General features: G+C 38.8%; 5 protein-coding genes, 2 long non-coding RNA genes and 3 pseudogenes across 14 annotated transcripts in view; 1 reads left to right on the top strand and 9 right to left on the bottom strand.

The window, feature by feature from the left end:
- The window catches only part of LOC307032202 (uncharacterized protein), a 7,793-nt gene extending 4,517 nt beyond the window's left edge, over positions 1-3,276 (bottom strand). Inside the window, exons 1-3 of one of the 2 annotated variants that reach the window (XM_079670037.1) lie at positions 2,985-3,276; positions 1,463-1,566; positions 1-1,285 (exon numbers count right to left, since the gene is read on the bottom strand). The exon at positions 1-1,285 is cut by the window's left edge and continues 161 nt beyond it. In XM_079670037.1, the coding sequence (XP_079526163.1) occupies positions 1-1,285; positions 1,463-1,566; positions 2,985-3,159 (1,564 nt within the window). In that variant the 5' untranslated portion in view covers positions 3,160-3,276. The remainder of the gene's footprint in view (positions 1,286-1,462; positions 1,567-2,984) is intronic. The other variant, XM_079670038.1, reaches the window with a different exon arrangement.
- A 5,425-nt stretch (positions 3,277-8,701) lies between these two features.
- LOC307030903 (GTPase IMAP family member 7-like) lies at positions 8,702-16,481 on the bottom strand. Of its 2 annotated transcripts, XM_079667537.1 has the most exons (3): positions 16,257-16,481; positions 11,839-11,954; positions 8,702-10,671 (listed from the first exon to the last, which is right to left on the bottom strand). In XM_079667537.1, exons 2-3 carry the CDS (start codon positions 11,843-11,845, stop codon positions 9,677-9,679), a joined length of 1,002 nt encoding a protein of 333 aa, XP_079523663.1. In that variant the 5' UTR covers positions 11,846-11,954; positions 16,257-16,481; the 3' UTR covers positions 8,702-9,676. The 2 variants fall into 2 exon arrangements, with proteins under 2 accessions (XP_079523663.1, XP_079523662.1); XM_079667536.1 differs by lacking the exons at positions 11,839-11,954; positions 16,257-16,481 and adding an exon at positions 10,958-11,047.
- A 5,090-nt stretch (positions 16,482-21,571) lies between these two features.
- Positions 21,572-26,943, bottom strand: LOC307032882 (GTPase IMAP family member 8-like). Its single transcript, XM_079671158.1, has 3 exons — positions 26,810-26,943; positions 25,382-26,089; positions 21,572-23,110 (listed from the first exon to the last, which is right to left on the bottom strand). Exons 1-3 carry the CDS (start codon positions 26,940-26,942, stop codon positions 22,068-22,070), a joined length of 1,884 nt encoding a protein of 627 aa, XP_079527284.1. The 5' UTR covers position 26,943; the 3' UTR covers positions 21,572-22,067.
- Positions 26,944-28,838: 1,895 nt separating this feature from the next.
- LOC307032223 (GTPase IMAP family member 7-like) lies at positions 28,839-39,120 on the bottom strand (annotated as a pseudogene). The gene is made up of 2 exons (XR_013810623.1): positions 39,095-39,120; positions 28,839-31,274 (listed from the first exon to the last, which is right to left on the bottom strand). The product of XR_013810623.1 is annotated as a GTPase IMAP family member 7-like (transcript).
- A 2,320-nt stretch (positions 39,121-41,440) lies between these two features.
- Positions 41,441-43,455, bottom strand: LOC307032225. Its single transcript, XR_013806182.1, has 2 exons — positions 43,347-43,455; positions 41,441-42,582 (listed from the first exon to the last, which is right to left on the bottom strand). It is a non-coding gene; the product is annotated as an uncharacterized lncRNA (long non-coding RNA).
- Positions 43,456-44,134: 679 nt separating this feature from the next.
- Positions 44,135-46,334, bottom strand: LOC307032224 (GTPase IMAP family member 7-like). The gene is made up of 2 exons (XM_079670068.1): positions 46,221-46,334; positions 44,135-45,501 (listed from the first exon to the last, which is right to left on the bottom strand). Exons 1-2 carry the CDS (start codon positions 46,225-46,227, stop codon positions 44,792-44,794), a joined length of 717 nt encoding a protein of 238 aa, XP_079526194.1. The 5' UTR covers positions 46,228-46,334; the 3' UTR covers positions 44,135-44,791.
- Positions 46,335-51,505: 5,171 nt separating this feature from the next.
- Positions 51,506-53,772, bottom strand: LOC307032881 (GTPase IMAP family member 7-like; annotated as a pseudogene). The gene is made up of 2 exons: positions 53,686-53,772; positions 51,506-53,368 (listed from the first exon to the last, which is right to left on the bottom strand). The product of its transcript is annotated as a GTPase IMAP family member 7-like (transcript).
- Positions 53,773-54,712: 940 nt separating this feature from the next.
- LOC307031405 (GTPase IMAP family member 7-like) lies at positions 54,713-58,129 on the bottom strand (annotated as a pseudogene). The gene is made up of 4 exons (XR_013810622.1): positions 58,025-58,129; positions 57,434-57,549; positions 56,443-56,542; positions 54,713-56,324 (listed from the first exon to the last, which is right to left on the bottom strand). The product of XR_013810622.1 is annotated as a GTPase IMAP family member 7-like (transcript).
- LOC307031408 lies at positions 55,856-60,358 on the top strand. The gene is made up of 2 exons (XR_013805956.1): positions 55,856-55,990; positions 59,913-60,358. It is a non-coding gene; the product is annotated as an uncharacterized lncRNA (long non-coding RNA).
- Positions 60,359-65,149: 4,791 nt separating this feature from the next.
- On the bottom strand, positions 65,150-71,235 carry LOC307031407 (GTPase IMAP family member 7-like). 3 transcript variants are annotated; one of them, XM_079668500.1, is made up of 3 exons: positions 70,576-71,235; positions 68,033-68,156; positions 65,150-67,628 (listed from the first exon to the last, which is right to left on the bottom strand). In XM_079668500.1, exons 2-3 carry the CDS (start codon positions 68,037-68,039, stop codon positions 66,955-66,957), a joined length of 681 nt encoding a protein of 226 aa, XP_079524626.1. In that variant the 5' UTR covers positions 68,040-68,156; positions 70,576-71,235; the 3' UTR covers positions 65,150-66,954. The 3 variants fall into 3 exon arrangements, with proteins under 3 accessions (XP_079524626.1, XP_079524627.1, XP_079524628.1); XM_079668501.1 differs by lacking the exon at positions 70,576-71,235 and having other exon boundaries at positions 68,033-68,372; XM_079668502.1 differs by lacking the exons at positions 68,033-68,156; positions 70,576-71,235 and adding an exon at positions 67,746-68,020.
- Between the last annotated feature and the right edge of the window lie 659 nt (positions 71,236-71,894).

The raw sequence follows: 71,894 nt of genomic DNA, 5'->3' as shown, positions 1-71,894 counted from the left end.
CTCTGTTATCAATGGGGAGTCTATCTTGAACAAGGGAGTCCAGAATTGGCCCCAGCCTGTTCCTTACCTCAGTCACTTTGCTGGATGGACCTTCCAGCACCACCATGGGCCGAGAGGAAGATGTTAAAGGATTAAAGGTAACCCCTGAATTATCTAAACCATGCAGCTGCAGAAATACTGGTAACCCATGCACTAACTCTTCAAAAGGCAGACTGACTACACTTTGCACAATAGACTGATCCAAAATAAACTGTATGACAACTTCATTTAGCTCTTCAACCTCTTTGGTGTGGCCCAGTAAGCACACACTGCTGTCAGAGCCAAACACGACATGAGCTCTGTGTTGCACTTGGTTCAAATCCTTTGTCTTAGACTTAAGCTTTTCCTGAAGCTCAGATGGCACAGCGGAGCAGTAAGGAACATCAATCTTGACTTCCTTAATCTCACATTGCAGTGCCTTTTCTGTTTCAACAAGAATATTGTCAGAAAGGGATAAGAAACGTAGCTCTGTGTCTCGTAACTCTACTTCCACCTTGCCAGCAACCCCTAAAAACTCCCCTAGCACACCAGGACCATCATAAGCCTTCTTTAGAAAGGCCAACAAATGTGGGCTCATGTCAGAAACTGTCCTTTGGAACACCAACTTCTCCTGATCAGAGATCCAATCTTTAGCCTTAAGAATATCCTCGACAGAACCTTTCAAATGCAACTGACCTGGAGCTCCCTGCGTGACCTTCACTCCTGGAAAGTCTTTTTGCAAAGTGTGCTCAATCTCTTTCCACAGGAGGCGGAGCTTAGCCTCGCCCAGTCGACAAATGCAGGTTTGCCTCTCAAGTAAACGTGGCTTTTGTTTACCAAGCAAGGCACCCACATCCATCAACTTGGCGTTCACCTGAGAACGCTGCCCAACAACAACAGCCATCCCATTCTCGCTGTAGACCTTAACGTCATTGGTGGTCTGAAGAGAGTTCCTGGACTCAAGCAAAGCTACAACTTTGTAAGGGTCCACCTCACAGTGGCACAGGTAGCCATCAAAGAATTGGTCAACCTCTGTTTTCCAATCTCTAATATCATTTTCATCATCAGGTTGAGTGGAAAAGCTCACTAAAACCCTCTCTTCCTCTGGATACAACTGAGCAGAGCAGGACAATGAGGCAAGATCTTTCTCTAATCTTTTCCAAGCTGTGGGACATTCCTTTAGGTAACGAAGGAGGAAAGTATTTTGTTGCAGTTTGTATTTTTCACCACTTGATGGAGGGATTGAGACAGGAATCGACTGGGGGCTCTGTGTTGAAAAGAGAAATTCAAATATTGCAGTGGACTGTTGTCATATACATTTAAACACTTGTACTTATATGGTCATATCTACAAATGTAGAAGTAGTAACTACATTAAGTGGGGGACTATAAATAGGAAAAAAATAATTGTTGTTTGAATTACATATTTGAAATGTTGTGCATACCTGTACCTTGTTTGGAGAGGATGTGGGAAGTTCAAGGCCGTCTCGGACAGTGAACACCAGATCCTCCACATCATGAACAGACTTTTGCAGGACTGCCTGCTGGTCTAAGAAATAAAATGTTACATGAGTTATTGTGAGGTTAGAGGGAAATAAGTTCCTTAATTAGCAAACAAAGAAAAGATGCATTTTCTTTGATGACACTAGGAAAATAGGGATGAGGGTTGTATTAGTTTTGCTTAATCCTCTATTTTCTTTACCTACATACATACTCTCCTCATTCTCCAACTTATTTTTATGTTAAAGGCTGAAAGTGAACTATTATTTTGCCATATGAGAAAGTGTAACTTTAACTTAATATATAATAATATGTGTATATTTTGTAGATGTATGTCTTAATTATAACATTGTAATCAGGTTTATATTTGAATATGTTTTCTTATTTAATGTGTTTTTAATTGTAATGTAGGCAGCAATTTTAACTTTCTACAGGACACATTCTTCCCCATGGTAGAGAATAGAATAACTTTACTTTAACTTGATCCCACTCCAACACAGTGTGTTCCAATAATACAGTATCTCAACATGACTGATAATGACAACAATATATAGTTTGAGGCGTAAAGTTCCTAAGTACATTTACTTTACATGAGTATCTCCATTTCCAGATACTTTGTACCTCTACATTTCACAGGTACATTGTGCACTTTTACTACATTACATCTATTAAATACTATTAGTTACTTTACAGATTTGGATTAATGATTTGAAATATAATCAGTCTTAAATCAGACTTTAGTTACACCAGGAGTAAATTCACAAGCTACCCTGGAGTATACAAAGTCATTTAAACTTTGAAATGGACCAATCTGCATAATTATTACTTATTAGTACTTTAAGTGTATTCTGATACTAAAACTTTTGTAATTTTACTTGAGTAACATTTTGAATGCAGGACTTTGACTGTAACAGAGTATTCCTACACTCTGGTACTTCTACTCAAGTAAATGATCCGAGTACTTCTCCCACCTCTGATATAGACAATATAGACAACGGCTGGTTCTAATTTAATAGCCAGCTGGTCCAGAGTTCAAATGTGAATTGTACAAGTTTTTTTCAGATGATTACCGGTCCAAATTGTTCAGGTATGAATCATTTTAACAACGTTCAACATGTTCGGACGCGCACGCGCACCAACCTCATAATAGCAGAAGTCATGAAGGTTTTAAGTTTCGCTTTCGGGAAAATGAAGCTAAGGGGTTTCCCTGTTTACGTTTGGATCTTGGAATCAATATTGAATCCGTGTGATCATATTATATGAGTCATATTATATGTGACATATGTTTACTCTCGACAGTAAATATTATTTTATTATAAAGGTAAATCAAATTAAATCAATGAGTTGACGCAGTTATGGACTATTTTAGTTTAAACATAGGCTGCTTCTAACAGAACAGACATTTGATCGTTATATATAATTGAAAACATGACTGATAAGCATTATTGTGCTTGACTCATGGCCTACCTTTCTGATTTTTAAAAGAAATGCTGTAGATTTGATCGGTCACTTTCCGCAGAGATCCGCAGTCTCCTCCGCCTGATCTCCGCCGAACACGGAAATAATTCTCTATTTTCTTCATCTGATCCTGAAGAAGGCTCTGGCACTCAAAGAAAACCGGATATTGGTAAAAATCATCCATAGTTTACCCTGTGGTGAAGACACACATCTGGAGCTTCAGAATTGTGAGGCAGTGTTTTTAATGTCTGCAGCTGGTGGATGCACTGCGCCCCTTGTGGCTACCACCCTGCAATGGAAGAGAATACATGGATTGTGTAATACTAAACATGAAGAAAAAACTGACAGAATGCTTAATTATTTGAAAAAGAATATAACAAATCTGAACAAAACGCACTTTTTGTTTGGGGTCTATACTTACAATACAAATAAAAAAATACAAATAAATGCCATTTGAAAACTAACCTACTTTTTTTTCTAGTACTAGTAAAAAATAGTAAAGTTGTACCTTCCCTTTGCCACAGATTGGACCTAAAAGCATTTCTATCAAACTAAATACATATGTATTTATGTTTTGTGTGATATAATGGGGCATGTATGACAAAAGGGTTCCTCTTGTCTGTCATAATGTCATTCACAGACATAGAAATGTACAGTTTGTTATCATACAGTGATACTGTGTTCAGTTATACACCCGAGAGGTATCAGAGCAAACCCTGGTACATAAATGTAAATACCTTGGGATGTTTGAAGGGTGCTATATAAAAAGTACTGATAACAACAATCACACATAACGCATAGAAAATAAATTGTTTAGCTGAGGACCCCACAGTGAAGTAATGCTTCATTTATGTAGATTTCTGAGATGTGTCGTCAGTCAAAACATGTTTGAAATAAGCTACAACATATTAGTTTAGATATCAGAACAAAAAACAATTTTATGCAGATTGTCTCCAGGACTCCAAATAGATCTGGGTTGAGACATTTGTGCAGATACGTTGCTATGTTACCTTGAAACATAACAAAAGTTTGTCGTCTAAGACTCGGTACATATCTGATCTCCAGTGTCACCTGACACCTTGATCATGACGGGCCGAAGTCCTGTTACAGAGCAGCTGATCGTCTCTCTTGTTTTTCTTTTTTAGAGTTTTTTCTTTAATGTACTTTGCTAGCCCACACGAAAGGCCAGCAAAGGCCACAATACACTCAAGGGCTGCATCATTTGTGTGTCTAGACAGCTGTATATCTTCCAACATTCAGAGATATGATCTGCTGTGCCAACGATGAGTTATAAATAGCGCAATGTTCTAACCCTCTCTAGTCATCATATTACTAAGTTTCATACTGCCAGTGAAACATTGCTATTCAGTCTTATTTGAATGCTCCAGTTTGCTTTTTCTTATCTCCGTTATAGTTATATTTTGCCAGAATATTGCTGTCTTTTATTTGGACTCAAACTCTTAAAGGGACAGTACTTACACAACAGACAGTACTTGTTCAACAGGGTGCTTTCTGCAGGCTGAACCGCAGCCAATACAAATACATATCACGAGATGGAAACTCCCAAATACCTCATCTATTAATCCGTGGATAATAGAACCACTTCTCTTACAAATACGAAACACTTATAAACTAATTTATTATAAAAAATGATATGTTCTAACATGTATGGCATATACCCAGATCTCTTAAGTCTTAAGGGATGAAACATTATTTTATGATAACTGCAGCAGAGCTTTAACTTTAAACCTGCTTGAAAGGTCATACTTTAGAAAAAAGATTCATATCTACTTAAAGGATTATAATTATAAATTGTAGCAAAACTATCAGATGTATTAGTGTATGTGCATTTTCTTTAACATTACAGCCAATAAGTTCTTGAGATTCAAGACAATCTTTAAGAAACCACGCCTGGCTGTTTGCGGTGTGACTAACGCTAGGTGTGTCCTTGCACCTGAGTAACATCTCTTACTTATTAAATGATATAAGCCGATGGTACTTAAAACTAACACGTGTTTGCTTACAAGTGTTCTGTTCAAAGAGAGATCCAGAAACAGTGCAGTTGTGTCTGCATTTGATATTTGTACAAATAATCCAAAAAAATACACTTCACAGAGCCAGCCAGCTAACCAATTAGTACTACCCAATCAGAGCAGACTTCAACATTTTGATTGCAGGATTTCTTTACTTGTAACAGAGCATTCCTGCACTCTGGCAGTTTGAATTGTACCTGAGTACTTATATATATTATAATTACTTAATTTACTTCAGGGTAGCTTGTGAATTTTATGTAATCTAGATCTGCAAAGTAACTAAAGGTACACAACTGTAGTGGAGTAAAAGTACAGTATTCACATCTGAATTGTAGTGGAGTAGAAGTATAGTATTCACATCTGAATTGTAGTGGAGTAGAAGTACAGTATTCACATCTGAATTGTAGTGGAGTAGAAGTACAGTATTCACATCTGAATTGTAGTGGAGTAGAAGTACAAAGTAGCATAAAATGGAAATATTCAAGTAAGTACTTACGTACAGTACTTCTAAATCTACTTAGTTTAGTACACATTTGTGCAAGCGTATGGTTGGTTGGTTGCACAGTTAGTGGTGGAAAGTAACTGAGTACATTTACTTAAGTACTCCGGTCTGCATATTCACTTTTCTTAAACTACACTCAGGTGACAGTTTATGGTTGGTCTTAGCTGTGACACTTCACATACTTGTGGTTTTTTGCAGGACTGTTAGCTTTGGAGCAGCTGAGTGTTAGCTGCAGAGTTCATGCACCTCTGCAAACATTCAGCATCAGAGTTTTTTTTAACTTTATTAATCAAGGGTCATTTACAAACAAACGGTGGGAGAAGTACATATCTTGTTCTTGAGTAGTACCAGAGTTTAGGAATACTCTGTTTCAAGTATAAAAGTCCTGCAATGAAAATATAAAAACAAAATATACTCAAAGTCGAAACATTTAAATTGAAAAAATGTTGACAGGACAGATGTGTTGCGTTGTCAACATTGGCCAGCAGATGTCACTCTTTGAATTTAAAATACTTTTTAAATCAACGTTACAATAGCCAATGAAAAGGGGTAATCTTTACATATATCTCTGCTGATGACCATTTGCATCTATTCCAATGATTATTTCTTAATCCAATCCATATTTAATAATCAAAGCATTTGTGTATATTGCTCTGTAATAGTGGTTGCATTCATCTTCATGGAGGGTGATGGCCGCACCTTTTCATATGGTGTTTTAGGATTGGTGACTGTGTTTGATTTATGGCAACAGACATATTCAGCTGCAGAGTATTCACAGCTAAAGTTAACGAGACAAGAAGAAAAATGTTGGGTACTCCATGCATGTACTGTGTCCTGTGTTCACCTTTTGTTCTCAAAACAATTAACACAAGTTTGCAATATTGGGAGACCTTAGAAAGTCTGATTGAGACTCAATCTGATTGTTAGATATTTTCATTTGAAAAAAAAGGATAGTTGGAGTTAAATGTAGCACAATAAATAAAATACTGAAGCACTTTTATAAGCACACAGTTATTTATTTTTCAGTTAAAATGTAACAAGAAATAACTTTCATAACAAAATAAAATGTATTAATGGAATCAACTGAACAGCATCTTTCAGCATCCAAAAGTCATGGTACAGTAAAGAGTACAATCTAAAATCACAGAATTATAATAAATGTCCTTCATATTTCCTATATTTTGAATATCCCTAGGTGTTATTAAAAGTAAATAAAGACTTATAATTCATGGTTTGCTAGCACAACAAAAGATAGACTGAAAAAAAAGTCAAAAACACTTAAATAAAGATTTGACAGATTACAAATACAATTATTAAACATTATCCTGCATTTTCAAAGTAATGGAAAGTATAAAATACATTGTTAGGGTCTATGTCAGATTATGTATCACTCTCTTCTTTCAAAAAGGTTATCCTGCAACAGTGAAATTATATCAAACCCGTAATCACCCTTATGAAAAGTACATTGTGTTTTTCTTTAGAAATTAATCTTAGCATAATAATGTTTTCAATAATTTGTTTGCACATTAAAATAAAACTGCAGAAACATGAAAACAGAATAAAAAAACTATTTCAGGTGAGATTAAAAAAATGCCATATTACTAAAGTTAAAATAAAACAAAACAATCAAACATATTTCAAATAAAACATGAGATAAGCAAAATCAATCAAGCAAAAAAAGTGATATTTGTTATAAAATGTACACTCATTATTTACCCTTTAGTGGCAGAGCACTAATCACACTGACCTCACAGGAAGTGACATCTTGATCACCTTACCCTGAGTTATTTATTATATAAAAATAATATTAATAATAATAATAATAATAATAGTAATAATACATATTATTTGTAGCTACTTGGTTTAACATGGTTTACAATTATCAACCTCCTGTTCTACTCTTTTAATTGTGAACGCCCTATTTGGTGTTTTGATTTTCTGCTATAACCCCAGATTACTTCTTGAAAGCATTTACTGTCTTGTCTATGGCTTCCCTTGTAGTTTCTGATCCTTCAGCTGCCTCATATCCTTTCCAAAAGCCACTCACCATCCCCTTTAATGCAGCGTGGCGAAACATCTGAAGCAAACTTTTACTTGAGTAACATTTTGAATGCAGGACTTTTACTTGCAACCGAGTATTCCTACACACTGGTACTTCTACTTTTACCTCCATGCAGTATTTGCAGTAGTTATGTCCGCAGGGGGTCGTGAGGGCGTCTTCTAGGTCCAGGCATTTTGAGCAGCAGAACCGAATCTGGTCCAATCGCTACGCTTCTTCCCTCGGACGTTGTGTAAAGGTATTAACTTTTCTTACCAAACTACACTCAGGTGACAGTTTATGGTTGGTCTTAGCTGTGAGACTTCACATAGCCTACTAGTTTTTTTTTTTGCAGGACTATTAGCTTTGGTGCAACTGAGTGTTAGCTGCAGAGTTCAAGCACCTGTGTTTTTTTTTTACTTTATTGATCAAGGGTCATTTACAAACAAACAGTGGGAGAAGTACATATCTTGTTCTTGAGTAGTACCAGAGTTTAGGAATACTCTGTTTCAAGTTAAAGTCCTGCAATGAAAATGTTACTCAAGTAAAAGTAAATTAAGAAACAAAATGTACTTAAAGTACCAAATCTAAATTTGAAAAAAAACGTGACAGTACAGATGTGTTGCATTGTCAACATTGGCCAGCAGATGTCACTCTTTGAATTTAAAATACTTTTTAAATCAACTTTACAATAGGCAATGAAAAGGGGTAATATTTACATAATATCTCTGCTGATGACCATTTGCATATATTCCAATGATTATTTCTTAATCCAATCCATATTTAATAATCAAAGCATTTGTGTATATTGCTCTGTAATAGTGGTTGCATTCATCTTCATGGAGGGTGATGGCCGCACCTTTTCATATGGTGTTTTAGGATTGGTGACTGTGTTTTATTTATGGCAACAGACATATTCAGCTGCAGAGTATTCACAGCTAAAGTTAACGAGACAAGAAGCCAGATGTTGGGTACTCCATGGATGTACTGTGTTCTGTGTTCACCTTTTGTTCTCAAAACAATTAACACAAATTTGCAATATTTGGAAACCTTAGAAAGTCTGATTGAGACTCAATCTGATTGTTAGATATTTTCATTTTAAAAAATGACAGTTGGAGTTAAATGTAGCACAACAACTAAAATACTGAAGCACTTTTATAAGCACACAGTTATTTATTTTTCAGATAACATGTAACAAGAAATAACGTTTATAACAAAATAAAATGTATTCATGGAATCAACTGAACAGCATCTTTCAGCATCCAAAAGTCATGGTACAGTAAAGAGTACAATCTAAAATCACAGAATTATAATATATTTACTTCATATTTCCCATATTTTGAATATCCCTAGGTATTATTAAAAGTAAATAAAGACTTATAATTAATGGTTTGCTAGCACAACAACAGATAGACTGAAAAAATAGATTGACACAGCTGTTAACGAGTTGAATCAATCAAAACAATAAGCAAAAACAGTAAATAATAAAGATTTGACTATTTACATATAACATTATTAAACATTATCCTGCATTTTCAAAGTCATGGAAAGTATAAAATACATGGTTAGGGTCTATGTCAGATTATGTATCACTATCTTCTTTCAAAAAGGTCATCCTGCAACAGTGAAATCATATCGAACCCGTAATCACCCTTATGAAAAGTACATTGTGTTTTTCTTTAGAAATTAATCTTAGCAAAATAATGTTTTAAATAATTTGTTTGCAAATTAAAATTAAACTGCAGAAACATGACAACAGAATAAAAAAACTACTTCAGGTGAGATTTAAAAAATGTCAGTTTACTAAAGTTAAAATAAAACAAAACAATCAAACATATTTCAAATAAAACATGAGATAAGCAAAATCAATCAAGCAAAAAAAGTGATATTTTTTCTCAAAAGTAAACCCATTATTTACCCTTTAGTGGCAGAGCACTAATCACACTGACCTCACAGGAAGTGACATCTTGATCACCTTACCCTGAGTTATTTATTATGTAATAATAATAATAATACATATTTTTATAGCTACTTGGTTTAACATGGTTTACAATCATCCCCCTCCTCCTCTACTCTTTTAATTGTGAACGCTCTATTTGCTGTTTTGATTTTCTGCTATAACCCCAGATTACTTCTTGAGAGCCTTTACTGTCTTGTCTACGGCTTCCCTTGCAGTTTCTGATCCTTCAGCTGCCTCATATCCTTTCCTGAAGCCACTCACCATCCCCTTTAATACAGCGAACAAAACACCTATTTTTGATGTTGCTGCAAGTGACGGAACATCTGAAGGACTCTGAAGTTTTGCAACAGCTGCTGTAACCATATGATCTGCCAAACCAAGGAAAGCTCCCAACACTACCCCTGTCGTAATGCCTGCAGATAAGATCACTAAGCGTTCAAAAACATTACTTTTAGCTTTTGTTATAATCTCTTCCTGTGACATGTTGTTTGGGGACTGCCTAATGTGCTCTTCCGCTTTCTGTATTTCTGTTTTAAATATTTGAAGCATCTTATTTGTGTAGTAGCATCCGTTGTTTGCCTCAATCATCTGGTCCAGTGTTTTGAGTAGCCTCGCCACCTGGAACTGGTTGCTTCTGTAGTCGTCTCCTTCGTTGTTCTTCCAGTATTTATTATCGACGACGTGGCACCGGCCTCCGCACTTCTCCACCAGATCACTCAGATCTTTGTTCTTCCTGACAAACTCCTCAATTTTCAACCCTTTCTGGAGCTGGTCGCCATGAGTGAAGACACATGTGGCATACTTATAGGCTTCCTCAGAGAAATGTTCCTGTATTTTTTTGATCACTTCGTTTTCCTGCTCTGTGAATTTCTCAACTTTTAGCACAATGAGAAAAGCATGAGGACCAGGAGCGCACTCTGTCATGCACCTCAATATATCGGCATTGAGGCTTTCGTCGGACCCGCATGTGTCAAAAAAACCTGGAGTGTCGATAAATGTGATGCTTCTCTCATCGACTAATTTGGTTTTTGAATAAGACAGAGTTACTTCGGTAATTGGAGAATGGCTTATCGTGAATGTATCCTCTCCCGTTATTGTGTTAGCCAGGCTGCTTTTTCCAGATCCAGTTTTTCCCAGCAGGACAATCCTCCTTGAAGTTTGCACTAAGACAGACAAATAACTATAATAAATATATATTGCACTTATTATGTCATTGTATTCATTCATTGCCAAGTGGTGCTCTTCATCATAAGCTTGCCCACATGTTCACAGTGAAAATGCTAACATACTTAGGTTTTACATTAGCACCATCTTAGATAGGTGTGTTAGCATGCTAACAGCTGATAATTAGCGGAATTCCGTTGTTTTCTTTACTGGAACATGTTTAACAGTAAAAACAAAATAAACGACAAATAAAAAAAATGATGCAGCTCCTTGAACTCTTTTTACCTGCCGCTTTGTTCATCTTTAGTCGCACGTGTGAGGGAGAAGGGGTCGGTGTGTAGCGTGCTGCAGCAGCAGTCTGCTCTGCACGCAGGCTTCCTCCAAGTTTACAGTAAAACAAACTGGTGGTGTGACCAATGGCCATTTACAATTATTAATACTATTAGTATTATTAGCATTAGTCTATATTTTGGTTGAAACTAAGCCAGAAAAAAAAAAACATAAATAATAATAAAACAATATATAAATAAAATCAATTTTTAAAAATAATATTCGATTATGGAGACTGTAACAAATATTCTAATAATAGAATAATCACTGGCATCCCTACTAAATACACTATATAGTATGGCTTTTTTTTTTAATAAGTAAAACATATGATCAAAATGAAAATTTTAAAAGTATGATTTGTGAATAATAACATAAAAAAATGTTAAAATAGATTTATTTAGTTGTATTGGTTAATGAATTACTTTATTTGTTCACTAATGGGTCAGTTTATTTAAGTTATCTATGTGTGGCAGAATCAGTATGATACTGATCCAATGCTGAAATTGAATAATCCATTTACTTTGAACTTTACGTTAAATACCCCACTTAATTTAAAATGTGTCAAACTTTAGTTAAGTATTTTCATACATATACTTCTAAATTGCAACGGAAGATATTGTACTATTTACACTAACACATGTATCTGACATGCAGTTACATACTTCACAAAATGTAGTATATTGCATTACAGAAAATGCATGCATCACCAATAATAGTGATCATTATAAAACGTACAAACCTTTACTTAACACATTTTCAACAATTTAATAAAGCATTTTACCATGAAGTGTTGCATCTCTTATTACGCACACTGAATACAAATATTTCCAACTTACCCTCCATTTTGCATGAACGACTAGCCAGCCGGACTGCTGGATGTTCTGTCTTCGGTTCTCTTGCTGTGGTTTGACTCTACTTTCGTTCTCTCCCGGTTTAACCACATTTGCCGTACCTGAACAATAGAGTGAGTGTTGCATAAGATTCTTGGTGCAACCAGGCCTTAATTATAAAGGTATTCATTTCAAATATCACACAACAAAATAGCATTTAACCATTTACACATTCAACTAAATGAACACATTATTTCAGACAAATGTAAAAACGGAAACCAGAATGTCAACTTGTACAGCATCATGTTGTGAATTGAAGATGATTAAAGGGAACGTAATTAATTAAAAAGTAGGGTAACAAAGGTAAATAATCAAATAAAAAAAGGGATAGAAAGGAATTACAACACAAAACAGAAAAACTACACCAAGTAAAGTTAAATATTTTTTGTAGAATTTGAGTTTTTTAAACAATTAACTGGAAGAAAAATATTGTTTTGCAGATTAGGGTCAGGACAGTGTGGCTTTACATCTCAGCAATATAACAAGTTATCAAAGGCAACTTTGGCCAAGTTTCAGGATATATTACCAAAAAATATCACACTTGTAAATAATGATATTTACATTCAGTTCATATCAGTTGTGAACTACTTCTTGTACAACATTATTTTCTAAATTGATAACAAGGAAAATGTATGCCAGGGTTGGGATGCAGAGATTGGTGAAATCTGGTTGTTTTCGTTAGAGTTCAAATCCTTGTAACACTGCTACCAAGCCTCAGAAAGGGAGGCCTTTTTAATCATCATGGCATTACAGAAGTTTCCAGATCAGCAGGTCTGCTTTTTAAGGTGGCGACTGCATGTGGTTTGGAAAGAACAGGATGTAAAGAATTACATTTTGAAAGGTTTATTAATGGCAACAGGCAAATAGGTTTTGGTAAGCCTTGTTTGTATGAAAATGGGAATAAAATAATTGGCAACAGTACGGTGCTCCACCCATCCTACATCTGCAGATGTTGACTGATATGTATTTACATAATTTATGCGCCGTAAAAACTATAGGCATCAGGTCTTTGCAATAAACAGGAAATGTGTCCTTCACAAACTACATTCACTGCTTTCAAAGCCGCTAATCTCCCACCACTAAAGGAATAAAAACAACATCACAGACAGAATATGTAGTCTTTATATTTCGTGAGAAAAGGGAGGATGGCAGCTGCATATTTTCATATCTTTTTAAGGTGGAGTGTTTTTGTCTTTGTGAAACTCAACAGGTTGAATGGAATTTTCTTTATCTGTTTTTATTGGCAGCATCCACCTGACTTCTGGGAATCAGCAATACATCTACGCAGACTCAAAACAAAAATGCCTTTTGTATTTGGCTTCGACCCCAAAAAAGTATTTATTGTTATTGTATAACAGGTTTAAGTTTGTTTGGTCTTTAACAATATCACCATGTTAGAATTACAGTTGCTACTTTTTAGGTCCTGGAAAAATTCAGGTTAAAATAAAGACACTGATGCAAAACATGTTTTGGTTAGCGCCGAGCTCGTTTAGGCGAATAAAATATTCAGAATATTCACAATTCAACATGAAATAGCTTCAGCTGCAGAGTATTGACAGGTACAGTTAACAAGACAAGAAGCCAAATTTTGGGTATTCCATGCATGTACTGTGTCCTGTGTTCACCATGTTTTCTCAAAACAATTAACACAAGTTTGCAATATTTGTAAACCTTAGAACATTTGAGTTTGTTTTTTTCAGATAACTTAAAACAAGAAATAACTTTTATAACAAAATAAAATGTATTAATGGAATCAACTGAACAGCATCTTTCAGCATCCAAAAGTCATGGTACAGTAAAGAGTACAATCTAAAATCACAGACTTAAAATATATGTCCTTCATATTTTCCATATTTTGAATATCCCTAGGTGTTATTAAAAGTAAATAAAGACTTAGGCCTATAATTCATGGTTTTCTAGGACAACAACAGATAGACTGAAAAAATATATTGACAAAGCTGTTAACGTGTTGAATCACTCAAAACAATAAGCAAAAACACTAAATAATAAAGATTTGACTATTTACAAATAACATTATTAAACATTATCCTGCATTCTCAAAGTCATGGAAAGTATAAAATACATGGTTAGGGTCTATGTCAGATTATTTATCACTCTATTCTTTCAAAAAGGTCATCCTGCAACAGTGAAATCATATCAAACCCTTAATCACCCTTATGGCGCATTTACACTGCAGGCCTCGCTCGGCCTCGCTCGGTTTGGTTAGGCCTTATTAGGCCCGGCTCACTTTAATGCTGCGCTCACATTACAGTTTAGGAACTGGGGTAGTATCTATAGTAACGCAGTGTAGGCGGAGCCGTGACGTCATCTTCAATGAGCGCCCCAGTAAAACAACACAGCCGTTAGCTGTTAGCCCTCAGAGCTCACAGCTCCTCATGTCTGTTAAAAAACTAGACAAAAGTTAAAGTACAAACCACATACTGCCTGTGTCATCGCGAATACAGTCGCTGGTTTGTTTATGTCTGTATAGGCCGTTGTTGTGAGTGTGGACGGTCGGAGCATATATAACGTTAGCTTAGCCAAGCTCCATTTAGAAAACACGCATTTCAAAAGGTGTTTCGCCTGCCGTCTGTCTGCAGACTTGTCAAAGCATTAATTCATGGTTTTTACTAACCGGTATCAGTATGTTGTTACTTCGGCATCATTTTGAAACGTGTATTACAATTAAATCACGGTCAAATATGTTCATCTTGTTGTAGTTGTAGCCCCCTTTCCAGCGATTCTCTCTAGTTTAGCAAACTCAGCCCGACTCAGCCCTCTTTGTTGGCCCGGAAAGAACCACGATTTAGTCGGGCCAGAAAAAAGGTGAAAAAGTAGCCCCGGGCCAAAACTAAGCCAAGTGGAAGCGCAACCAAAAACGGGCCCCACACGGCTCGGCACGCTTAAAGCGAGCTCCGCGCTGCAGTGTGAATGCGCCATTACAGTATAAAATGTACGTTGTGTTTTTCTTTCGAAATTGATCTTAGCATAATAATGTTTTCAATCATGTGTTTTCACATTCAAATAAAACTGCAGAAACATGAAAACAGAATAAAAAAATTACTTCAGGGTGACATAAAAGTTAAAATAAAACAAAACAAGCAAACATAATATCCCAAATAAAACATGAGATAAGCAACATAAATCAAGCAAAAAAAGTGATGTAAACGCTAAAGATCGCAGGGGGGGGGGGGGGGGGGGCGCCAGGCCTCAGATGATTTGAGGCCAAATATCATTTTAGACTTTTTTTTTTTAACATATAATTGTAACGCAATACAAGATTGTCACTACAAGCCTTGTCTCTACATTACAATAATATAAAAAAATATTGATTAATTAATTCAGGGTATATGCAGGAATCCTGAAGTCACATTTAATACCTTTTAATACCTTTTTCAAGACCCTTTCCATACATTTTAAGACCTCATCGCCACTTTGAGTTCTAACCGGTTACATTGGCGACACACTTTACCTCACATTTATTATATACAGTCTGGATTGTAAGACATTACAACTAAACAGCTTGTGATAACTCCTTATCATAATTCAGATAGAACAAAGCACAATAGAATGAATTATGTGACTAACCCAATGCAAGGTTTATTAGAAAAATAAACCATTAGAAAGTAGTATTTGATTTAGGCATTGTTCCCAAGAGATAAAACAAAAAACGACATATATGTTAACACTTTTCTCATTCTTAATATAGGTTGTTGACCTTTATGAGGAGATGGGCCCATACTTGTTATCTCCTACATATCTCACTTATTATAAGTCCAGAAGACGTCGCAGATGACCCATCGCAGATGACCCATCGCAGATGACCCATCGCAGATGACCCATCGCAAATGACCCATCGCAAATGACCCATCGCAGATGACCCATCGCAGATGACCCATCGCAAATGAACCATCGCAGATGTCCCATCGCAGATGACCCGACTTTCCGACACCCGCGGCTGATATTAGCGCCACCTCGATTTACGACTTTCTTCTTATCTCCATGTTTTGGACTATATAAGCCTGATGTTTTTTCCTGCTCAGTTGAGCAACATACCCCATTTGTGTGAGTTAAATCATATCCTTTGTATGTGATTTAACTCTGCTCCTTCTTGCAAGATTAAACTAGAACCTGATTATTGATTCTCAACCTGGTGTCGAGTGATATTTTCCTAGCAGTTACATACTTCAAAAAATGTAGCTTATACTTGCATTACATAAAATTCATTCATCACCAATAATAGTGATCATTATAAGACGTACAAACCTTTACTTAACACATTTTCAACAATTGAATAAAGTATTTTTACCATGAAGTGTTGCATCTCTTATTACGCACATAAAATACAAATATTTCCAACTTACCATTTTGCATGAAGTCAGCCGGACTGCTGGATGTTCTGTCTTCAGTTATTTCGCTGTGGTTTGACTCTACTTTCGTTCTCTACCAGTTTAACTACATTTGCCGTACCTGAACAATAGAGTGAGAGTTGCATAAGATTATTGGTGCAGCCAGGCCTTAATTATAAAAGTATTCACTTCAAATATCACACATGAAAATTGCTTTTAATCATTTACACATTCAAATAAATTAACATCCATCCATCCATCTTCTCCCGCTTATCCGTGGTCGGTCGCGGGGGTAGCAGTTCCAGCAGAGAGCCCCAAACGTTCCTTTCCCTGGCCACATCAACCAGCTCTGACTGGGGGATCCCAAGGTGCTCCCAGGCCAGCGAAGAGATATAATCCCTCCAGCTGGTCCTAGGTCTACCCCTTGGTCTCCTCCCAGCTGGACGTGCCTGGAACACCTCCCTAGGGAGGCGCCTAGGTGGCATCCTAACTAGGTGCCCGAACCACCTAAACTGGCTCCTTTCGACGCGAAGGAGGAGCGGTTCAACTCCGAGTCCCTCCCAGATGACCGAACTTCTCACCTTATCCCTAAGGGGACACCAGCCACCCTGCGGAGAAAACCCATCTCGGCCGCTTGTACCCGTGATCTCGTTCTTTCGGTCATGACCCATCCTTCATGACCATAGGTGAGGGTAGGAACGAAAATGGCCCAGTAGACAGAGAGCTTTGCCTTCTGGCTCAGCTCCCTTTTCGTCACAACGGTGCGGTAAAGAGACTGCAGTACCGCTCCCGCTGCTCCGATTCTCCGGCCCATCTCACGCTCCATTGTTCCCTTACTCGAGAACAAGGCCCCGAGATACTTGAACTCCTTCACTTGGGGTAAGGACTCATTCCCTACTTGGAGTGGACAGTCCATCGGTTTCCTGCTGAGAACCATGGCCTCAGATTTGGAGGTGCTGATCCTCATCCCAGCCGCTTCACACTCGGTTTGCGAACCGATCCAGTGAGTGCTGAAGGGCGCAGACTGATGAAACCATTAGAACCACATCATCTGCAAAAAGCAGTGGTGCAATCCTTAGTCCACCGAACTGCAGACCCCCTCCCCCACGACTACGCCTCGAAATCCGATCCATGTATATTACAAACAGGATTGGTGACAAAGCGCAGCCCTGGCGGAGGCCAACCCTCACCGGAAATGGGTCCGACTTACTGCCGAGGACCCGGACACAGCTCTCGCTTTGGGAGAACAGAGATTGGATGATCCTGAGTAGAGACCCCCTCACCCCATACTCCTGCAGCACCACACACGGTAACTCCCTGGGAACCCGGTCATACGCCTTCTCCAAGTCTGCAAAACACATGTAGACCGGATAAGCATACTCCCAGGCCCCCTCCAGGATCCTTGCGAGAGTAAAAAGCTGATCCGTCGTTCCATGACCAGGACAGAATCCGCATTGTTCCTCCTCAATCTGAGGTTCGACAATCGGCCTGACCCTCCTTTCGAGTACCTTAGAGTAAACTTTCCCGGGGAGGCTGAGTAGTCTGATGCCTCTGTAATTGGCACACACCCTCTGATCCCCCTTTTTAAAAAGGGGAACCACCACCCCGGTCTGCCACTCCTTCGGCATTGTTTCCAACTTCCACGCAACGTTGATGAGACGTGTCAACCATGACAGTCCCTCAACACCCAGAGCCTTCAGCATTTCTGGGCGGATCTCATCCACCCCCGGGGCTTTGTCACTGTGAAGTTGTTTGACGACCTCAGTGACCTCCCCCCGGGAGATTGGTGTCAATCCCCCGTCATACTCCAGCTCTGCCTCTAACATAGAGGGCGGAGTTGTCGGATTCAGGAGTTCCTCAAAGTGTTCCTTCCAACGCCCTAACACTCCATCAGTTGAGGTCAACAACGTCCCATCCTTACTGTACACAGCTTGGATGGTTCCCCGCTTCCCCGTCCTGCGGTGTCGGACAGTTTTCCAGAACAACTTTGGTACCGCCCGAAAGTCCTTTTCCATGTCTTCTCCGAACTTCTCCCACACCCGCTGCTTTGCCTCGGCCACGGCTGAGCCTGCTGTCCTTCGGGCCCGTCGGTACCTTGCAACTGCCTCGGGAGTCCCCCGGGATAACAAATCCCTGAAGGCCTCCTTCTTCAGTCGGACGGCTTCCCTGACCACCGGTGTCCACCAGGATGTTCGAGGGTTACCGCCCCTTGAGGCACCTAGGACCTTGAGGCCACAGCTCCCCGCCGCGGCTTCGGCAATAGAGGCTTTGAACACCGACCACTCTGGTTCAATGTCCCCAACCTCCACAGGAATGCCCGAAAAGCTCCGCCGGAGGTGTGAGTTGAAGGCCTCCTGAACTTGGGCCTCCTCCAGACGTTCCCAGTTCACCCAAACTACACGTTTGGGCTTACCAGGTCTATCCAGAGGCTTCCCCCGCCACTCGACCCAACTCACCGCCAGATGGTGATCAGTTGACAACTCCGCCATTCTCTTTACCCGAGTGTCCAACACATACGGCCTCAGGTCCGATGATACGATAACGAAATCGATCATGGACCTTCTGCCTAGGGGGCTCTGGTACCACGTACACTTATGAGCATCCTTATGTTTGAAAATGGTGTTTGTTATGGCCAATCCATGACTAGCACAGAAGTCCTGTAACAAACCACCACTCCGGTTCAGATCAGGGGGGCCGTTCCTCCCAATCACTCCCCTCCAAGTGTCTCCATCATTGCCCACATGTGCGTTGAAGTCTCCCAGCAAGATTAAAGAGTCCCCTTCAGGAGCCCCATACAGGACTCTTTCCAGGGTCTCTAAGAAGGCCGTATACTCTGAACTGCTGTTGGGTGCATAAGCACACACAACAGTCAGAGTTTCCCCCCCCCATAACCCGCAGGCGTAGGGAGGCGACCCTCTCGTCCACTGGGGTAAATTCCAACAACGAAGCACCCAACCGGGACTTGTGAGTATCCCCACACCCGCCCGGCGCCTCACACCTTGAGCAATTCCGGAGAAGAATAGAGTCCAACCCCTATCCAGAAGTAAGGTTCCAGAACCGACGCTGTGTGTAGAGGTGAGCCCAACCAGATCCAACTGGTAACGCTCCACCTCCCGCACAAGCTCCGGCTCCTTCCCCCCCAGAGAGGTGACGTTCCACGTCCCCAAAGCCAGCTTCTGTCGCCCAGGTCTGGTCCATCGAGACCCTCTGCTTTCACTGCCACCCTTCTGGCAGCGCACCCGACCCCATCGCTGTTTCCCGTAGGTGGTGGGCCCGCAGGATGGAGAAGCGGAGGTGTTGCCCACGTTGCCTTTTCGGGCTGTGCCCGGCCGGGCTCCGTGGCAAGCCCGGCCACCAGACGCTAGCCGACGAGTCCTCCTTCTGGGCCTGGCTCCAGACGGGGACCCCGGGCTTCCTCCGGGCCGGGTATCCTCAGTTCTAGTTTTGTCTTTCATGAGGTCTTGTGAACCAATCTTAGTCTGGCCCCTTGCCTGAGACCAATTTGCCATGGGAGACCCTACCAGGAACACAAGGTTCCAGACAGCACAGCCCCCAGGTTCATCAGGGCACACAAACCTCTCTACCACGGTAAGGTGCTGGTTCTTCAGAGAGGGAGAGATTATATCAGACATATGTAAAAACGGAAACCAGAATTTCAACTTGTACAGCACCATGTTGTGAATTGAAGATGATTAAAGGGAACGTAATTAATTAAAAAGTAGGGTAACAAAGGTAAATAATCCAATAGAAAAAGGAAAATAAAAAGGAATTACAACACAAAGTAGAAAAACTACACCAGGTGAAGTTAGATATTTTTGGGAATTTTAGTTTTTAATACATTAACTTTGAAAAAAATACATGTTTGCAGATTAGGTTCAGGACAGTGTGGCTTTATATCTCAGCAATATGACAAGTTATCAAAGGCAATTTTGGCCAAGTTTCAGGATAAATTATCTAAAAAATATCACACCTGTAAATAATGATATTTACATTTACAGTTACAGTTCATATCAGTTGTGAACTACTTCTTGTACAACATTATTTTCTAAATTGATAACAAGGAAAATGTATGCCAGGATTGGGATGCAGAGATTGATGAAATCTGGTTGTTTTCATTACAGTTCAAATCCTTGTAACACTGTTACCAAGCCTCAGAAAGGGAGGCCTTTTTAATTAAAAGGGCATTACAGAAATAGAAGAAGGAAATAAATGCTTGAATGACAGTTTCCAGATCAGCAGGTCTACTTTTTAGGGTGGCGACTGCATGTGATTTGGAAAGAACAGGTTGTAAAGATTTACATTTTGAAAGGTTTATTAATGGCAACAGGCAAATAGGTTTTGGTAAACCTTGTTTGTATGAACATGGGAATAAAAATAATTGGCAACAGTACGGTAATCCACCCATCATACATCTGCAGATTTTGACTGATATGTATTTACATAATTTATGCGCCGTAAAAACTATAGGCATCAGGTCTTTGCAATAAACAGGAAATGGGTGTTTCACAAACTACATTCACTGCTTTCAAAGCCGCTAATCTCCCACCGCTAAAGGATTAAAAACAACATCACATACAGAATAAGTAGTCTTTATATTTCGTGAGAAAAGGGAGGATGGCAGCTGCATATTTTCATATCTTTTAAAGGTGGAGTGTTTTGTCTTTGTGAAACTCAACAGGTTGAACGGAATTTTCTTTATCTGTTTTTATTGGCAGCATCCACCTGACTTCTGGGAATCAACAATACAAAACAAAAAAGCATTTTGTATCTGGCTTTGACCCACAAAAAGTATTTATTGTTATTGTATAACAGGTTTAAGATTGTTTTCATCAAGTTAGAATTACAGTTGCTACTCTTTAGGTCCTGGAAAAATTCAGATTAAAATAAAGACGCTGATGCAAAAACATTTTTAGTTAGCCACGAGCTCGTTTAGGCCTATTGCATTCAGTATTCAGAAAAAAATTCAACATGAAATAGCTTCATTAAAAAAACGCCCAGTATGTTATAGCAGTTTGGCACTGTATTTCCTATCAAACATTCAACAAAGGAGAGTAAATAGTGCATGAATTTAGGACTATTTGCATATGTCATACTTATATGGTGCTTTTGTAACTATTGATAGCAACAGGATGGTAATTGACTCAAATAAATGACACAAAGAAAACTGTCAGCCAATGTTTTTTTTATAGTTTTCAAGAAAGAAGCCCTATGGCTCAGACAATATCTGCAATTCATCTTTGGACTTGGTTTATTATTAGAATGTATGAGTATCGTCAACCCTTTGACAGCACCTGTGAATGCTTTGATGAAAAACAGAAACTGAAAAAGAATATTTACCAATCAGCTGTTTATTGTTACATAAAACATTTTAAACAAAGTACATATTCAAAAAATACATAATCATTATTAAAGGGTACAGATTGATTTTGTACTTCACAACCGTACATTTTGTGGACTCACAAAAGACACATCAAAAAACAGTATAGATGACGTATTCTAAAAGTCATGACCCATGCCCCAACAACAACTTGTAGATTTAAGATAATAAGTTAAACGGAGTAAGGAAAATATACATTTCCATGTATTTGACATTTTCTAAAAGTTTGCTACTCCTTCTCAGTATATCAAAACAAGTTATAAAGTAATTATCTTTTTAGTTGACAGGAACCAGTCCAAAATGTAAAGCAAAGACGCAAGCACCATCACAAGGTAAGATATAAAATAGACCAATTAATTCAACCTTAAGTTACTAAATCTTATGGATGTGACTACTATACATCAATGACAATCTCTTCTGCTGATTTTCATTTGATTCTGCCTTGGTGTTCATTCAAATGGATTCCAAGGATTGCACGTTCTTTCATACAAAGCATTGAATTTCTCCATAAAATACTCAAATGCACTTTGTATTACCTCTTCCACTGGACTGGCAGGGAGAGAATCGGAACCTGCGCCATCGTTTCCTGTTACCACCTCTGTCAGTGGTGGTGCTGGGACTTCGATAGCCTGTGGTGCTACCCTAAATATCTTTAAAATGTTTGAATTGATCAACACAGCTGAGATAGTTGCAAGTATTCCAGCTATAACTGCGTATCGAATAAAACCTCTAAACCATGTTCGAGGTGCGTTGTCCACTTGCTTCTTTAAGTAGTTGCTTTTAGCCTCTTTTCTGATCTCTTCTTCTGGCATGTTTCCTGATGCTTGTCTAATTTGCCTTCCTTCTTTCTGTATTTCTCTCTCTATCTCTTGTATAGCTTCGTCTGTGTAGTAGCATGAACTGTTTTCCATCACTATAATATCTATAGTCTTGAGTAGCTCTGCCACCTGGAACTGGTTACTTCTGTACTCGTCCCCTTCATTGGTCTTCCAGTATTTACTGTCAAAGACGTGGCACCGGCCTCCGCACCTGGTCACCAGATCGCTCAGGCCTTCACTTTGCTCTACGTACTCCTCTATTTTCTTTCCTTCGGGGAGCTGGTCGCCATGAGTGAAGACAATTACGGTGTGTTTGAGCGCGTCTTCAGAGAAATACTGACACATTTGAGTGATCACAGCCCTCTCCTGCTCTGTGAATTTCTCCACTTTGAGCAGAATGAGAATAGCATGGGGCCCAGGCGCGCACTCTGTGAGACACCGCACCATCTCTGGCTTCATCTCCTCCTCAGACTTTCCTGCATCGAAGAAACCAGGAGTGTCGATCAAAGTGATGCTTCGTCCATCGATGGATTTGGTTTCTGCTGAAGAAGATTTCATTTTTGAGTCATTACAATGGTCAATTTTGAATTTGGCTTCTCCCAAAATGATGTTAGCAAGGCTGCTCTTTCCGACTCCAGTTTTTCCGAGCAGCACAATCCTCGTTGTGTTTGGCACTAAAATAAAAAAAAGTGACTCAGTTAATCAATTAATTTGTTGAACATTTCACGCAATTTCATCCCCTCTATCTCACCCTTTAACTTTGTATCTCTAATTATAGCCCTCTGGCAAAAAAATATCTTTAAAAATAAATACAAATTCACACATCAAAATTGCATGTTTACCAATATAATATCTTTTGGAGACTGACAGGTTCTGAGAATAATAGTAATAATATAAACCAATAATAATAATATTTTTTATTTATTTAAAGGTATTCGAAAGCGAATTTACAGATGCATGTAAATACGTAAAATTCCTTATAATTTTAAAAACAACCCAAATAAAATATAAAACACATTATTAACGACACATTCAAAGTAGCTCTTAAAAGCTGAGTTTTGATTTGAGATTTGAATGAAAACAGGTGCAGTCAAAGATTTGTTTGAGGATCTACTTTGAGGGCAGCAAAAGATAATTAAATAATGGATACTGTCACACCTGTCACATTTCTTTTTTTAAATGATACTGAAAGATAAAACATTTTCACATGACATGTTAGTCCACAATGCCCCGTTGGGATGACTGTAGATAAATAAGGCTTAATGTGACAACTGTCAGAGTGTATTTGATCAAAGTGACATAATAGCCTCAAACAACCTTAATAATAAACAAAAGTATATTACAACTTCAATCATTTCTACATAGTTTAAAGGAGGAGTTAAGATTTTGAGGTTTGAGTAGGCGCCCGATTCATATATAATATACAATCATTTTAATTTGAATAAAATATTTAAATATAATATGAAGCTTAGCTCACCTTCCATGCTGTCAAAGGAAGAATTATTAGCAAAAGAAAAGGCTGCGATCCGGGACACGTCTCCACTGTGAGCTTTTCGTTTGTTCTCTCACTCTGACTCACCTCTTGCTTTAACTTTTTTTTTTCTACCTGTCCGACTTGTTCCTCGGCTGCCGGCTGATAAAATGATCCACTCACATTACACTTCTTTTATTCAAGCACAGGCATCAATATACTGCATTAATAAAAAAACAATGATCAACCACAAATGGTTACATAACACAAATTAATTAATTAAATATGCTTAAATATGAGTCACTGATTATTTGACTCGTACCGGTGTGGCAGCGTTTCGTTTTTCTGACACAGTATTGTGACAAATCATCATATGTAAAATCAGATTGTTTCCATAGTAACATAAAGCAGGAAAAAAACAGGGAATCTGTACAAACCAGTAGTGTTTGTTGCAGAATATCAGCCTTTCTAATATCATGAGGTCCTTTCGGCTCATTGGATGAATTAAAGAGGCCCTATTGTGTTTTCGGGGTTCTCCCTTTCCTATAGTGTGCTATATAGGTTTTAGTGCATGTAAATGGTCTGCAAAGGCTAACATCCAGAGGGAGTTTCTCTCTCATACATTCCCCCCCTACCTGAAGCGCCTCCTTTGGTCTCCTTTATTTACTTCTGGAACATAGTGACATCACTATGTAACAAGTAAGCTAGCGCTCCAACACATTGTACGTGATAGGCTTAGGCTTGATAATGAGCATAATAAGTCCTCCTTAAGATTGTATAATAAAAAAATCCACTTGAAAACACATTATTAAATTACTAATGTATTCTTGTTGTTGTTGATTAAGTTATGACAAAAGAAAACAATGAAAACAGATTCAAAGAAATTACGGAGAGCCCACATCAGATCATGATGGGATAATGGGATAATTCATAATTGTATTTTTATGGTAAATACTAAAGGATACAGTAAATCAAACGTGTTCAACGTAATAAAAAGGGAAGGGAAGCAAGCAAATGATTGGCACTGTATATACTTGTCAACATATTTGAGTCACACATTAAACACACAATGCTTTCAAATGTTAATGGTAAGACTTCAACTCTCAGGTCAGACGCCTCTCTAATAAACATATACTAAAGTCATATAAAATGCATTTCATAACTACTCTCATCAGTTTATCAAGGTTTTCTTGTACTGTTCTTAGAAATAATGACTGACATTGTTCAATGTTTTTGGCAGATAAATGGATGATGGAAAAAAAGCAAGTTGCAAGTTACAAAATATATGATATAGGAGTAGAAATAATTTTAATTCCTTATTTAATTTTAAGGAATTCTTTCAAATTAGATTAAAAAAAAAACATATGCAACACTGCTTATAATATTGCAATATGTTAAGTTTGAATCGTATTGCCAGATTCTTGACATTACACAGCCTTAATGCTGCAGTTAGTCTTTTGTCATGATATTCATTTTTTAGCAACAAAAACAGCAATGGACACCAAAGCTGCAATACCAGCTACCCCGACAGACCAATTAGCCCATGACCCATATGCAGCATGTAGCTTCTCAATGGTGTAACAGCTTGTTCTGTTTGCATCAGCCATCCTGTCTATTGTCTTGAGTATTTCTGCCACCTGGAACTTGTTGCTCCTGTATTCATCCGTCTGGTCTTTCTTCCATTTAATATTATCAATGACGTGGCACCGTCTCCCGCACTTCTTCACCAGATCCCTCAGATCTGGACTCAAATCGACCCACTGCTCTATCGTCATTCCCTCAGGGAGCTGGTCACCACGTGTGAAGACAAATATGGCATATTTTAAAGCTTCTTTAGAGAAACATTGTTGAATTTTTGTGATGACGTCCTTCTCTTTCTCTGTGAATTTCTCCACTTTAAGCACAATGAGAAAAGCATGAGGCCCAGGAGCGCACTTTTTGATACACTTCTCTATCTCAGACTTCCGCTCCTCAGCTCCTCCTCTGCTTGTGTCGAAAAACCCAGGAGTGTCGACCCACATGAGTTTTGTCCCGTTGACACGTTTGGTTTCTGCTTGACATTCACGTGTTCCTGAATTGGCTGAATCATCTATCTTGAACAAAGTCTCTCCGAAGATGGTGTTGGCGAGGCTGCTCTTCCCTGATCCAGTTTTTCCCAAAACCACGATCCTTCTTGTTAAATCTAGAAGACAGTAATGACTCTATGTCACTTATATCTTTCACTGCTTTTGCAGGAGATATAGAGTGAGCAAAGCATTTCAAAAATAGCAAAGCTGTGATGACAATATCATTATGCTAACTTAACTTTGTTTAGAGTAGGCTGACATCTGCATATTTTTGACAAATGCATGAATGCATACAATCTGTCTAAAATACACATGTGTAATTTCATACAGTATTATATAATACAGTAATCAGTTGTATAGGCTGTCTGTGTAGTCAATGTTTTTTACGCAACATTTGTGAACAAGCAGCTTGAATGGACACAGAAGATAAAATATTTATAATAATACGTTTTGAAACTGAAATAATATGAAGTTTTTTATTGTTCTCACAAAATAATGTAAATAAGGAATTCAGGATTCATCATCAATGGGTATTTTTTGTCAATAATCTACTCGCCTAAATCTATTTTTGTATTATTTAAATTGCTGGTACTCACAAAAAAATAAACATGATCTTTATCATGACTTAGTTTTATTTATCTCCTTTCATTTGCTTTCATACGTAATAGTTAACCTTATGAAATTACCCTTTTAAAAGAGTATCCAAATAAATGAATGTAGACAAGATAGAACAAACATAATTTCGGCATTTAAATTTCATTGTTCGAATATGGACCCAAACTTGTGAAAACATTATAATATTATTATTATTTATGGAATGAGTCATCTTAACTTACCACTCATGCTTGGAAAAAATTGTAAATCAGCAGACTCCGATCTGGAGGTTGCTGTGACTGCGTATCGTTTCTTCTGCCTTTCGCTTTGTTTGACACCTGTTTGACTTGTTTCGTGGCGACACACTACTGGCATGAGCATATCACACAGTGGACATTTCAATTCAAGTGTCCACATTTATTATAAGCACCACCTCTGTTGCATGTCAACAAGCTACAGAAGCATGTTCCTTATTTTTTACATTTCACATCTCCACTGTTTTCTTTTTTTTACCTTTATGGGGCTTCAGTTTGGATTTATAGACCATTTGTTCAAATGAGTATTTATTTACTTTTCAGCACTGCAAATGCAACTCCTTTCTTCCAGGAAGTAGTGAGGAGGATTTCAAATAAAACGTTGATAAGACATTGGTAGACATCCAGTTGCGGCCGGCCCATAGGGGCGCTAGGGGCGCCGCCCCCCCCTCTTCCCACATGTTTGATTGTCATTAAAAATAAAAAATAAATAAAAAAATATATTTCCAAAAGATATTTTGTATTTGTTTTTAATTTTAAAGAACAAGGTAAATATTATATATTTGGTATCAGTAAAATGTATAATCTACAATAAAATCTCGTTTAAAATTGTTTTACGATGTCTAAAGTTACTGATAAGTCACATGTTTCCTGCCTGGCCGCATCGTGTATCATTACCCTCTCTCGTCCGGACGGTAGAAAGGAGCCCTCAGCCAGAGCAGCAGCAGCCAACAAACTGACTGTTGCTATCTGTAAACTATGCCGCCGAAACATAATTTCAGCCAATCAGCGTCGTCAGATCTGATGCTCAAACGGCGCCCTTTCAGCGCCCTGGCCTGTGTGTCGGTGAGTTGTTTAGACTCGTATCCAAGGTGACGCTACAGTAGGGGATGGCTGCGTCTGCAGGTGTAGACTCCGGTGCTAGTGGATCGCCGGAGCTGTAGATTAACATTCACATGCTTATTGTAGTTGTAAGGGCAATGCCTGTGGTACCATGGAGCATATGTGTGGACTGGACCTGTATTTTACAGGAAAAGAGGGATCAGAGGGTCGAGGAGTCGATTCTTGTTCAGTTTTCATCTTCCTCACCCTCTCAGACTTTGAGTTGCGCGGGCTGCTAAAGAGACGCGCTACCATGGAAACCAAACAATGGTGTAGCTGTATTAAAGTCCGAGTGGAAACAGTCGTGAGTAAATCTGATTTTGTCAGAAATCGGGAGAAATGCGGGAGTCTCCCGCGAAAATCGGGAGGGTTGGCAAGTATGACACACACACACACACACACACACACACACACACACACACACACACACACACACACACACACACACACACACACACACACACACACACAATGTTCGTATTTAGTCTCCTGATTTTAAATGCCCTAGTATGGTTTTGTCACCATTTCCATAGCCCCACCAAAAATATTTTCATAAAAAAAATACAGAAATGTAATGAAGTAATTTTTCATCAGAGTATTAAAAAACATTTCAATGACAGATATTTGGGTCATGTGAAATCATAAAATGGCATTCTGTTCTGTCAATGTTTAACTGTAGATGTAGTCTTCTTTATTGACATACAAACCCCACCAAATATCTTTACCCAAATCATTAGAATAGGCTGCTCTCTGGTGGGCAGGTGATGCTACTGCAGCTTTTAAATGGTGTTTATAGAGTTGTGGTGGTTTCCTCTCACCCTTTCTTCAGAAAATAAAATGGGAAACTTTAATTTAGTTTTTTACTTTATTATTATTTTATATCACATGACACAACTATCAGCTTCGGTCTCCTCAGATAAAGATGTAATATACTTTGTTACTCGTGAGCAGTGTGAACTAAAATTCCCCTTTCTTTCTGTTTTCACTTTGACGTACTGTTTTGGTGTGATTGTTTGTGTTGTGTGTGGAGGTCATTTTACTTTACCAAGAACAAACTGTCTTTGCTAAAAGAAAAAGCTTTCCATTTATTCATTGTACATTTATTTTTTAATATTTTCATCATATTATTGTCCATAAATAGCCACATTTACTGTCCAACAAAATCATGCTGTGCATACAGACCTCTTCTGGTCCTCTCTTGCAACAGGAAACAGTAAGAAATGTTTCAACAGGAAACACAAATACAGCAACAACAGTATAGGCCTACACTTGTTTGATTACAACATTGAAAACATTATTTTACATTAATTTGCATTTACCTGCTTCCTATTTATAAACAATGTTTTAAAAAATGCATATATGTGGTTTGTGTATAATATACAGTATTATATAATTGACAGTATTGACACTACACAACACCTCAAACCGACACTCAGTGGTTACGATAATGTACTGTAAGATACAACTCATTTTAAAAAAAAAAGATTATGTGATAGCTGCAATACAATCAAAGTTGCATAATATAATATGCCAAAACAGTTTCTCACTATGGATAATCAAATATAAACAGGTAAGGATCAGGCATGTCTGTACAAACAATCTTGAATCTGAATTTAATTTGAGTATAGTTCAATAATTCTGTGAACAGAAATAAGCTACTTAAGCTCGAAGCACACACAAGTAAAACCTGTTAAATGTTACTTATGAATAAACATTATCAGCTCAATAATTAAAGGGGAATTTAGAAGAAGATTTTCATGCAATTAGAGGCAGATGTGACTTTTAAGTGACATATTTAATTTTGATTCTTCGCTTATTAAAGGTTTACACTCTGTTTCATCTTTGGAACAGATTATTTTAAAGACAGACAGTTGATCCCAGACAGCCTCTGCTGCTCTCTGTGCTGCTTCCCGTGCTGTGACGGCTCCCTCAGCTGCTTGATACCCTGCAACACCTCCTTTCACTGCTCCCCTAACAACAACTAATGCTGCCATCGCACCTACTGCTGCTGCTCCTTATAATCCACAGAGAGACACAAATGTTATTCAGAAAAATGATACTGTTCGTAAATGAAGTATCCTCTGCGGGCTATGTTTTGCAAAAGGAAAACGCTGTGCAATAGCTGCAATGCAAAGTAGGAGAGGTGCAAAATGCAAAAAATGCGAAAACTGTTTTCCTCCATGGTTAATACAATATACACATGGAATAGTTGGAAGTGTGTACAATATTGAATATCAAGTTAATGTGAGTAAAGTTATTTCATAATAGATAATTATCCTGTGAAAAGGGAATGAGCGAATCAAGCTTGAAGTTCAGATAACAAAGCCAACACATAGCATATTACTAATGAATAAAGATTATCAGTTCACTGATTAAAGATCATTAAAATAATATGTTCATGCAATCTACACAGAGATGTGACTTTTCAATGATACATTCAATTCCCTTTCTTTGAGTGAGGGTTTTCATTGTTCAAGAACAGCCCTTTAAAGGCAGACCCTGGTTGATTCTTGACAGCCTCTGCTGCTCTCTGTGCTGCTGCCAGTGGTGATTCGGCTCCCTCAGCTGCATGATACCCTGCAACTCCTCCTTTCACTGCTCCCGCAACAGCAAGCACTGCTAACACTGCTGCTGCTCCTCCTCCTCCTCCTAGTTCAGCTGCTGCTCCTGCTAGTTCTGATAGTTCTGAACTGTATTTCGTTGCTGTTATCACTGCTGATACTATTCCTCCTGGCTTTGACAGATTTTTCTTTAAAACTAAGAGAACTTCTGCAACCATCGTTGCTCCACCAAAAAGAGCTCCTAACAATACACCTGTTGTAATGCCTGCCAGTTTGATCGTAAGCTTGTTAAATGCTCTGTCTTTAGCTTGCTCTCTGACTTCTTCCTCTGATATGTTCCCTGAGGACGGTCTAATGAGCTCCTCCTCTTGTTGTATTCCTTTCTCCACTGCTTGTAGCATCTCATTGGTGTAGCAGCTTCCTTTGTTTGCCTCTACCATCTCATCTATTGTCTTGAGTAGCTCCTTCACCTGGAACTGATTGCTCCTGTATTCATCCTGCTGGTTGTTCTTCCAGTATTTATTATCGATGACCTGGCAGCGGCCTCCGCACTTCTTCAACAGATCACTCGCAAGCTGGTTCTGCTGGAAATACTCCTCAACTGTCTGTCCTTCATCGAGCTGAACCATGAGTGAAGAGAACTGTTGCGTGTTCGAAGATTTCTTCAGAAAAGTATTAGCTTATTTTTGTGATGACGGCCTCTTCTTGCTTTGTGAATTTCTCCACTTTGAGCACAATGAGTAAAACATGGGGCCCAGGAGCGCACTCTATCATACACCTTATTATCTCAGGCTTCAGCTCCTCCTCTGATTTAACTGTGTCAAAGAAACCAGGAGTGTCGATCAGAGTGATGCTTCTTCCACTGATGGTTTTGGTTTCTGCTTGACATGTACTTGTTTCAGAGTTGGCGGTGTTCTTTATTTTGAACACTTCTTCTCCAAATATGGTGTTAACCACGCTGCTTTTCCCAACTCCAGTTTTCCCCAAGATGACGATTCTTCTGTTTGACTCTGAAAGAGAATATTTTTCATTACAGTTTTTCTCGATTGCTAACACACTAAAATGATACATACAGCTTTTGCAAACCACTGCACACGTTTCTCCACGTGAGACACAAGAATCTGACATAAAGTCACGTGTTAGCACATACACAACACTGATATTCAAAATGCCTCACACATGGACCAATGATCAAGAAACACATTCCACCTGACCAAACACCTGATAGCATAATTGTTGGCTCATCAATCAGGATGTTAGCACTATAAAAAGACCACAGGTGAGTACTTTCTTACAGAAACAATGGAAGCCAACATGGAAGCAAGAGCAAGAGGAATTGGAAGAGGTGGGCTGAGAGTGAGAGGAGGAGGAAGAGTACTCTCTAATGAAATTAAATGTTATCAACCATGGTTTGACGATGAGCAGTGGCGACTGGTCATTAGGGGCTGGTGGGGCACAGCCCCACCTAGTGTCAGCAGAAAGTATTAAAAATAATGATTACAAAAAATATATATATATATATATAAAATGTATTTTAAGATCATGGTTAATCATCTGATTCGTCTGTACATTGCTGTTTTAGTCTGTGTTCTTCTAATTAGTGTCTACAGTGTGTGCCTATTGAGCTGTTTAGAGCCACGTGGGACAAAACCCGATCATGCCCCTCCCTCTCACTGTCTAAGTGAACGGTGACTGTAAAAACTACACTGCGCATGCTCAGAGTATTTTCCTATTTAATGTGTGTGCCAAACAAATAATGACCACAGGGTCATAGAGCTGCCATTCCAACCATACGTCATCTCACATCATTCAGAGCTGATTGGCTGTAAAAAATTGCTCAAAATAAGATCTGTGGGAAACGTACCTGTTAGATAAATGCACGTTTTGTTCAGCCGGATAATATCCACATGTCTACCCTACTTTTATCATTTTCGAATCATAAATCTATCGATTAGATTTATGATAGACTTTTTAAACTACAAGAAGATAAGGAGGACTTTTACAGGATAGCCAAATGGACTTCATCTTCAAGTCAAGGTAAGACCGCAATTTTATTGAAATTGGAATCTTAGTAGAGAGAACAATTCAATATTTAAATGATAAAATTACATTTTTTGGGTATCCTTTTGTTGAACTGTCTGTTTAAAATTAATCGAAGCATCAGACAAAAAAAGCTTTTGAAAATAATATTATATTTTGATTTAGGTCAAAATATTATATTTGTAAACCTGAAGAGTCAGTGCCTCACCAGCCATGAACCTCACTGCAGAAGCTTATATATAGACATCTAAGTTTTCTGTGCCCCACCACTTTTGTACATATAGAAACGCCACTGACGATGAGAGAGGCTGGACAGAGGGTTCAGCCTAATCTAAGCCGATGAACTGTTGCCTCTGTAATCCAGACACTTAGACTTGAAAACAGGCTAGTTTTTAGCTGACATCAGCATAATTCATGATATATCAGTGCTTATATCTGTTGTGTGAAACGTATTTCCTTCATTACTGTAACTGAATTGTTGGCATGTTGCATACTATAACTGTACAAACATCCTGCACAATGTACTGTGGTAAACTTACCTTTATGCAACACGCACACTGAACATCCACTATATCTTTGTTGTTTATCTGAAGGACTGAGAAACAAAGAGGTGCAGGTGGAAAGCTAAGGATTTTCAATGAGGCACAGGAAGCAGCAGTTACAAACTGGGTTTTGGCAAACAATGCATCACACATAGAGATCCGAAGCATAGTAACTATGTGCTGAGATGCATGTTGCACAATGTTAGTTTTGAAAATATGATTTTTTCAACAACTCATTTGTATTTCTTCATTTTCTGTATTTCTGTAAACTCAATCAATCTTTCTCTGTAGAAACCTCTATGTACAGAGCATAGCCCATAAAGATGAAAGTGCTTTAGATTATGCTCAGCAGTGTGTAGTTGGGTGGTCAAACCACCTAGTATTATGAATGAAGTGTGTTATATTTGGGGCAAAAGTTTACATTTGGTAAGTGTTTATGTAGTTTTGAGTGCAGTTCTTCATTTAGCAGGAGAAATGAGGTGTTTTGCACTTTGGGTGTGTGGTTTTGTGAATTGTGTTTAGTGTTCTGAGAAACTGAGCAATTAAAAAAAAAATGTGTGTTAGCAATCGAGAAAAACTGTAATACTCTATACTTGTTGTTTTTTTAGCAACAACTTACCTAAATTGCAAAAAGAAATTGGTAAAAACTCAAAAAATATAACTTACCGTCCATGTTGTCAAAAGCAAATCAAAAGTGGAGCGACTGTTAGTCAGGGAGTGTACGTGAATATGTTTCAATCGCCTCCCTGTATCATATGACCAGTTTTTTTGTTTGTTTGTTCTTTACTTGCAACCTTGGCAGCTTCCTCAGTAGCCCTACCCCTTTCTGATCTTAGTTTAGAAAACATTATTCCAATCCAATTCATTTTATTTCTATAGCACATTTAGAAACAACAGAGTTGAACAAAGTGCTATACATCAACAACTGTATAAAAACATATCATAAATACATAAAGAACAGACAGGACATGAAACAAATGTAAAACACGAGACAATGAAACCAGATCAGAAGCCACCGACTGAAAAACTCTCCTACATGACGTAAAAAACAATAAAAAACACTAGTAAAGTAAAAACCCAAATGTAAAAGCACAAGTGTCATACCTGTCCTGTAAATGCCAGGGAAAAGAAGTGGGGTTTTATGCGAGATTTAAAAACAGGCAGAGTTGGAGCAAGTTTAACCTGGAGGGGCAATTAGTTCCATAACTTTTGAGCTGCAACAGCAAAGGCTCTGTCTCTTCGCTGCTTTAGCCTTGATTTCGGGACTACCAGAAGTAATCTGTCAGCCGACCTCAGTGACCGTGTGTGTATGGTTTTAGAAGATCTGCAAGGTATTTTACCACAGAATGTATCTGTTTGTCTAGTTTCAAATCACGATCAATCTGTACACCCAGGTTTGTGACAATGAGTTTCACATATGGGACAAGAGAATCCAGCAAAGACGGGGCATCGGGGCCACCACTGGGTCCAAATATTATGACCTCTGTCTTTTTTTCATTGAATTTTAAAAGTTCAAGGCCATCCAGGCCCTGATGTTGTGCAGACAGTCTGACAGACGTTGCACCTCGATCAGACTTCGAGACAGACAATAAAAGGAATTTCGTCCAAAACTGAGGCGTTCCCAACTGGGCATGGATCTAAGTGGGTTAATTATGTATTCCAATAAGATAAAAAAATTCTCAGCAGCTTCTTGCTATGGGCTAAAACAAATCTGGGCGAGGCTTCATGTGTGCTTTAATCTGATCAAACCACACTCTCAAAAAACTAATTCAGTGGCTTTATAAATATCACAATAATAAAAAGCTATACTACCTTAATAAAATCTCTTAATGACACAAAAGTAATTGTTTGAGTTGGACATAGCAAAATAAATGCCTAAAAATCCAACAGTTAATTTTATCTTAAATTATCACTGTTATTTAAGTTGATGACATGGAAAGAAATTAGTATTTGACTAACTAATTATATTTTTAAGATATCCTTAATATCTTTGATACATTTCAATGAAAATATTTGAGAATTGGCACATTTTACTGATCAGTTTCAGGAACTGCAATTATTAATCATTCCAAATCAATTTTCTTCATCTTTAACAAAAACTTAAGACATTGAGTAAATTACACTAAACATCATGACGTGGACTCCATTAACAATCACGTGCAAATACAGTGTGCTCATAGGAAATCAAATGTTCTATCTCCGCCACATGTGGCAACAAGCAAGGAAACACCACGACAATAACCACAAGGAAAACCCCCTGCAAAGCCTGGTAAGTAAGCAATAGTTAATGAAATATTGACCCTGCATTGCGCATATACAATTTTATGGGGTGTAATTATCTTGTCAAACTTGCAGCCATGCTGTCGTAGGTTAAAGTTAAAAATTAAAGCCTTTTATTGTCATTATACACAGAGTATAACGAGATTCAGAGTGCAACTCTGTCCCAGTGTGCAAAAAATACAAACAAATACATAACACTAAAAAACACGGCAATAGGAGAGACAACATACAATCATACGGGGGAATAAATAGTTAAAAATATTGATATAAAAATAGTATATGCAGTGCATTAAAGTGTGTGTATGTGTGAGAATGGTTACGGTTATTGCATTATGTGTGGTGGTTAAGCAGCCTGACGACCCAGGGGTAGAAACTGTTTTTGAGTCTGTTTGTCCGTGACTTGAAGCTCCTGTATCTCCTCCCAGAAGGCAGGAGAGAGAACTGTCTGTGACCTGGGTGAGAGCTGTCCTTTATTATTTTGTTAGCTCTGCTGAGGCAGCGGGAGGTGGAGATGTGTTCCAGAGAGGGCAGGGGGCAGCCGATGGTTTTCTCTGCCATCCTGATCACTCTCTGCAGGGCTTTCTTGTCCGCAGCTGAGCATCCTGCATACCACCCTGAGATGGAGTATGACAGCACGCTCTCGATGGTCGCCCGACAGAAGGACACCAGCAGCTTCTTGTTCAGTCGGTTTCTCCGAAGCACCTTCAGGAAGTGTAGTCGCTGCTGGGCCTTCTTAACTGCTGCAGTGGTGTGTGCTGTCCAGCACCCCCAGTTCACAGCTTGTCTCCCTCGCTATCGATACCACGACGGCGAGGACGTTTTCTTCTATTCTCATACAAGAGAAGAAAAATAATTAAGGGCTATTAACACACCAGTTAATACCGCTTTCGGAAATAAATCTACGCCGTCGCTTTTCTCCGGACTAAGGACGAGTTGTTAGATTTTTCCCCGGCAACTTTCCTGCTGAGAGCGGGCCCTCTCCACGCCGTCACCACGGCAGGCAAGATGGACGCCTCTCTCCCTCACACCAGAGGAGCCGGGAACTCAGTTGCAAGGCTCTGTGGCTGTGGGTTCAAGATCTCGGACACATACACACACCAGGTCTGCTCGTCCTGCCTCGGGCTGGAACACGCCCAGGAGGCTGTCGATAACCCCGGCTCGTGCGGATATTGCTCCTGCTTGTCCCGAAAGAGCCTCCGCCGTCGGCTAGCTAGCCAAGCAAGCAGGCCGTGTGCCAACGTGGTTGCTTCTCGCACAGTCAAAACAGGGGGTTATTACACAGACAAATGTCCCCGTAATACACCTGCTCGACCTGAGTTTCATCATAAACACAGAAGGGAGCATGTTGTTCAAAGCCCAGACTGTACTTCCCTCGAGGGAGTTTCAGCACTGGACAGCTGCCCTCAGGAACCTCCAACGGTCGCACGTAAATTACGTAGAGTTTTAGCGGTGTTCCCCACCCTAAAACGCCGTATGTCTTCTCTCAGAGGACACCATGCCCTCGTGAGGATGGATATTACAACAATATCGTATGTAAACCATTAAGGAGGTTTTGTGTTCTCCCCAGTTACATGCTGGCACGCAAACTGATCCTGTTGTGCCGCGGTCGCCTCCTCTCCTCGAGAGTGAGACATGCACCAGTTGTGACGAACCTCGGGACAGCCCTGCTGCCCAGAGGCGTATCTCCATATGCAGACTGGACTTCACATCAAATGGTTGTGAGTCAGCTGTGGGTGTGTCGCGGCTGAACCGCGATAGATCTGTTCACATTAAAAAGATTATGCTCATTATCAGCTGTTCTTTCAATGCGCGGTCTAATACGCACCGTTGGGCGTAGGCGTACTCGCGCACGTTTGACCTCCGGTTCTCCCGCGCGCATTCCCACCCCGGGCTCTGAGAACCCATCTCTGACCAGAGTGAGAGAACAGCACCACGCATTGATCTTGATAGTTCCGCGCTGACCTGTAATGTACTGGCATGCGGGGATTTATCAGTGGATTTGCGGTCAGCCATGACGATGTTTTCGCCCACACCCGGGGTGTCTCGTCCTATGGACCTGACCCGTAGGTGGTGTAATCTGAATACAGTCAGTCTCCCGAGGGGCGATTAGCACTGCTCAGAGTGCGAAAGTTTCCTCCACTGTGTCTCGTTATGACTGAAAGTGAAAGATGGGGAGGAATGATGTCCTTAAAAGAGGACACACCTCTGTCACGGTGGAGTGATTCTATCATTTCCACAGGACCTAATTGGAAGCACAGGATTTTCCAGGTCACTAGTCTCCTTATGGGACTTGACAGTGGTTTCAGATGGGCTCACTCGTATCTCATTTGAGCCTCTGGGAGAAGCTGTCATGAAGCACCTGTCACTAAAGACAGTGCAATCACTGGCTCTGGCATCCGCCAAGCAAGTCAGTGACTTCATGCGCTATCTTTGCATCCTCCACGCACCTAGTTCGTCCCAGGGCAAACTAGAGTGTTGCTGAGGCCCAATCCTACCTTTATCCTAAGGTGGTTGGTTCAGATACCCCAATTGACATTGAGGCAATTTTCTTCGCCGCTGTCCCCCCCCCGGGGAACAGCAGTTGAATTTGCTATGTCTAGCCCGTGCTTATGCACTTATGTGGACAGATCAAGGGAGTTTTGTGTCATAATGACCAACTCTTTGTGTCCTGGGCTAACCCTTACAGGGATAGGCCCGTTACTAGGCAACGGTTCTCCCACCGAATGGTAGAGACCATTGCTTTGGCCTATATGAGTCGGAAATTGCGGGCACCTTCGGGTTGCGTGCTCTTTAGACTCGGGATCTGGCTACACCCTGGACTGTTTGCTCAAGGGTGTTTCCATCCAAGACATTTGTGCAGCGACGGGCTGGTCCTCGCCGCTCACTTTTGTCCGCCTTTACAGGCTAGACGTCTCTGCTCCCAGTGTGGCCCGAGCTGTGCTGGGCGCCCCGCTGAGTCAGAGCTCTACCTGTCAGGTTCTGGTTGGTTTGGTGATTTTCGAGATAAGCTCGTCTGGCAATACGGGAGTTACGATTTCCCATAGTGAGACATCGAACGGAGTGTTATGAATGAGAACTATAGGTTACTTACGTAACCCCAGTTCTCAGAGTAACATGAAGTGAGATGTCTCACCAGACGGCCCTCCTTGCTAAGGTGAAGCGAGAAGAGGTGCTTATTTTGAATGACGCATGCAACGTAGCACAAGCTACTTATAGGGAGTGGATTCCCTGACGATGACGTCGAGATCACCCGCCAATCAGAGTTGGCGTAAATTAGATTGATGCTTCTGTTGGCTCCGCGATGAGGCGCATCCCATAGTGAGACATCTCACTTCATGTTACTCTGAGAACTGGGGTTACGTAAGTAACCTATAGTTAAGTTTATTTATAGAGCACCTTTCCGCACAGGGCAACCCAAACCAGGTGAAGTGAAACATTTGCACCTGCTTTGTCCACAGTTGTTGTTTTAACGTACCTAACCATGTTAAATGTCTGTTTTGTGAATAATAACATAAAAATTGATTTATTTTGTTGTATTAGTTATTTGTTCTGAACTAATGGGTCAGTTGATTTAAGTTATATATGTGTGGCAGAATCAAGATGATACTGGTCCAATGTTAAAATTGAATAATCCATTTACTCTGAACTTTACCTTAAGTTCCCCACTTAATTTAAGATGTGTCAAACTTTAGTTAAGTATTTTCATACATATTTTTACATTTCTAAATTTTATAGGAAAATATTGTACTATTTACTCCAACACATGTATCTGACGTGCAGTTAGATACTTCAGAAAATGTAGCACATACTTTCATCTCATAAAATGCAGGCATCACCAATAATAGTGAGCATTATAAAACATACAAACCTTTACTTAACAAACATTTTCAACAATTCAATAAAGTATTTTTACCATGAAGTGTTGCATCTCTTATTACGCACATAGAATACAAATATTTCCAACTTACCCTCCATTTGGGATGCACGACTGTAGTCAGCCGGACTGCTGGATGTTCTGTCTTCGGTTCTCTTGCTGTGGTTTGACTCTACTTTCGTTCTCTACCAGTTTAACCACATTTGCCGTTCTTGAACAATAGAGTGAGAGTCGCAGAAGATTCTTGGTGCAGGCCTTAAAAATAAAAGTATTCAATTCAAATATCACACATGAAAATAGCATTTAATCATTTACACATTCAACTATACCAACATTGTTTTATTTTTAAACATTATTCCAGACTTGCGTAAAAACTGAAACCAGGTAACATACATGTAGGTAAATAATCCAATAAAAAAGTGAAATAAAAAGAAATTACATAACAAAATAGAAGAACTACACCAGGTAAACTAAAGAAAATTGTGGAATTGGAGTTTTTAAAACAATTAACTTGGATATAAAGATATTTTTGCAGATTAGGGTCAGAACAGTGTGGCTTTATATCTCAGCAATATAACCAGTTATCAAAGGCAATTTGGGCCAAGTTTCAGGATGTATTACCAAAAGATATCACACTTGTAAATAATGATATTTACATTCAGTTAATATCAGTTGTGAACTACTTCTTGTACAACATCATTTTCTAAATGTATAACAAGGCAATTGTAAGCCAGGGTTGGGATGCAGAGATTGGTGAAATCTGGTTGTTTTCGTTAGAGTTCAAATCCTTGTAACACTGCTACCAAGCCTCAGAAAGGGAGGCCTTTAAATTTCCAGTAAACAGGGCATTACAGAAATAGAAGAAGGAAATAAATGCTTGAATGACAGTTTCCAGATCAGCAGGTCTACTTTTTAGGGTGGTGACTGCATGTGGTTTGGAAAGAACAGGTTGTAAAGACAATTATTTTTAAAAGTTTATTAATGGCAACAGGCAAATAGGTTTTGGTAAGCCTTGTTTGTATGAGCATGGGAATACAATAATTGGCTAACAGTACGGTGTCCTTTATCCGCAGATTTTGACTGAAATGTAATTACATAATTGATGCGTCGTAAAAACTATAGGCATCAGGTCATTGCAATAAACAGGAAATGGGTCCCTCACAAAATACATTCACTGCTTTCATGGCCGCCAATCTCCCACCACTAAATGATTAAAAACAACATCATAAGAATAAGTAGTCTTTATATTTCATGAGAAAAGGGAGGATGGCAGCTGCACCTTTTCATATCTTTTAAAGGTGGAGTGTTTTTGTCTTAGTGAAACTCAACAGGTTGAATGGAATTTTCTTTATCTGTTTTTATTGGCAGCATCCACCTGACTTCTGGGAATCAACAATACATCTACGCAGACTGAAAACAAAAAGGCCTTTTATATTTGGCTTTGACTCACAAAAAGTATTTATTGTTATTGTATAACAGGTTTAAGTTTGTTTTCATCATGTTAGAATTACAGTTGCTACTTTTTAGGTCCTGGAAAAATTCAGATTAGAATAAAGACGCTGATGCAATAAATGTTTTATTTAGCGCCAAGCTCGTTTAGGCGAATTAAATATTCAGAAAAAAGTTCAACAAGAAATAGCTTCGTTAAAAAAAGGCCCAGTATTTTACAGCAGTTTGGCCCTGTATCAAACATTCAACAAAGGATAGTAAATAGTGCATGGACCTGGGACAATTTGTAACTATCAATAGCAACAGGATTGTAATATAATCAAATAAATAACACTGCCTATGTTCAGCAACACAAATACAACTGTCAGCTGTTGAGCTTGAATAATTAAAACAAAAGTTAGTTATAATCAAATATATATTTGATTATAACTCATTAAAAACTAATTGTAAAACTGTGAATTAGGGTTGCAAATTAGAACATGATCACAGCATGATAGGTTTAGTATGATTATAATGTTGTAAAGAGAGAAGGTATAAACCCTGTATAAGTTTGGACCTATTTTTCTTCAAATAAACTGATCCCACCTTTTGGATTGGGACAACTTAAAAGACATCAGCGCTCTCCTCTCCTGCTTCAAAGGTAAGATTGCACCCTGCCACACTCACACTGAGGTAGGGCCACACCTTATTTACTGATATCAAAATCCTTCGGGATTGCTTAAACAGATTTAAGAGAGTTGTCTGAATTGAAACAGCAGTTAATTGAACCTGGTTCTTCGAGGAGTTAATAGAGGTGAGATCTTGCTGACGTTGGTGGATCTGAGCCAAGCAGCAAACTTACATAGACTCAATAACTTTGGTTAGGTTAATTAGTAGGTCAGAGTAATTTGCCCGGAATAAATTATCAGCTCCTCCCGACTCTTACACAGCCAATGTTTTTTTTATAGTTTTCGACAACAAAGAAGCCCTAAGGCTCAGACAATAACTGCAATTCATCTTTGGATTTGGTTTATTATTAGAATTTATGAGTATCGTCAACCCTTTGACAGCACTTGTGAATGGTTTCATGAAAAACAGAAACTGAAAAGAAAATTGACTAATCAGCCGTTTATTGTTACTTAAAACATTTTAAACAAAGTGTAACATATTAATTTCCATGTATTTGACATTTTCTAAAAATGGTTTGCTACACCTTCTCAGTATATCAAAAACGTATTTAAAGTAATTATATTTTCAGTTGACAGGAACAAGCCGAGAATGTAAAGCAAAGACGCAAGGACCATCACAAGGTAAGATATAAAATAGACAAATGAATTCAACCTTAAGTTACTAAATCTTATAGCTTAAAAAAATTATTGAAATAAATGTACATGTGCTGAATGTGACTACTATACATCAATGACGATCTCTTCTGCTGATTTTCATTTGATTCTGCCTTGGTGTTCATTCAAATGGATTCCAAGAATTGTACGTTCTTTCATACAAAGCATTGCATTTGTCCACAAAATACTCAAATACACTTTTTATTACCACTACCACTGGACTGGCAGGGAGAGAATCTGAACCTGTGCCATCGTTTCCTGTTACCACCTCTGTCAGTGGTGGTGCTGGGACTTCGATATCTTGTGGTGCTACCCTAAATATCTTAAACATTTTTGAATTCATCAGCACAGCAGAGATAGTTGCAAGTATTCCAGCTATAACTGCGTATCGAATAAAACCTCTAAACCATGTTCGAGGTGCTCTGTCCACCTGCTTCTTTAAGTAGTTGCTTTTAGCCTCTTTTCTGATCTCTTCTTCTGGCATGTTTCCTGATGCTTGTCTAATTTGCCTTTCTTCTTTCTGTATATCTCTCTCTATCTCTTGAATAGCATGGGGCCCAGGCGCGCACTCTGTGAGACACCGCACCATCTCTGGCTTCATCTCCTCCTCAGATTTTCCTGCATCGAAGAAACCAGGAGTGTCGATCAAAGTGATGCTTCGTCCATCGATGGATTTGGTTTCTGCTGAAGAAGATTTTTGAGTCATTACAATGGTCAATTTTGAATTTGGCTTTTCCCAAAACGATGTTAGCAAGGCTGCTCATTCCGACTCCAGTTTTTCCGAGCAGCACAATCCTCATTGTGTTTGGCACTATAATGGAAAAAGTGACTCAGTTAATCAATTAATTTGAACATTTCACGCAATTGTATCCCCTCTATCTCACCCTTTAACTCTGTATCTCTAATTATAGCACTCTGGCAAAACAAATATCTTAAAAAATAAATACAAATTCACACATCAAAATTGCATGTTTACCAATATAATATTTTTTGGAGACTGTAAGAGACCTGACAGGTTCTGAGAGTAATAGTAATAATATAAACCAATAATAATTATACTTTTTATATATTTAAAGGTATTCAAAGAGAATTTACAGATGCATACAATTTTAAAAACAACCCAAATCAAATATAAAACACAATATTAATGACAGGTGAGTTTTGGTTTGTGATTTGAATGAAAACAGGTGCAGTCAAAGATATGTTTGAGGAGATGCTTTTGGGGCAGCAAAAGATAATTAACTAATGGATACTGTCACATTTCTTTTTTTAAATGATACTGAAAGATTAAACATTTTCACATGACATGTTAGTCCACAATGCCCCGGTGGGCTGAATGTAGATAAATAAGGCTTAATGTGACTGTAACTGTCAGAGTGTATTTGATCAAAGTGACATAATAGCCTCAAACAACCTTAATAATAAACAAAAGTATATTACAACTTCAATCATTTCTACATAGTTTAAAGGAGGAGTTAGGATTTTGAGATTTGAGTAGGAGCCCAATTCATTTACAATACAAACAATAATTTAATTTGAATAAAATATTTAAATATAATATGAAGCTTAGCTCACCTTCCATGCTGTCAAAGGAAGAATTATTAGCAAAAGAAAAGACTGCGATCCGTGACACGTCTCCACTGTGAGCTTTTCGTTTGTTCTCTCACTCTGACTCACCTCTTGCTTTAACTTTTTTTTTTCTACCTGTCCGACTTGTTCCTCGGCTGCCGGCTGATAAAATGATCCACTCACATTACACTTATTTTATTCAAGCACAGGCATCAATATACTGCATTAATAAAAAACAATGATCAACCACAAATTGTTACATAACACAAATTCATTAATTAAATATGCTTAAATATGAGTCACTGATTATTTGACTCGTTTTGTTTTTCTGACTCAGTATTGTGACAAATCATCATATGTAAAATCAGATTGTTTCCATAGTAACATAAAGCAGGAAACAAACAGGGAATCTGTACAAACCAGTAGTGTTTCTTGCAGAATATCAGCCTTTCTAATATCATGAGGTCCTTTCGGCTCATTGGATGAATTAAAGAGGCCCTATTATGTTTTCGGGGTTTTCCCTTTCCTATAGTGTGCTATATAGGTTTTAGTGCATGTAAATGGTCTGCAAAGGCTAACATCCAGAGGGAGTTTCTCTCTCACACATTCCCCCCCTGCCTGAAACGCCTCCTTTGGTCTCCTTTATTTACTTCTGGAACATAGTGACATCACTATGTAACAAGTAAGCTAGCGCTCCAACACATTGTACGTGATAGGCTTAGGCTTGATAATGAGCATAATAAGTCCTCCTTAAGATTGTATAATAAAAAAATTCACTTGAAAACACATTATTAAATTACTAATTTATTCTTGTTGTTGTTGATTAAGTTATGACAAAAGAAAACAATGAAAACAGAATCAAAGAAATTACGGAGAGCCCACATCAGATCATGATGCGATAATCGGATAATTCATAATTGTATTTTTATGGTAAATACTAAAGAATACAGTAAATCAAACTCTTTCACCGTAATACAAAGGGAAGGGAAGCAAGCAAATGATTGGCACTGTATATACTTGTCAACATATTTGAGTCACACATTAAACACACAATGCTTTCAAATGTTAATGGTAAGACTTCAACTCTCAGGTCAGACGCCTCTCTAATAAACATATACTAAAGTCATATAAAATGCATTTCATAACTACTCTCATTAGTTTATCAAGGTTTTCTTGTACTGTTCTGAGAAATAATGACTGACATTTTTCACTGTTTTTGGCAGATAAATGGATGATGGAAAAAAAGCAAGTTGCAAGTTACAAAATATATGATATAGGAGTAGAAATAATTTTAATTCCTTATCTAATTTTAAGGAATTCTTTCAAATGAGATTAAAAAAAACAATATACAACCCTGCTTACAATATTTCAATATGTTAAGTTTTAATCGTATTGCCAGATTCTTGACATTACACAGCCCTAATGCTGCAGTTAGTCTTTTGTCATGATATTCATTTTTTAACAGCAATAACAGCAATGGCCACCAAAGCCGCAATACCAGCTACCCCGACAGACCAATTAGCCCATGACCCATATGCAGCATGTAGCTTCTCAATGGTGTAACAGCTTGTTCTGTTTGCATCAGCCATCCTGTCTATTGTCTTGAGTATTTCTGCCACCTGGAACTTGTTGCTCCTGTATTCATCCGTCTGGTCTTTCTTCCATTTAATATTATCAATGACGTGGCACCGTCTCCCGCACTTATTCACCAGATTCCTCAGATCTGGATCCAGATCGACCCACTGCTCGATCGTCATTCCCTCAGGGAGCTGGTCACCACGTGTGAAGACAACTATGGCATATTTTAAAGCTTCTTCAGAGAAACATTGTTGGATTTTTGTGATGACGTCCTTCTCTTTCTCTGTGAATTTCTCCACTTTAAGCACAATGAGAAAAGCATGAGGCCCAGGAGCGCACTTTTCGATACACTTCTCTATCTCAGACTTCAGCTCCTCCTCAGGTCTGCTTGTGTTGAAAAACCCAGGAGTGTCGACCCACATGAGTTTTGTCCCGTTGACACGTTTGGTTTCTGCTTGACATACAAGTGTTCCTGAATTGGCCGAATCGTCTATCTCGAACAAAGTCTCTCCGAAGATGGTGTTGGCGAGGCTGCTCTTCCCAGCTTTAGTTTTTCCCAAAACCACGATCCTTCTTGTTAAATCTAGAAGACAGTAATGACTCTATGTCACTTATATATTTCACTGCTTTTGCCGGAGATATAGAGTGAGCAAAGCATTTCAAAAATAGCAAAGCTGTGATGACAATATCAGCATGCTAACTTAACTTTGTTTAGAGTAGGCTGACATCTGCATATTTTGACAAATACATGAATGCATAAAATATGTCTAAAATACATATGCATAATTTCATACAGTATTATATAATACAGTAATAAGTTGTATAGGCTGTCTGTGTAGTCAATGTTTTTTATGCAACATTTGTGAACAAGCAGCTTGAATGGACACAGAAGATAAAATATTTATAATAATACGTTTTGAAACTGAAATAATATGAAGTTTTTTATTGTTCTCACAAAATAATGTAAATAAGGAATTCAGGATTCATCATCAATGGGTATTTTTTGTCAATAATCTACTCGCCTAAATCTATTTTTGTATTATTTAAATTGCTGGTACTCACAAAAAAATAAACATGATCTTTATCATGACTTAGTTTTATTTATCTCCTTTCATTTGCTTTCATACGTAATAGTCAACCTTATGAAATTACCCTTTTAAAAGAGTATCCAAATAAATGAATGTAGACAAGATAGAACAAACATAATTTCGGCATTTAAGTTTCATTGTTCGAATATGGACCCAAACTTGTGAAAACATTATAATATTATTATTATTTATGGAATGAGTCATCTTAACTTACCACTCATGCTTGGAAAAAATTGTAAATCAGCAGACTCCGATCTGGAGGTTGTTGTGACTGCGTATCGTTTCTTCTGCCTTTCGCTTTGTTTGACAGCTGTTTGACTTGTTTCGTGGCGACACACTATTGGCATGAGCATATCACACAGTGGACATTTTAATTCAAGTGTCCACATTTATAATAAGCACCACCTCTGTTGCATGTCAACAAGCTACCGAAGCATGTTCCTTATTTTTAACATTTCACATCTCCACTGTTTTCTTTTTTTTTACCTTTATGGGGCTTCAGTTTGGATTTATAGACCATTTGTTCAAATGAGTATTTGTTTACTTTTCAGCACTGCAAATGCAACTCCTTTCTTCCAGGAAGTAGTGAGGAGGATTTCAAATAAAACGTTGATAAGACATTGGTAGACATCCTGTAGCTGCATTTACATCCATATTGGAATTTAAACTTGTCAGTTGGTTAAATGTTTTCAAACGAATCCTGATCCTTATTGACATCTAGAGGTTGCTGTATGAACTCCAATGCTGTCTCACAACTTGGTATTTTCTTAGACTTTAGTGTCCCTTTCTGTTTTGTCACTTTCTCTCGCCCACCCTTGCTGAAAAAGGAAAACTTAAGTTGTTTTAAACCTCAATAAATATTTTATAGCATTTGACAAAACACTTTGTCATTTTTCTCCAAAATAAGTAAATGTCAACTTGATTGTCAAACTTCTGTTTGTACGATACAGACAGGGACTTTGAGATACTGTTTCTCACAATCCAGAGGAATAAAAAATATATATATATGTTTACATAGATACACACGTGTGCACCCACTTTTATATACAGAATGAAACATAAACACATCTCTACATATGCACACATTAAGAGGCATCAATAAAAAGCACACCAGTCGCTATATACAAAATAACAGTCACTTCTAAACGAATGAGGATGAATATATTACAACAGTAACAATATGTAGAGTAGTGTAAGTGTCTGTCCTTAGCAGCTGTCTGGTGCAGTTATACAGTATAAGTGTCATTTTTCAAAGATAGTAATTATAATATGTGTGTGTGTGTGTGTGCAGGGGGTGATCTACCAAGTTCGAATGATTTGCTCAAGTGACATTTATACATAGCCATCTGTCGTGGCTTCCTTCCTTTTCTTTCCATCAAGCCACTAGACGCCTTAAACAGACAGTTCTAACTCGTTTCTTTCCTTTAAATTACTCACAGTTTGAAGGGTTGCTTGGTCTCCGATGGTTTAGATCAGTGGTCACCAACCTTTTTAAGCTCAAGATCACCGACCTTGGCCTAGGTGAAAGGCGAGATCTACCTATTGCAGAATTGAGTGAAAAAGACGGCCCAGACAATGCTTCCAATTTGAGGCCTTTTTATATAGGCTAATTGCATCTGAATTACTGTTACAATGAAGGCTCCATAATCAGCTCACGGCATATAGGCAGGGGTAAAGTGCTATTGGGGGGCGGACCTCACCTCCTCTAGGGGGGTCCTCACCTCCTCTAGGGGGGTCCGGGGGGATGCTCCCCCGGGAAGATTTTTTTTTTAAATATTGAAGTTGAAAGCATCAATCTGGTGCACTTTGAGAGCAACATGAAGAGATCTATGGATACCTCTCTCAGCACCCATATGAAACAGAACTGTAAACAGATTTTCTTTTTCTTTATGGATATTTACAAATCACTCCCCTTTTAAACTGTATTCTTGTTTTACTGACATACTGTATAGTAGGCTATTTCATACCTGTTTTTCATTTATTCTCTTATTGTTTGTATAACTATAATGATCATATGAAGGTATGCCGCGGAAATAATCTTTTGAATAATTTGTGACAACCGTTCTAAACTCTCAGAGTCCTTTAGCTCACCTGAGCCCCTCAGTCTGACAGGAGAGGACTCTCCTCCAGCTTGTTGTGGAAACAGCTCCTTATGTCCGTTAGTTAGTTAGTGCAGCTAGCTAACCAGATGCTAACATCACGGTCCCCGCTAGCACCGGTCCCTCTCTCCCTATCTCACACACACATAGCTGTGTCCCAATTCAGCGGCCGCATCCTCCTGAGGATGCATTCGGAGACCGCATACGTCACTTCCGCCAAATGAAGGCTGTCCCAATTTTAAAAAAAGACAAGACTCCTCCGAATGCGGCCCGCAAATGCAGCCTTCTTTCCCCAGATTTAGAGGATACATCTGATGTACACTCCGCGGTGTACCATATCCCAGGATGCAACGGGTGACGGTGACGAATAAGTTTTAAAAAATATATATGGCTTGTAACGTCCCACCAACGGCTACAACGGTTTCAACTGGATTCGTTTTTAAATGTACTCACCCAAATAGTAAACGACATGAAAGAAAAGTAAACCTATTTAATTTATGTATTTAAATATACGGGCAATTGGAGATGTCTTCTTCTATTACATACATAAAATAATATGAAGTGAAAATATTTCTAAACCCTGTTTGGTTTTCATATTGTTGGGATTCATTATAAAGCTAATTTATTTATTTAACTTCTTTTGTTATACAAATCTTAATGCAACAATTTTGTTTTGATAGGGAGCAAGGAGCAGACTAAGCAATTTATCCAGATGCGCGGGGAGAATGAAGCCCTCTTCACGGGGGCCTTTTGCGACCTTGGGAAAATAATTTAAACATATTATATAACACCAAAATAAGTACAGCTAGATCTGACTACATATTTAACAGTTCCGAAAACAGTTTTGAAAACAGTCTTGAAAACAGTTTGAAAACAGTTTGAAAATATTTTGCCTAGTGTCAGAAATTATTACCGGCACTTGTGACTGCAGCTGGTTGCTAGGTGACGGGTGCGGCAAAATGTAGGGGTAACTGCCGGTGACGTACAAGGACATGCTCCGTAGACCGTCTCATTTCGCAGTCCGCGGAGGACCACTGCGGGTCCTCCTGAGGACCCAGCCTCTGAATTGGGACACAACTACAGAGCCGAGCTTGAATGACACAAGCACACGTGTATTTCCATGCAACTCTCTGATTGGTGTGGTGTCTTGCCTCTGTTGCGTTCAGTGAACAGGGGAAATTACACTCCTGCCGTTGTCTCTTGTGTCATGATGAGGTTCACGTAAAGCACAGTTAATGTATTATATTATTGAGGTGTCTCAAATATACGTCAATCAAGTGGCACCTGCTAACGGGGTGGTGGATGATAGGTTTACATCTAAAAACGTATTTTTCAAACATTATTATTTTAATTTTTCTTTCTTTTGTTACTTTTTTTTTTAACGGTCCGCGATCTACCCGCACCACACTCGCGATCGACCGGTCGATCGCGATCGACTGGTTGGCGACCAAACTTTAGATGATGTTGCGATGTGTTTGCTCAAAATAAAATAACAAACTTTTGCACATGCAACAAAGAAAATAGGCCTTTACAATATTCAAAAGAAATAGGCAAAACTCAAATAAAATAACAAACAACTTAGGTATTCTATCTTTCTTGATAATGCTTATATAACTTCATAACTTAAACGGTACTTGTACGATTTGTATGTATGTGTACGGTTAAAAACTGTTCCTCGAAGGCGTCTCAACAGGTTGCCCATCACTGTGGCTTTAGCACAGAAACCGTGGGAAATGTAGTCCTTTATAGTGCGTTGACTACAGACGTCACAATTAGGTGGCCTTTCTTATAAAATCAAAATACTGGCTCTAACACCATCCATGTATTCATTGTTTATGGTGATACATTGTAATCCACAAAGAGCCACAACCTTTTTAAACAAAATAATGCAGACATTAAGTGACCTCTTCTGGTCCTCTTTTGGACAGGAAACAGGGTGCAATGTTTCAAAGATTCAGCAACAGTGTACACATATGTTAAAAACAATTTCACATATGTGGTTTGTGGCTTTAATAATTGACAGTATTTGCACTACACAACTCCTCTAACTCAGTGGTTAAGATAATATAAGACAATAAAATAAATGTTTTTTATATATCAAGGGGAAATGTTACCAAGTATCAAAGTTGCATAATACAGTATGCCAAAACAGTTTTCCAAAATGGATAATACAATATAAACAGGTAAGGATCAGACATGCACAAACAATCTCCAATCTGAATTTAATGTATAGTTAAATAATTGTTTGAAAAATAAATAAGCTACTTAAGATTGAAGCACACACAAGTAAAACCTATTCCATATTACTTATGAATAAACATTATCAGCTCAATAATTAAAGGGGAATTTGGAAGAAGATTTTCATGCAATTACATGCAGATGTGACTTTTAAGTGACACATTTAATTTCCAAGGAAGAAAAAGAGAAATCTCCAGCGAGGCGTTCTGGGGCAGCATAGACTGGTCTGTTCTGTGTTACGGCTTTACTCGCTACAGGGTGTACTTTGAGGGTTTGTGACTCTGCAGACCGTTTACATGCAGAAAAACCTTCATAGCAGACAAGAGGACGGGTAATAACCGGAAAAGCATGACATGGGACCTTTAAGCTCGAAGCACACACAAGTTTTACATGTTAAGTATGAATAAACATTATCAGCTCAATAATTAAAGGGGAATTTAAGTAAGACAAGGGCTTATGTTATGTCACATTGGTATTTTTGACATGTTGAGTTATTGATTTATGACCCCCATAGAACCTTAGTCCCACCCCTAAATCCCTTTGATGTGAGGGTGATCTGAGGGTGTCACATTAAGCAACCATGTATAATAGTTGTATGAAGTGGAGCTGCAACGATAAGTCACACTCATTACATAAATGTAATTAAGTAATTTTCTTCATCAGAGTATTAAATAACATTTCAATGACAGATCTTTGGGTCATGTGAAATCATAAAATGGCATTCTGTTCTGTCAATTTTTACCTGTAGATGTAATCTTCTTTACTCACATCCAAACCCCACCAAATGTCTTTACCCAAATCATTAGAATAGGCTGCTCTCTGGTGGGCAGGTGATGCTACTGCAGCTTTTAAATGGTGTTTAGAGTTGTGGTGGTTTTCTCTCACCCTTTCTTCAGAAAATAAAATGGGAAACTTTAAGTTAGATGTACTTTATTATTATTTTATATCACATGACAAAACTATCAGCATCGGTGTCCTCAGATAAAGATGTAATATACTTTGTTATTCGTGAGCAGGGTTCACAAATAATATGAACTAAAATTCCCCTTTCTTTCTGTTTTCACTTTGACGTACTGTTTTGGTGTGATTGTTTGTGTTGTGTGTGGAGGTCATTTTACTTTACCAAGAACAAACTGTCTTTGCTAAAAGAAAAAGCTTTCCATTTATTCATTGTAAATTTAATTTGTAATAGTTTCATCATATTATTGTCCATAAATAGCCACATTTACTGTCCAACAAAATCATGCTGTGCATACATTAAGAGACCTCTTCTGGTCCTCTCTTGCAACAGGAAACAGTAACCAATGTTTCAACAGGAAACACAAATACAGCAACAACAGTATAGGCCTACACTTGTTTGATTACAACATCGAAAACATTATTTTACATTAAATTCCATTTACATGTTTCCTATTTATAAATAATGTTTAAAAAAAATGCATATATGTGGTTTGTGTATAATATACAGTATTATATAATTGACACTACGCAACTCCTCAAACCGACACTCAGTGGTTACGATAATGTAAGATACAACTCTTTTTTTATCACAAGGGGAAATGATGTGATACAGTAGCTGCAATACAAAGTATCAAAGTTGCATAATGCAATATGCCAACACAGTTTCTCACTATGGATAATCAAATATAAACAGGTAAGGATCAGGCATGTCTGTACAAACAATCTTGAATCTGAATTTAATTTGAGTATAATTCAATAATTCTGTGAACAGAAATAAGCTTCTTAAGCTCGAAGCACACACAAGTAAAACCTATGACATGTTACTTATGAATAAACATTATCAGCTCAATAATTAAAGGGGAATTTGGAAGAAGATTTTCATGCAATTAAATGCAGATGTGACTTTTAAGTGACACATTTAATTTCCCTTCTTCTATTCTTCGCTTATTAAAGGCTCTGTTTCATCTTTGGAGCAGAGTCTTTTAAAGACAGACAGTTGATCCATGGCAGCCTCTGCTGCTCTCTGTGCTGCTTCCTTTGCTGTGACGGCTCCCTCAGCTGCATGATGCCCTGCAACACCTCCTTTCACTGCTCCCCTACCAACAGCTACTGCTGCCATCACACCTACTGCTACCACTGCACCTCCTACTGCTGCTGCTCGTCCTACTGCTGCTGCTGCTATCACTGCAGGTGCTTTTACTGCTTTGTTGGCTAAAGATTTAATTGTTCCCGGCTCTGACAGATTTTTCTTCAACATTAAGAGAGCTTCTCCAACCATCGTTGCTCCACCAAAAAGAGCTCCTAACAATACACCTGTTACAATGCCTGCAAGTTGGATCATAAGCTTGTTAAATGCTCTGTGTTTAGCTTGCTTTCTGACTTCTTCCTGTGTCAAGGTTCCTGAGGACTGTCAAATGAGCTCCTCATCTTGTTGTATTTGTTCCTCCACTGCTTGTAGCATCTCATTGGTGTAGCAGCTTCCTTCGTTTGCCTCTACCATCTCATCTATTGTCGTCAGTAGCTCCTTCACCTGGAACTGATTGCTCCTGTATTCATCCTGCTCGTTGTTCTTCCAGTATTTATTATCTAAGATGTGGCAGTGGCCTCCGCACTTCTTCAACAGATCCTTCACCAGTTGATTTTTGGGGAAAACCTCCTCAACTGTCTGTCCTTCATCGAGCTGGTCACCATGAGTGAAGAGAACTGTTGCGTATTTCAAGCCTTCTTCAGAAAAGTATTGTTTTATTTTTGTGATGATGGCCTGTTCTTGCTCAGTTAATTTCTTCACTTTCTTCAAGCACAATGAAAAAAGCATGGGGCCCAGGAGCGCACTCTGTGATACATGTTTTTATCTCAGTCTTCAACTCCTCTGATTCATCTGTGTTGAATAAACCAGGAGTGTCGATCAGAGTGAGGCTTCTTCCATGGACAGATCTGGTTTCTGCTTGAAATTTTCTTGTTTCTGAATCAGCAGTACTATTAATTTGAACAGTTCTTCTCCAAATATGGTGTTAGCCACGTTGCTTTTCCCAACTCCAGTTTTCCCCAGCATGACAATTTGACTCTGAAAGAGAATATCTTCCTTTAATAATACTCTATACTTGTCTTAATGTTGTTTTCCTCCTATACAATAATTTTAAAAAAAGCCTAATTGATCAAACGTCTCAATAACAGGGGAAAGTTGGTGGTACGGTGCATAATCATAATAAGAGAACTAAGGTGAAATAACTCAAATAAATGAACTTACCGGCCATGTTATCAGAAGCGAAGCAACTGTGGAGCGACTGCTAGTCAGAGTGACAAGACCGCCTTCTCATCTGTTTGACCTTAACAGCTTCTACAGTTTAGCTTTACCACAGAAACACAACGAACAATTCTCACAGTCTCAAACCGGGAGTTCGAACCAGGGTGGGGTTTCCGCTCTTCAAAAATACTCTGCGTCAGCTTGGAAATTTTTGTTGAATACATTTTCCAGTTCTGTTTTTCTGCATTTATCTCACGCTCTCTTGAGATTACAAAGAGAAACTTTACCTTTTTTATTTTTACTTTAATAGATTTGTTATAGCATCAGACGACACTCTCATTATTGGATTTCCCAGATAGATGTCATACGACATGAGTAGTGGGTAACACTTTATGGTAAGGGTACATGAATCATCATGAATTCATGCATGTACTTGTACTTCATGAACTATCAGTAATGTAAAAGGATTAATAGTATCTCATGCAGGAACAATACCTTAATTAATGCATCAACTAAGGTATCTCAATCATCATGACTTCTGAGTGACCTGTTCCGTATATATGAGTTATACGGAACAGGTCACCACTTTATTTGAAGGGGCACAAACATGAAGTAATGACAAAATAATGCTTAGCTAATCATGATTACAACACTTGGAATTGCTGTGACTGGTCAGTTGTTTGGCCTGTCACTTTAACTGCAGATCTATGTGAAGAAGACATGAACATCATTAATAACTCAGAAGTCATGATGATTGAGATACCTTAGTTGATGCATTAATTAAGGTATTGTTTCTGCATTAAGTCATGCATGAGATACTATTAATCATTTTTACATTACTGATAGCTCATGAGTACTACATGAGTGAATTCATGCTTTTTCATGCATTAAGTCATGCATGAATTCATGATGATTCATGTATACTTACCATAAAGTGTTACTGAGTATTGAACAGTGAGCAGTGTTAACAACAAAATAAACTGAAAGAAGTAATGTTAACTTGCTGTCCATGATTTTTTGAAAAGAAAACAGTTTTACATGTACAGTAACAGACATCATGTGTGTCTATTCCCCTTTGCTCTCAGGCAGGTTTCATTCTAGTTTCACTTACTGTTTTTGTGGATGTGTGTGGTGAGGGGAAATACAAACTTTATTTGCTGAACATGTTTTCATAACCTTCCATTTATTCATTATTCATTTTTTTTCATGGTGATACATTGTAATCCACAGAAAACCACAACTGTTATCCAGAAAAATGATGCTGTTCATCGATTAAGTATCCTCTCCGGGCTATGTTTTGCAAAAGGAAAACGCTGCGCAATAGCTGCAATACAAAGTAAGAGAGGTGCAAAATTAAAAACATTTAAAAACTGTTTTTTATTCCATGGTTAATGCAATATACACATGGAATAGTTGGAAGTGTGTACAATATCGAATCGAAAGTTAATGTGAGTAAAGTTATTTCATAAGAGATAATTATCCCGTGAAAAGGGAATGAGCGAATCAAGCTTGAAGTTCAGATAACAAAGCCAACACATAGCATATTACTAATGAATAAAGATTATCAGTTCACTGATTAAAGATCATTAAAATAATATTTTCATGCAATCTACACAGAGATGTGACTTTTCAATGATACATTCAATTCCCTTTCTTTGAGTGAGGGTTTTCATTGTTCGACAAGAGCTCTCCCCAGGGACGCAGTGCTTGATCCCAGGCAGCCTTTGCTGCTCTCTGTGCTGCTTCCCATGCTGTGTCGGCTCCCTCAGCTGCATGATACCCTGCAACACCTCCTTTCACTGCTCCCGCGGCAAGAAACACAGCTCCTACTACTGCTACTGCTACTGCTACTCCTCCTCCTGCTGCTGCTGCTGCTACTACTACTGCTACTACTGCTGCCACTGCTCTTACTGCTTCTGCTACTTCTAATGCTCCTGTTATTGACAACCTTGTCTTCAACACTAAGAGAACTTCTCCAACCATCGTTACCGTGCCAAAAAGAGCTCCTAACAATACACCTGTTGCAATGCCTGCCAGTTTGATCATAAGCCTTTTAAACACTTTGTCTTTAGCTTGCTCTCTGACTTCTTCCTGTGACATGTTTCCTGATGACTGTTTAATGAGCTCCTCCTCCTCTTGTTGTATTTCTTCCTCCACTGCTTGCAGCATCTCATTGGTGTAGCAGCTTCCTTTGTTTGATTCTACCATCTCATCTATTGTCTTGAGTAGCTCCTTCACCTGGAACTGGTTGCTCCTGTATTCATCCTGCTGGTTGTTCTTCCAGTATTTATTATCTAAGACGTGGCAGCAGCCTCCGCACTTCTTCACAAGATCCCTCGCAAGCTGGTTCTGCTGGAAATACTCCTCAACTGTCTGTCCTTCTTCGAGCTGGTCACCATGAGTGAAGATAACTGTTGCGTATTTGAAGACTTCTTCAGAAAAGTATTGACTTATTTTTGTGCTCTATCTTCGTGCTCTGTGTATTTATCCACTTTAAACACAATGAGAAAAGCATGGGGCCCAGGAGCGCACTCTATCATACACCTTATTACCTCAGGCTTTAGGTCCTCCTCTGATTTATCTGTGTCGAAGAAACCAGGAGTGTCGATCAGAGTGATGCTTCTTCCATTGACAGGTCTGGTTTCTGCTTGACATGTACTTGTTACTGAATTGGCAGAACTGATTGTTTTGAACACTTCTTCTCCAAATATGGTGTTAGCCACGCTGCTTTTCCCAACTAAAGTTTTCCCCAAGATAACAATTCTTCTGTCCGACTCTGAAAGAAAATACTTTCCATTAATAATACTCTATACTTGTCTTTTGGTTGGTTTTGTTAGACAAAAATGAGTTAAATCGTAAAAAAAATCCGTAAAACCTCAAAGAATTGAACTAACCGTCCATGTTGTCAAAAGCAAGTCAAAAGTGGAGCGACCGCTAGTTGCAGCTTGTTGCTGGTTAACATAAATCTGGGCGAGGCTTCCTGTGTGCTTTTATCTGATCAAAACACATTTCTCTGTTAGCATTCAAATGTGGGCCATGATAAAATGCTCTCTGTACACGAAGGGAACATGCTGTGGATAGTTTCGATTTTCATAAAATGGCATTCTGTTCAGTGTTCCTGGACTTCCTTTTTTAACTGTAGATGTAGTATTCTTTACTGACATACAAACCCACCAAAGGTTTTTACCCAAATCCTTAGAATAAACTGATGATGAGCTAATCCCCCTTAATTCTAATGTAAATCTAGATAACTTTATTCCACCTATTCAGATGTGTCCACAGACAAGAAAGGAATTACAGACAAAACGTCCCATCATGGCACAGATCAGGTTACCTACGTTCTAGTCAGAGTAGAGATAAAGTCAAATGTACTTTAAAAAGATTTGCTTTGTGCACAACTTTTTAGATTGATTAAACCACATAGTAGTCACTGCAGAAGACCTTTCTGTTTCTGTATGTATGATGAATAAATGACAATGAATACATATTTAAAAAAAACTATTATTTAGCTTTTCTTTCTGAGAATTAATCAGAATGGATATAAACAAAGTCCATTTACTCAAGTACTGCACTGAAGCACACATTTGAACTTGAGTTGAGCATTTTCATTTCACACTTCATCCTTCTACACTACATTGCAGAGGAATATATGGTAACATACTTTATACTCTACCACATAGTTACTTCACAAAATATAGGATACAATCACAACACATTGCAACACGTTTTAAAAAGATGAATCCGCCCTACATTATTATACATACTTACGTATCCACTTATCACCAACAATAATTACTTCTATAATTGTGATAAAGTATGTTTAACGTCTAGTGTTGCAGCCTTTACAACTCACAGTAAATAATCACAATAACTCTGAACACTTACCGTCTTTTTTGCATAAAAAGGAATGACTGTAGTCAGCTGGATGTTCTGTCTTCGGTTCTCTCGCTGTGGTTTGACTCTACTTCCGTTCTCTACCAGTTTATGAACATCTGCCGTACCTGAACAATAGAGTGAGTGTTGCATCAGATCCTTGTTGCAGGCCTTGATAACATCCTTTAAGCTGAAGATATCACACATAAAAAATATATTTTTATATAGATAATTATATCAGACTCATGTAAAAACTAAAATATCAACTCCTACTTAAACAGCATCATTTTTTAAATTGACATCATAAAAAACAACTATAAAAAGAGTTAATTAGACACAAACAAAGGATAAAATTGTTAAGAACTCAGGCACTTAGGAGGTAGGACCCAATCGCACGACCCGGGAGACAGAGGTAAAGTATTGGTAAGATACTTTATTTTTCCAAAAGCAGGCAAGATGAACAAAAAAGTCACTATTGAATCTCAGGTTGAGATAACAAAAAACATAAGAACAAAATATAAATCGCTCACGTGGTGAGGAACAAAACTTTTCAATAGCACAAAGAGAGCATAGACCTGACTGTGGCAAGAAACAAGACCTTACCATGGCAATAGACAAAACACATAGACCTGAACATGACGAGACAAAAACGAACTAACACTGAACACTGGGAGACAGGGGAATTTAAACACATGACAATAAGACACAGGTAGGAACAATCAGGGGCGGGACTGACGCTGATGAGCACAGGAGACACAGAAGGGATGACAGGTGAAAACAATCAGGAAATTAGACACACCAGGGAATCTAACGACAGACAGGAAAACACAGGGAGAAAGACCAGACAATACACAGGGAGGAAAACATGACAAGGAGAACAGAAAAACACCCACTACCAGACACAACACTAAAAACGTGACACAACACAAGAATCGTGACAAACATCAGGTCAAGTTAAATCATTTGTTTAATTTAAGTGTTTAAAAACAGAAAAAGAGAATAATACTTTTTTTAGATTACATGCTTGTGACAGTGGCAGATTTACAGCTCGGCAATAACACCAGATATCAAAACATTTGAACCAATCTATTTTAGAGGCGATTGTAAGCCACGTTTGGGATGCAGAGATTGGTGGAATCTGGTTGTTTTTGTATTCCTTTTAAAATCCTTGTAACACTGTTAACTTACCAAGCCTCCGAAAGGGAGGAAACTTTGGCCTAATTCCAGTAAACAGGGCTTTTAAAGAAATATAATAAATAAATAAATGTATGAATGACAGTTTCCAGATAAGCAGGTCTGCTTTTTAGAGTGGCGACTGCATGTGGTTTGGAAAGAACGGGTTGTATAGACTTTTATAATATTAACTCTAATTATTGCTTTCAACTAACCAGACTCATTACGTATCATGAAAAAAAATGTTGTCTGTCTGTGTAAACAGAGAACGAGTGTCTGTACCACTATCAAGGAACTTGTTTAAATGTTTAAAAATAAATAATAATAATAATAATAATAATAACAAAGTGTGATACATTGAAGCGGCCCACTGGCATGGAGAAAATCTTGTAAAATATGTTAAGAGTACCAATCACTGTACAGAAATGTGAGAACATTTAAAGAACAAAATTAAAGCCGTCGAAGCGTGGAGTCTGCACACAAATTATTTAAATACAAAACAGTTAAATATCTGTATCTTGCCAGAGCAGTGCTGACCGAAAAATCTAAAATAATATGTATTACTGTCCATGTTGTCAAAAGCAAAGCAACTGTCGAGCGAGTGCTAGCCAGAGGGACAAGACTGCCGAATGCATCAACAGGTTCAGATCACCTTCCTGAATCATATGACAAGTTTTTTTAATGTGTACTTGCAACTGTGTTTAAACTTGGCAGCTTCTTCAGTAGCCCCAACGCATTCTGATGTAAAATAATAACACTACTCAGACCTCGAGACAGACAAAAAAGGAATTTTGTTTGCAAAAATGGAGGTGTTCCCAACAGGGCATGGATCTGGTGACGAGGTGAATTATGTATACCAACAGGAACTGCTTAGACAACATTCACATACCTCACGCACACTCAGGTCAGGCAGCTCAAGTCTCCTGGCTGTCCTGCAGACAAAACTGGCCAGCATGGGAGACCGAGCTTTCTCCTCCCATGGGTCCACGTCTCTGGAATCAGCTTCAGGGGAACATACGGATCTCTGCATCACTCTCAGTTTTTAAGAAAAGCCCCAAGACCCTGTTCCGCACGGCATTTTACTGACTGTCCTTTATTTTATTGCTTTTATGCTCTTAACCTATTTTTTTTTATATTACCATATTTTATTCAACATGCTCCTTAGATAACTTTTCATATTATTTGTTTTTATTATTTTTGTTGCGTCCCAACAAAAGTGTTGAGTCTAGTCATGTTTCATATTTTTGTTTAGTTCATTTTTGTATTGTCTCCCACTTCCCGTTTGATTTTGACACTCACCTGTTATGTCTCATTCCAGGTTCCTTGACTCCGGCCCAATCCCAAACCACGCCCTACACCCTACCCCTACACACTACCCCTCCGTTTGCGCGTTCATGCGGAGGGTCCGCCACATTAAGCGCTGTTCCAAACCAACGAGTATGGAGCGGTGTGGAGGGGGAGTGGGTTATCAAGCCATCAAACAGCGAGTCTGCATCGGTGCTGACTGGAGACCGGTCTCTACGGCCCAATCCCAAACCACGCCCTACACATTCTCCCTCCGTGATGGAGTGAACTCCATGGAGTGACACTCGCAGCTCAACGAGGTTTCCTCCTGTCAGATGGAGGGAGTAAATACAGCGGCAAGCTTTGGGACAAACTCCCCTCTCTCCGGCAGTAACAGGAAATGCCGTAACTGTATAACAACGGTTTCAAATCAGCATTTTTTAGACAAAACATTTAAAATAAAACTTCAAACATCTTTAATTGTGTTACTTTTTTGTAAAGCTCTTTTAGTTTTAAACCTGATGTTTATAAGCTTCTTAGTATTTGCAACAGTCTGCAACCTTTTTCTAGACTAAACACAGGTACGATCGTGAGTTAAAAAGATATGAGGTTATCATGAGGTTGTTAACATCACAATTTATCAGTGGATGTTTGCTGGAACTACTTGTAAACAGCGTGTTTCCTAACGGACACACACAGCGTTGAGACCGCTGCAGACTCGCTGTTTGATGGCTTGATAGCCCACTCCCCCTCCACACCGCTCCAGACTCGTTGGTTTGGAACAGCACTTAATGTGGCGGACCCTCCGCGCGAACGCGCAAACTGAGGAGTAGTGTGTAGGGGTAGGGTGTAGGGCGTGGTTTGGGATTGGGCCTACCTGACCGGTCTCAACGCTGTATGTGTTCATCAGGCGTGTCGACGCTCATCGTCGGCCTGGCGCCCATCAACGGACAATATCGGCTTGGTGTGCCTTAAAGGCCCGGACACACCAAGCCGATTTTGGCCGACAATGAGCATCGACATGCACTACTCAGATCGGTGTGTCCCACACCCTTATGTCTTTTCAGCCGTGCCGACACCTTTTCTGCCGACGGCCAAAGGCAGTGTCGGCAAAATAAATATCTCTGATTGGCTGTTCAGCTAGCGAATCAGTGCATGAGAAGCGAAACGGGAGTGAGGGACCCAAACAAACTATTAAGAAGGCAAAACTGAGATTTCATTTAACTCCAGCTCTCGACACAGGTTCGGGAAAGCCCCATGAGCTTCTCGCTGAGTGAAAATGGAACGCAGACGCTATTTGTTGCTATTTTATATCACGCAGTCTGTTCTTCTTCTCTCGGTTATCACGCAGTATGTCTTCCGGTTGTTGCCTCTTTTGAATGACGAATACCCATACCGCCGCCTGCTGGTAAGGAGAGTTATTACCACTCACGCATGCGTTGTTCGTACCTGCTTCTTGGCCGTCGGCTGAAGTCTTTGCGGTGGGTTCCAGTGTGACACATGGCCAAGACGGCTAAACGGCTTGTTGGAGCTCCTGCCCCCCCCCTCCCTGTGAGCCCAGTGTGCTCTGATTGGTCGGGACATTGAAAGACTCGTTGCAACGAGCCTCTCGACGATACAGCGAAAACAAGCTAAACTCATCCTGAGCACACACAAACACTCACAGCTGAAGTAAAAACAATAAGTGTGGCTTGATATTGAGTAAGAAAAAGGTTTATAACGCTGTGAGAATGGGTCTGCTGAGAGTATTTCTCCGCGATCCCAACTTAGTAGCCCGAAAAACGTTTACCCATTTAAACAGTCGTGGTAGGTACCTTGTTTGTTTTAAACATCATAAATACACAAACAACAATGAATACTTACAGGTTGTGTTCCCGAATCTCACGCTGGTCCAAACAAAGTAGGAACAGCATCGTTCTTCAGTGCCCTACGTTGTACATATCCGGCATGAATCGCTGAAAGGTTTGGGAAACTTTGTTTCGTGAAAGGCTGGCAGAGGGTGTGGCCTCTGGGTATTCACACGTCACAGTACCCAGGAAGAAAATGAGAAATCTCCAACGAGGCGTTTTGGGGAGGTCTTTTCTGTGTTGAGTTTTACTCGCTACAGGGTGTACTTTGAGGGTTGTTGACTCTGCAGACCGTTTACATGCATAAAAACCTTCATAACACACGAGGGGACGGGTAATAACCAGAAAAGCATGACATGGGACCTTTAATACGTGCTCTTAACTTAACCACAGAATTATGTCGGTAGGCACTTGATGCAATCTTTGCCCAACACCATTTGCGCGAAAAAATAGACTACATGAGCACGAGAGGGGTGAGTCTAACTTTAACAGAAGTAATGGCGCTGGCATGTCGATGTTCCGTTTAAAACAGTGAATACAAGAAAAGTAAATAACACTTGCTAGTTAAAAAGCAGTCATTAATAACTCAGGTGGTATGCTTACTCGTTGTACGATGATTTGAAGAGAATCCAACGCAAACACGTGTCCAACTGCCATAGAATCGCTGCAAAGAGGAACAGGAAGTCTCACAGCGCGGGATTGTCGTTTGAGGGCGTGTCATGACCGTGGCGTTGACAAAAGCATTTTCATGAAGTTTTCCAAAACGTATTTATAAGAAAGTTCAGAAAACGTGATATTCATTTACAACTTAATGAGTTCTTAAAACATGTTCTCATTGTTGCTTAAGTGTTGACACTGACATGGTGAACTAGGCTTACTTGCATAAACAGCTTCTTTTTTTTTTGTACATAAACTGCTGTTATTTGAATTAATTATATATCCAACTTAGTGTGTTTTCTGTGTGTGTGCGTAACACACACATAGAAAATGTTCAGTTTATCATACAATTTGATTTCCTGCAATGCCGACGTAAAAGATGTGGACGTTTGAGGAGAAGTGTTAGGACAAAGTCACTTTTCTCACAATCACACTGCAGTTTATTCGCATTGGATGAAGTACATCCATAGCAATGCAAAGGTATTATCTTATTACAGTATTTGATAGATTACAGTAGCCTATGTGTAGAGTGCATTTGAGTATATGGAGTACATTTGCACTACAGCACATGCTGTTATCATAATTTATGCTGGCATGAATTTAAGGTAAATCTGAAAGAATATTGCAAAAGCATCCTGTAATATAACCTGCCTTCATTGGCCAGATATGTTACAGTAACAAAAAAACTCTCTGACGTGACTTTTGGCTCTTGCTAATTTCATCATGTTGTAAGTTGACCATATTTTGTTTTTCTGCTCTTAAGTATTATTTTGTTCTGCTTTCAAGCATTAGGATTTCTTATAAATCATAAGTTTGGGCTTCTGACAGAAGAGTATGGTGGTGATTCTATCTATAGCTACAACCAGATGTGACACTATGTTGCAATGAGCCTCAGTCTTAGCACTGTCCTTATTTAATTATTTGTGTTAATCCTTGATAGATTTGCACAGGGTTTGCATCTACGGCAAGTTGACATGCTTCAAGATGGCATTTCAAAGAGCTCAGCAACACTTTCCATGATGTTGTAATCTTTAGTTGACATCTTGAATGTCATGTCTAAGAAACTTATAGTGAAAGTTTATTCTTTATGTTAGTTTTGTCATGTCCCTTTGTCCTGTGCTTTATGTTTATTCCCTTAATTAATTCTCCCTCTCATTTCAGGCCTCCACGCTCCCCGCCCCCTTCTGTCTCCTGCATCCTTGATTATTTTCCCCGCCCTGATTGTTTCCACCTGTGTCCCCTTTACCTGTGTACATATGGTGTTAGCTCCCTCCTGTTCATTGTCAGTTCGTTGTCTCTCTATGACCTACGTTCCTGCTTACCTCACGGACTTCTCACGGATCTATGTTATTGATCACTGTTCTAGTTTTCCTCGAAAGAGTGTTTTTGTTTTCCTTGTTTTCATTACTGTGCAAATCCCAGTAAAGTCTTTATTTTGAAATACTATCCGAGTCTGAGTTTGAGTCGTGCAATTGAGTTCATGCCTCAGAGTTCACTCCTTGACATTGACTCTCAATAGATTATCAACAGATAGTCGACATGACCCTGTTGACTTTCAACTGACAGATTGATTTTGAGTGGTTGATTGTCAATTTTGAAGAGGCTGACACAATATACAGATAGTAAGGTTGAATATCGGTTAATAACCTAATAACCTGTTCTAAGAAACATGTTACTTGTCTGTTTGAACGGTGCTGTTGAGTGTCAACTGATGCACTGTTGACATGCTACTGAATGTCAACTGATGACGTATAGAGTGTCAACCGATGGACTATCAAAATATAGTGTTACCAAACATTTTCTCAAGCAGCTTGTTGCTATGAGACTGAGTTAACACAAATCTTGGCGAGGCGTCATGTGTGCAATAATCTGATCAAACCACATTTCTCTGTTAGCATTCAGATGTGGGCCATAATAAGTGGCTATTTGTACACAGGGAACATGCTGTGGATAGTTTGGATTTGAGTTTTGAGTTTTTACGAGGGAAGTTTCATTGCAGTAGTTGCAAAACCTCCTTGCAAACCTAACAAAAGATTAAAAAAACATATCGAATAAACTTTGTTACGCTTTTTTTTACAGTGACCGTGTGTTGCACAAGAGACTTCCTCATCAGCAACCAACGAGTGCCTGCATGTCTGAGATTACTCATTTCAAACAAGACAATGTTTCACATACCCTTAAAAAGTTAAAGAATTCACACCATCACGCAAAATCGTATTTCAGATTTGTTTCAAGTCACACTTTTGTTGCACTCACATGTAGCTCAGAAACATTCACATCAGAGGTAAAACCCTGGCATGGCACAATATCTGCACATATCTTATCACCTAGCTCCATTGTCCGGTCTGAATGATTTAGACATTTGTGTTCTCGCATTACATTTCTCTCGGTAATGTCTATAAAAATCCCAGCCAGCTCAGCCAGCTTTTCACTTTGAGTGACCGGCTTTTACATGAGCAAAAATCTGGGCAGGGTGTAATGTTTGAATATTTGCTTTAATCTTATAAAAACACAAAGGCCTCATATCTAATCTATTTTTTCCTTCTATTAGCTTACATTTCAATGACAGTCTTTTGGAATATGTGAAATCATAAAATGGCATTCTGTTATTTGTTGATTTATACAATCATACATATGGGATCATTTGTATTCATGTGGACCGGAGGGAGAGGGTGACGAGCATAAATGTCGCTTTCCTTTTTTATTTCAATTACAATTTTGATCATGAAGAATATGTTTCTCTGTTGTCCACGTTCATAAAGCATAAAACAACAGCATCATAGCACGGTGCAGAGTCTCTAGATGAGTCCCTCGTTCTTATTAAACATCCTTGTTGTAGTCCGCTGTATAGAAAACTGTAGTTTCCATAGTTTCACCACAGCAGCAGACGCACACAATGACGTCCGCTGGCGCATCATAAACACGTCAGATAATGAAAGTGCATTCGGATTCTCTAAAGTACCGCAGTCTCTTCTCCTAAGTCCTTTTGAATTCTCCTATCCACTATCCCTTAACCCCGTGACGTTTCACTCAGAGGTCAAGGAATAGGAGATAGGGTTAGAATTTAGGAGCTGATTTTTGGATTATCGGAACGTAACCTTAGTCTTTTTCTCTCACCTTTTCTTGAGCATAGAAAAGGAAACTATTGATTTTTTCTTTCACTTCAAAATAATGTATACCATATGTGTTGCATTCCGTCCTGGTGTAGGGGTACAGAGGGAAGTAACTGGGAGAGAGAAAAAAGAGAGGAAACTGATTTCTGAAGATGTTGTTTTAATTAATCAGAAAGTAAAGAGGGCACACCAGCCAATTTGCAAAGTAAACTAATGGTACACAAAAACAACTTTCTTATTAAAGAAAGCGACAAACAAACAACACACTATTTAGAGCTACACGTTGCACTAAGTCTACATGAAAAGAAGGCCACTGCTGCACAGGTGACCCACTGCCGTCCATACAGCTCACTGGAGGAGGCGAGAGAGGGAGACTGCAGCCTTCCTTTTGTGCAGCGGGCCTTGATTGCTGAATGCTTACACCTGAGAGAGCTACAGAAAGAGAGGGGGGGAAGACACCTCATATCCATACACAGAAGCACAAACGCCCACTACGACACGTAAAATATGACAAAACTAACAGCATCGGTCTCCTCAGATATAGATGTCATATATCATAGAGCAATTCACTGTGTGTGTGTGTGTGTGTGTGTGTGTGTGTGTGTGTGTGTGTGTGTGTGTGTGTGTGTGTGTGTGTGTGTGTGTGTGTGTGTGTGTGTGTGTGTGTGTGTGTGTGTGAACAGTAAGAGCAATGTTTCAACAGGAGACAGAAATACAGCAACAACAACAGTGTTTGATGATTACATTAAAAACAAAGTTACTTTATGACCTCTAACTGAATCTTATTAATGAATGATGTTTAACATTATTTCAAATAAGTGGTTATGAAATTGGGAAAGTTTGTACAATATCAAATCTAAAGTTAATGTGAAAAGGGCATAAGTGAATTAAGCTTGAAGCTCAGACAACAAAGTCCAGTTTATGAATAAAAAAGATCAGCTCATTGATTAAGATTTCTAGACGATATCAATAGAGATGTGATACTTTGGTGATGCATTCATTTCTTCTCCTTAGAGTCGCAACTCATTTCAGGTTCACACTCTGTTTCATCTTTGGAACGTGGTCTTTTAAAGACGGACAGTTATTCATCCATGACAGCCTCTGCTGCTCTCTGTTTTGCTTCCTCTGGTGAGTCGGCTCCCTGAGATGCACGATACCCTGCAACACCTCCTTTCACTGCTCCCACAACAACTACTCCTCCTACTACTGCTAATGCTACTGCTGCTACTGGTCCTCCTACTACTACTACTAATGCTGCTGCTGCTGCTGCTGCTGCTGCTGCTGCTGCTGCTGCTGCTGCTGCTAAAGGTAAAACTAAGAGAACTTTTTCAACCATCTTTGTTACGCCAAATAAAGCTCCTAACAATACACCTGTTCTAATGCCTGCCAGATTGATCTCAAGCCTTTTAAACACTTTGTCTTTAGCTTGCTCTCTGACTTCTTCCTGTGACATGTTTCCTCATGACTGTTTAATGAGCTCCTCCTCCTCTTGTTGTATTTGTTTCTTCACTTCTTGCAGCATCTCATTGGTGTAGCAACGTTCCTTGTTTGCCTCTACCATCTCATCCATTGTCTTGAGTAGCTCCTTCACCTGGAACTGATTGCTCCTGTATTCATCCTGCTGGTTGTTCTTCCAGTATTTATTATCGATGACGTGGCAGCGGCCTCCACACTTCTTCAACAGATCACTCGCAAGCTGGTTCTGCTGGAAATACTCCTCAACTGTCTGTCCTTTTTTGAGCTGGTCACCATGAGTGAAGAGAACTGTTGCATATTTGAAGACTTCTTCAGAAAAGTATTTGTCTATTGTGCTGATAACATCCTGTTCTTGCGCTGTGAATTTCTCCACTTTAAGAAGGATGAGAAAAGCATGGGGCCCAGGAGCGCACTCTATGATACACCTTATTATCTCAGACTTCAGCTCCTTCTCTGATTTATCTGTGTCGAAGAAACCAGGAGTGTCGATCAGAGTGATGCTTCTTCCATTGACAGATCTGGTTTCTGCTTGACATTTACTTGTTTCAGAGTTGGCTGTATCATTAATATTGAACACTTCTTCTCCAAATATGGTGTTAGCCAAGCTGCTTTTCCCAACTCCAGTTTCCCCCAAGATAACAATTCTTCTGTCCGACTCTGAAAGAGAATAATTTCCATTAATAATACTCTATACTTGTCTTTTGATTTGTTTTGTTAGAAGCAAATGAGCTAAATCGTAAAAAAATCCGTAAAACCTAAAATAATTTAACTTACCGTCCATGTTGTCAAAAGCAAATCAAAAGTGGAGCGGCTGCTAGTTGCAATTTGTTGCTATGAGTTAACACAAATCTGGGCGAGGCTTCATGTGTGCTTTAATGTGGGCCATAATAAATTGCCGTCTGTACACGAAGGGAACATGCTGTGGATAGTTTCGATTTTCATAAAATGGCATTCTGTTCAGTGTTCCTGGACTTCCTTTTTTAACTGTAGATGTAGTATTCTTTACTGACATACAAACCCACCAAAGGTTTTTACCCATCACAACAACTCTTAACACTTACCGTCCATTTTTGCATAAAAAGGAATGACTGTAGTCAGCCGACTGCTGGATGTTCTGTCTTCGGTTCTCTTGCTGTGGTTTGACTCTACTTCCGTTCTCTACCAGTTTATCTACATCTGCCGTACCTGAACAATAGAGTGAGCGTTGCATAAGATCCTTGTTGCAGGCCTTGATTATAACATCCTTTAAGCTGAAAATATCATACACAAAAAATATCTTTTTATATTTATAATTATATCAGACTCATGTAAACATTAAAATATCTACTCCTACTTAAACAGCATCAGTTTTTAAATTGATGTCATAAAAAAACAATACATTTTTTAAAAACAGAAAAAGCTCGGCAATAAAACCAGATACCAAAACATTTTTTAAAATCTATTCTAGAGGCGGTTGTAAGCAATGTTTGGGATACAGAGGTTGGTAGAATCTGGTAGTTTTGTATTCCTTTTTAAATCCTTGTAACACTTTTACCAAGCCTCCGAAAGGGAGGAAACTTTGGCTTTCATCGAACTGGTCTCCATGAGTGAAGAGAACTGTTGCGCATTTGAAGAGTTCTTCAGAAAATAATTTGTTTACTTCTTTGATCACTTCCCGTTCGTGCTTTGTGAATTTCTTCACTTCAAGCACAATGAGAAAAGCATGGGGCCCAGGAGCGCACTCTGTGATACACGTTATTATCTCAGGCTAAAGCTCCTTCTCTGATTTATCTGTGTCGAAGAAACCAGGAGTGTCGATCAGAATGATTCTTCTTCCACTGACAGATCTGGTTTCTGCTTGACATGTATTTGTTTCAGAATTGACAGTAGTATTAGTTGTGAACAGTTCAGCTCCAAATATGGTGTTAGCCAGGCTGCTTTTCCCAATTCCAGTTTTCCCCATTATAAAAATTCTCCTGAGACTGAAAGATAATTACTTCCATTAACAATACTGTATACTTGTCTTAAGGTTATTTTCCTATGAAAACAAAAATCCTAATTGCTCAATCATTAAGATAAAATGGGAAAGATGTTGGTACGGAGCATTATCATAATAAGAGAACCAAGATTACCCACTCTAAAACACATATACAACTAAATAGCTACAACATCGGAATTGTAACATTTAAAGAGCCTGTGACAGCATCCCAACAACTGTTGTGCAATGAAATATTGGGCTACTAGTCATTTTGAACCGTCAGTTTAAAAAAGAAGATGCGATACCGTTCCGATAAATATCAATAATTTCGAACATCGCGGGGAAATTCCTTCGACTCATTTTGAGGTTTTGGGGGAAGCCGGAAGTGACGTCAATGCGGGAACGCTTCACTGTGCGGCGAGAGAGCCAAACACGGACAAAGTGTGTTGTCATGCGTAGAAATTGTGAATTACTGAGTTTAGGCACGTTAATAACGTTTTAATGAAGTTGACTACAGTATATTCATATTTTTCAGTGCTTTCATGTAAATTCGACGAACATAAACATAAACGATCGTGGTGAAGATAATGATTCAATTAGGATTAAAAATCGGTAGTGAGAGCTGCTGAATTTCCTCCCTTAGGATGTGATATAAAAACAAATCGATTATTTTTGTAGTTGTAAACTCAAGTGGATGAAACTACATTTATTAGTTCTTTCATGTCAATTCGGCGAACATATGATGCATTAAATGATCGTGAGGAAGTGATTAAAAAATCTTTTCTTTTTTTTTTGCATTTCCTGATGAGAAAACAAACCGATGCTTTTTGTAGTACACCAACATGGATTAAACGTGTGGTTTTTTTACCACAATGTTGGGAAAATTAATGGATAAAATGCACGGATTATTATTATTATTATTATTATAATTCCCACTCCGATCGGGAAACTAGGTCCACCGTTTCCCCGCAGCGAGGCTCCCCCCGTTGACAGTTTGCGTGGGCTGGGCTGGGTGCAGTTGCGGACTGGCCATCGGGACGAATCCCGATGGGCCGGTACCGAAGTGGGCCGGTCGGATAAGTCACTAGCACATCCCCCACTCCCCTCGTTGACAATTTACTTACTAGCGGTACCGAAGTGGGCCAGTCGAGAGTCCCGGGCTGATTTTTAGTCCCAGTCCACCACTGGCTACATGACCGTATGATCGCCCATATTGACGCACCTAATTCCTAAACTTCTAACAGATACAACATAAACCGATCCTTCAGCCTCATATGAGCTCTCAGACACGTTCAAAATTAAACTGTCATCGCTGTGTGTGAGCTTGCTGCTGTGTGCGCCATCGTGCGTTTACATGCAGATGCTGGGATCCTGAACGGTGCAGCTGGAGCGCTGTGCCCGCAATGACGTCACACATAATTTGGCGGGACCTGAAGAATCCCCGAGAGGACCCAGAAAATGGTCAACATTGAAGGGCAGATTAATGGTTATCAAAGTACAAATATCCAAAATCAGTTCAGTAACGGTTTTCAAGGGGACAATATTTACTCAAATTGATGGGTTTGGATGATGGGGGAAACTCGTGTCACAGGCTCTTTAATGTGCAGTGTTTATTACTGAAGAAATAACTCCAAGAAATTAACTTACCGGCCATGTTATCAGAAGCGATGCAACTGTGGAGCAACTGCTAGTCAGAGTGACAAGACCGCCATAGTGTACGTGAATATGTTTCAATGAACTTCCTGAATCATATCTGCAGTTCTTTTTGTTCCCTTCTCAATTCTGTTTGACCTTAACAGCTTCTACAGTTTAGCTTTACCACAGAAACACAACAAACAATTCTCATAGTCTCAAACGGGAGTTCGAAACAGGATTTCCTCTCTTCGAAAAACATTCTGCGTCACATGCTTGGTCTTTTTGGTTGAACACATTTTCCAGTTCTGTTTTGTCGCATTTATGTCATGCTCTCTTGAGAATACATAAATAAAGTTTACCTTTTTCTTATTTTTACTTTAATAGATTTGTTATAGCATCAGACAACACTCTCATCATTGGTCTTCTCAGATAGATGTCATATGACATAGAGTATTGTACAGTGAGCAGTACTAACAACAAAATAAACTGAAGGAAGTAATCTAAACTTACTGTCCATGATCTTGAGAAGAGAAAACAGCTTCACATGTAACAGACATCATGTTTGTCTATTCCCCTTTGCTCTCAGGCAGGTTTCATTCTAGTTTCACTTACTGTTTGTGCATATGTGTGGTGGGGGCAAATAACCAAATACACACTTTATTTGCTGAACTAACATGTTTTCATAGCATTCTGTTTATTCAATATTTATTATCTATGATATGGCAGTGGCCACCGCACTTATCCACGAGATCCCCAGCAAGCTGATTCTGGTGCACCAAATCCTTAATCGTCTGTCCTTCATCGAGCTGGTCACCATGAGTGAAGAGAACTGTTGCATATTTGAAGGCTTCTTCAGAAAAGTATTGACTTATTTTCGTGATGACAGCCTGTTCTTGCTCTGTGAATTTCTCCACTTTAAGCACAATGAGAAATGCATGAGACCCAGTCGCGTACTCTGAGGCACACCTCAATATCTCAGACTTCAGCTCCTTCTCTTCGGATGTCTCTGTGTCGAACAAACCAGGAATGTCGATCAGAGTGATGCTTCTTCCATTGACAGATCTGGTTTCTGCTTGACACTTTCTTGTTTCAGAAGTGAGCGTGGGGGAGGTTGTGTACAGTTTCTCTCCAAATATGGTGTTAGCAAGGCTGCTTTTCCCTACTCCAGTTTTTCCCAAGATGACAATTCTCCAATTTGACACTGAAAGAGAATAATAACAAATCAAAAACACTGCACACTGGACCTTTGTTTGTTTTTTATAGACATAAACTAAATTATAATTATAATTTACTGTAAATGTCCCCTCTATTGGACTAATAAAGGTATTCTG

Source organism: Notothenia rossii (genome assembly GCF_949606895.1).
Source record: "Notothenia rossii genome assembly, chromosome: 3".
In the NCBI taxonomy this organism is placed as follows: Eukaryota; Metazoa; Chordata; class Actinopteri; order Perciformes; family Nototheniidae; genus Notothenia; species Notothenia rossii.
The sequence above is the reverse complement of the archived record's forward strand: the minus strand, read 5'-3'. Positions and strand labels throughout refer to the sequence as shown.

Coding starts and splice junctions, on each gene's coding strand:
- LOC307032882 (XM_079671158.1), bottom strand. CDS start 26,942: ATGCCAGTAGTGTGTCGCCACGAAACAAGTCAAACAGGTGTCAAACAA. Junction 26,090..26,809: donor ATTTTTTCCAAGCATGAGTG/GTAAGTTAAGAT, acceptor ACTGTCTTCTAG/ATTTAACAAGAAGGATCGTG. Junction 23,111..25,381: donor TGCTGTTTTTGTTGCTAAAA/AATGAATATCAT, acceptor TTTTTATTTTAG/TGCCAAACACAACGAGGATT.